The following is a 51935-nucleotide window of genomic DNA, read 5'->3' on the forward strand; positions in this document are numbered from 1 at the left end:
GGTCTTTATCAAGATTTCTTAAACTGGCTTAAACTTTAAACTTTATGTATGTGAAAAGGATTGTGCCTTTAGTAACAGCTCAGTGAATTCAATACGGCAGAGAGACGGTCTTTTAAGCTTCAACACTGCTGGATGCGAGCAACAACCAATAGCAACAACAGCTGTTCACACTGCAGGAACGACCAACAGCGTGAGTGATGTCTTAACGAACCCCCTAAAGGGAGAATTAAAAAAGAGAGCACAGTGTGCAGAAACCAAGCATCTCAACATACTGTTACTTGCTAGGATGCCGTGCTTTGCAGACTTGCTGAATCTTGTCTGAATTCCACAGCAAACTCAGGAAAGCAGCTCGTGGAAAATTCCAGCTTTGGGGCACAAGGGGTGGGGGGTGGGGTGATAGAGATAAAGGGCAAGATCTTTCCACAAAGTAAAGTTAACTTGAAAAAAGTTAGGTTGAGGATCTTGTAATTTTTCTACAAGCTGACTTATCTTGGAAATTCTAAAAAAGGATCTGTTTTGTACAGTTTGAAAAAAAAAAGCTTTTTGGAGACATGGTTCATAAACGTGTCAGTTCAGTTTTTTTGCCAGTTGTTACATGACCGCGTACTGATCTGCTAGATAGTTCAAAGCTAACTGGCGGTCTGTAATTTTAGAAACACAAAACCTGTAAACTGATGTCAATGTTTGTAAAGTAGTAAAATTATCTACCAGCACATTTGAAACAAACAAATTCAATAAAAATGGGTTGCAGGTTGAAATTTCCCTGCTTTGTCATGATTTAGTTTTGCTATTTGGTTTACTCAATAGACAAACAGCAAACATAATCCTTAAAGTGTGCTTTCCATGCTGGGATATAGACTGTACAATGATCATTCACAAATAAAAATGTATTTGCATCGACATATAAGTCAAGTTTATTCAGTTTATTTTCATTCTCAAGTTTTGCATCTCCAGTTTGTTAAACTAAACAGAAGAGTTTAGTTTAGTTTATTGTTTAGCACAAATAAAATACACAATGAAGATTTGTGAAAGAAAATCAAGTACAGTGAAGGGAGAGGCAAAAAAACCCAAATGGCTTATTCAAGGCCTCAACCCAAAGGAATCACACATATTTTAAAACAAAAAAATACAGAAAAAAGTGACAACACATCTACCAGTAATTTTACAAGTATCAGAATATGTTTAAAAACAGCAATAAAAGCCAATTACGAGGAGAAAATGTGAATATACTGTTGAGATAAAAGTGGACACATAAGTGAGCAACATTTTCAAGATTAAAAACAATCTGACCCATGAGAAACAAGTACATTTATGTTAATCAAGAAGAAATTCAAACAAAATATAAAGACTCATCACTCATTACAAAATAGAAATGAAATGCTTCTTTAAACATCTTTTACAACACTCTGAAGAATTGCAGGGTTTTTTTTCCCCCAGAGAGAATTCATTTCAAAGTTTAACCACCCAAAATCTAATTGAAAACTGACCTTGAGAAGTGAGAAACATATATAAAGGAAGAGCTGAAGAATTACAGCTTAAATGAGATAGAACTGTAAATTTACCATAAAACATGTTGAGAACTACTCAGGCATATTCCCTTCATGAAGAAGAATATTGTATGTAAAACACTGATTTGAAAAATATTGATATTATACATAGAGAGAACTTAAAGTCTCTGATGTCAAGGGTATAGATGGAGTGGGTGGGTCTGATCTAGTTGCAATCCTAACAAAGCGTTTTCTGCAAAAAAAAACTTTTATGGGGTAGTAGGAAAAGTACTGGCCCAAACTATTTTACAGTATGAAGGATATAGAAAAATTAAACTACAATAAAGAATTAAAAGACTTAATTAAAAGTCATAATTACACCAAGAGTTTATGTGGATTTTCTTTTGACCCAATATGTTTAACCTTTCCAATTCAAGCTCTTATCAATAAAAATGCCTAAGAGTTTAATACTGGACACCTGAGAAATCTCGACAGATTCAATTATAATTTTAGATAAATCTTTAGAATCTTTTTTTTACCAGTAAAGAAAATAAAGCTAGATTTCTTTATATTTAATGATTGTTTATTTAACTTGAACTACATAGAATAGGGCAGTCAAGCCAGAGTTAACATCCTTCATAAGTGATTCAAAATTTGAATTGGAGAGACCAAGGGTTGTGTCGTCAGCAAACACTATTGGGAAAAAGATTTTTGAAACATTTGATAAATCACTGATATAATTAATAATGTCCCTAAAATAGAACCCTGTGCAACTCCACAAGATAATCTAGCTTTATCAGAACAGTTGACTGTGGTTAGTGATGTGACTGGTTAACCATATATGTGAAACATTAGGAAATCCATATTTATGAAATTCTGCTGATAAAATGTCATGATTTAATGTATCAAAAGCTTTAGAAATGTCAATAAAAACACTACAAATGTATTTTCAAATGCACATTTAACCAGGTGAAGCAAAGCCATATGAGTAGAGTGATATTTACAAAAGCCATACTAATGTTTGTGAAGAATTAAGTTTGAAGCTAAAGATTTGTTAGTATACAGTGTTTTCTAAAGATTTCGAGGGAAAAAATGTAAAATAGATATGGGTCTGTAATTGTTAAAACAACATGGATCATCTGCTTTAAACAGAGGTAAAACCTTAGCAACTCTTAAATCTTAAATGTTTTCAATGACATTAAAAAGATATGAGCTAGCAGCTACAGTATAGAGCATTTCACCTGTTTGACAAGATACACAGAATTATCGTTATGACCAGCTGATGGTGTTTTTAATTAACCAATCATGTCACTTATTCCCTGGCCATCAGGAGGTTTAAAAGAAGTGATAATGGGAAGATTTTTTTAGATAAAATAAAGTGGATTACCATAACAAAAAGGAATTTTGTTTACTAGTTCAAAACCAATATTACCAAAAACATGGTTACATTTTTGAGCTATGTCATCAGGATTGCTAAAGAATGTTTCACCATCCAAAGATTTGAGCATAGGTCTTGTAAAATCCTTTCTCTCTGCATCAATTCATTAATAACTTTCCATGTGGATTTAATATCCCCTGAATGCCTCTTAAATTCTTCACTGAAATATTTCTTTTTTGCAGATCTTATTAAATGTGTATATTTATTTTTTGTGAATTTACAAATACTATGAGAAAAAGAGCAGAAGGATTTGCAACATATTTTTCATTTCATTTGTTTTTTTCTCTCCACAATTTCAATACATCAACTGTGAACCAAGGTTAATTAAATCTAGTACATTTTTTAGAGGAACTACTAACTGGAAAACATTCATTGAAATGGAAACTAAATATCTTTAGACAATTTTGATATGCAAGATTAACATTGTTCTCCCCATAAATTTCCTTCTAGGAATTACTGGCAAGCACTTCTTTACATTTGGATATATTAGATTTCCTCATTATTTTATATTTTATTTTTTTAATAGTTACATCAACCTTGACTGAAGCAATAATGTTTGCTTGTTTTGTAAGTTAACATCCTTAAGATTAAAAGATTATACCATTACAGCCATCTTTGCTATAGTTTATTAAAAATATAAAAAAAACTTTTCTTAGAAGGCAGGGAAAAAAAAACCCGTGTTCGGCTTTTTACAACAAATGCAAAAGCACTACAACTGTTAGGTAGAACAGGAATAGAACTGAATTGAATGGAGTTTAGGCTGAAAGAAGTCATGACTTTTCCCTGTGTTGTGTGCCATATTTGGGATAAAACCTAATGCATACATGTGCTGAGTTTTTTTCTTTTTTTTTTAACTTGTCCTGTCCAACAGCTAGGCAGGCAGATGAGAGCTGACGGCCTCTAGTGTTGGACATATTTTACTTTAACAAGAGGGGTTATTCATCTTCTGACAAACCAGAGGTATGTCTGAATAAACCCCTTTTGTAATTGAGGCCAAACTTTATTAATTTCAATCATGTTTGAAAATCTTTGGTGTTGGACCGGACGGAAAAGGAAAGAAGGGAAGAAGAGAGAGGGATGTTAGAGAGGGGGGGGGGGGGTAAGAGGGTGATAATAGGAGGGGGGGATAAGACCATGAAGCAGCATAAAGCAACAAGTTTACTGGTTGTTTATCATTACGGTAAGGTTCAAATCTAGTAAAAAAAGGGCGGGGCTGTCCACACACACACTCAAATGTTATCAACACACCTGCTGGCTGAAAAAAATGTCCACATGTCAACATGTACACAAAACCGATAGTGATCACACACGCATACTTATGCCTTTGAACCAACTAGTGTGAAATATTTCAGTCATTCAATCATGCAAACTATTAGTGCAAAGGTGAACTAACACCTGTGCTCAGGTGAGTGTTTATGTTTTTCTAAAATGGATGGTGGAATGTGAAAAGAAGGAAGGAGAGTGCCCAGCCATCCCCACACCAAGACCCCCGCCGCAGCAGCAGCGGCAGCTGGAACCCCCAACGCCACATGGCAGCAGGCAGGGAACAACCGCCCCCCGGGCGACCCAGTCCGCCACCCAGGCCAGGGCCAGCAGGGCCGCCGCGAGGCCCCCAGAGCCAGAGAGCAGGGAGGCACGGGGGAAAGAGAGGGGCGCCCCAGCCCAACCAGGAGAACAGCCCCCCCGCCGCTGTTTATCGGTTCATGCCTTTCCAAGACCAAGAAAGCCATGGAACTGCCATGAAAATGTTCTATTACTGACAAAGCAAAAAACAGGAGCCACTGGCTTCTTACTTAACCCTTAGGAATAACAGCAAACGCCTGGCTTTTTGTAGTTGACGTTGGGTGGAGATCAAAGGTAGAGATTATGCTAGGGAGTGACTCATTCTTCTTCAAGCTCAGCTCCCTTAATATTTAAACAGCTTAGTAGTTCTGTCCAAAAAAAAGTGACTGGATTGAATTTTTTACATCCTGAGTCAGTAGTTACGTCATGTGAAGTAACCCAGGAAACACTTGAAAAGAACTTGGAAAAATAGTCACTATACAACATCCCTTTTGGGAATCCTGTTGTCTGAGATAAATGTAATGATCAGTGTCAGCACACATTTATGTCCGGCTAAAGGAGAGCCTCTCCCCTCATTTATCCAGTTACCATGTGAATCATTGTACTAAAACTGACAACAGTAGTAGTCTTTTCAGGGTTTATTAGCATAAAGATTAGAGTCTGTCAAACTTGCTTTGTGAAACAGACCCTAGAAAACCATAGCAAGACAGATGACAATTGAGTTTTACAGACCAAGTATTTGGAAAACAGTTACAAGCAATTTCATTTATTAAAAAAAATGATTCCTGTATGTCATACTTTCTTTTTTCTTGTATTTACTGGTTTTGACCATGTTATCTGTTTTAATAGTTTTAATGCAAAAAATGTAATGAAAGATAGATTCTAGGAGGTTATATTTTAAGACAATAAAACCACTGCTTTTTAGTAAAAGCTTTGGTGTGGCTGACGACGAAAAGCTGCATTACTTGTTTAAAGTGCAAATACATAATAGGAAATAATGCATAAGTGGGTGAAGGAGAAACACATTACAAAGCAAAGGACACCCACCGCCTACTTTCACACCAGTGAAGTCTTAGGAAGTCCAATACAACAGCTTTGCAACTAATTGGCTGTGGGCGGCCGTGGTGCAAAGGTAGGGCGGTCGACCCATGATCATAAGATTGCAGGTTCGATTCCCGCCTTGCACGCCCATGAGTCGAAGTGTCCTTGGGCAAGACACTGAACCCCACCTTGCCTCTGGTGGTAGGCGGGCGCCTGTGTTTGGCAGCGGAGCCGCCACCAGTGTGTGAATGTGTGTGAGAATGTGTGTGTGAATGGGTCTGTGACTGTAAAGCGCTTTGTCCTTGTAGGAAGAAAGGCGCTATACAAGTATACGCCATTTACCATTTAATCTAATTATTTAATGCTGATTATCATTTCAGGGAATCTTAAATAGGATACCTGTTTCCCTGGGGACACTTGGGGGATAAATCTCAATTTCCAAAATGAGCATTCAACACATGTTCCCTTAAATAAATACAAACAAATGAATGATGATTTAATAATTATCTGTATCTCCACTTCTATTTCATCCCATTGAATTCATTCATTCCAATCTAGAAAAGGTATTGATATTTCACTTTTCTATGTTTGAAACACCAATAAACTAACTTTTAAATTACATATTTTTAACAAACTTTGAGGTTTAAATGAGCAAGCTGTCACAAGAGCAGGCAGACGGCAGGATTTTAGCTCCGCCAAAAGTCCAAAAAGCTAAATCAGGGTCAGCAGGCAGGGGTCAATAACAAGCATAAAATCATCCCCGAGGAGAGAAAGGGTAGTCAGGATCCAGGCGAGTCGGGGCAGGGGGCAGAGTCAGATACAGGGTAAGGAGACAGATTCGGTTTAACCATCATGCTCGGTAAGGACTGCAGAATGGCACAAACCTTTTCTTCTTCTTCTTCTTTTTGTTTAAACGGCGGGAGGCACCAACGCCAAGGTGCATTACCGCCACCTACTGTGTTGGAGTGTGAGTCAGAATGGGGGACTACCTAACTACTAAACAAAAAAAAAACATATTCTACTTAACAGTCCAGTCCTCTTAAAAAAAAGAAACCATAACAATTCCGTTGACATTCTGCTCCCCTCCCGAAAGCCTCCTCAAACTGAGCAGCTCTCCCTCTGGCAACCGTATTCTATCATCTATCATTCATATCTTCTTTCTTCGCCATTCAGTTCACAGTGACACAAAATGTGCTCCACTGATTATTTCCTTTTACCGCAACAACACATACCAGTTGGATGCTTCCCTATTAAATGTAATGTATTGTTTAAAGCCGTGTGTCCCATCCTCAATTGTGATATTATGATTTGATCTGTTGTTTAATCTAAGATGCATACCTTTCCCTACCTTATCTTGTACACTGAATAGATGTCGTCCTTTCCTCTCCCTTTCCCACTGCATCTGCCATTCTTCCATAATACGCCTCCTAATGATTGTCCTAATTTCTGTTCTTCCTAATGGAATTTCTATCTCCACACCCCCTTAATGGCACAAAAATACTTCACATTGAACTTCACTCAGTGGTTGATGAATCAATGAGAGTCAGATGCGCGGCATCCAGGAAATGTTTGCTGGGGTTGATAGGAGTTGTAGTGTGGCTATAACTCTGGGGACGGCTCCCGGCGGTGATCAGAGGGGGAGACAGAGCTCTTACTTCTGACACAAACATTGATTGTATTTATTCTTTCATCAGTGTTTTGTAATTTTTAACCTTAATAGTGGGGCTTGCAATGTTTTTCTTGCGTTGCCATTTTATTTTGAAATTGCTATCGAAACTTTGTATTTCTGTAAAGCACTTAAAACTGCATTGCAGGTTAGGAAGTGCTTGACTGAAGAAGTACTTCAGGGTTTGCATTGGTGAAACAGATGTGACAAATCACTACATCGTTTAAAGTCTTGGATATGATTTTGTTGCCTCATCAGTCAATTAAAGTAGAGAAGCAAAGCTATATTTATTGACCTGTTGCAGTTATTTGCATGATATTGCGCAAAACGTTTATATTTGATGGTCTGTGAATTTAATTACAAACATTAATTGGATTAAACAATGTACCTTGACTTCTTTGGACAGATTCTGAAAGACTTTACTGCCTCATTGCTCCTTGTGATGAATTAAAGATCCACTCCAATAATAATTGGGTTTGTGGTGTGTTTTTTTAACATGTGCTTGTAGCATTTTTCTGAAGATGGACAACATATATAAAGAAAAATAGGGAAAAAAATTGTGTATTTCCTTATTCAAATTGGGGTGAATCAGGAGCAGATAAAAAAATGCTGTTGGAATAAAATTCGGATTTTTAAAATTTTATTTTAAAAAGTTTTGGCACGTATCTGATAAACACTGCCCTTTAGAAGCTATCTCCTAGTAAATGTTTTCTCAAAGTTTTTATTTTATTTTATTTTGCCCTTAAAAGCATCATAATCATAATCTGAAAAAAACACTGGGAATACTTTTAGGATAGTTTAAAAGATGACTGGAGTGGGACTTTATATATTAATTAATGAACACATTTTAAGGCTGAGATCTTTAACATGATTGTCACAAAAATCCTTTGTGTCAAAGTTAATTTGTGTTTGTGAAAAGTTTCACTGTGGACTTGTTGAGTTAAAAATGGCGTCAGAAACATTCCCTTAACCCTTGTGCTATCTTAGATGACCCCACCCTTGCATTGACGTGTTCTCCCTACCATGACAAAGGTGGATAAAGGTGGAAAGATTTCATGTAATCCATGGACACCAGTGAGGTTCACAAATCATTGAAGAAAAAAGGTTCAGAGCACTGTCTAGTGGGTCTAGATGACCCAACTCCCAATGTTAAAGTGCCTATAGGATAGCACAAGGGTTAAGTTGAATTCTTGTTTCAAACTCCTAGTTTGATCCCCCACTAAGCCGCCTCTCACTTACAATTTTAAATAGATTCAAATCTGGCTTTATGCTTCCACTCAGCATCCAGCCTGATGCAGTGTCCCTCGGGTGTCTGAATCGGCTCACCAGAGTATTAATCTTTTCAAACTGACATGTCAGTGGAGCCTGTTTCTGTCTGATGTGCATTGATTTCTCCTTTTCACTGGGAAAAGATTTTTTTTTTTGATCTCAGTGAAACTACCTGTATGAGAAAAAAAAGTAAAAAAAAAAATATTTCACACATCAAAAATATACTATAAGATTTTTTTTCTTCTTTTTGATAGAACTCCCACTGATTCTTCAGCTCATTTCTGGGCGAGTGTGAGATTCAGCTTCACCTAAGATGTCTCTTCCATTTGTCAGTGAAAAGTATATCATTCAGTTATTCGTCATGAATTCATGACTCTATGCCTGTTTATTCGGGGGGGGGGGTCTGCTTGTAACTCAGCAATCTTGAAGTTTTCTTTTTACTTATTGTTCTCTCTTCCATATAAGGAGATGATCTGCAGGATTTAAAAAAAAAACTGTCATGTCTCAGCACATCACTGCATAACTTTCCTGAGAGAGGTGGTGGTGGTGTGGGGTTGTTGTTTTCTGGCCCTGAGTCATAACCGCCCCCACCACCACCACCTACCCCCTTACCTCACCCTCCTCCCCAACCGTTTTTTTCAGTTTGGTCTACTTCCTCACTGCAGCACTAAACCTGTTATGGATCTCACAGATAGCGTCAACATGTCTACAGTTTCACTACAAAATGCTAAACTCTAGTGTGGTTTTCTCTTGCAGGACTCTTTTCATGAATTTGACCATTTTGTCTCTCTGTACGTGGGCGAGACCACACTGTGACATATGAAATCAGCAATGCCACCCCCCCCCCCCCCCCCCTTTTGCTTCATATACTGTTTTTAAGCAAGTATTGAACAATTTTAATCAGGTTTCATTTCTTCCCCAACTGTTCATCCAAATCAATGTTACCATGGGCTTGCCATTCCCACCCAGAACATGTGCTCAAGCATTACTGTGGGACTTACTTTCTGCTACTCCCCTCCCTCACATAAATCTATAAAATCATTTAATCCATCAATTAATAACAATCTTCACAGACTTATTAAAAAATAAAAACATTTTATTTTTGCGGAGATTTTTTTCACTATGACTCATATCTGAAGCAATTATATAACAAAATCATCAGTCAAATTCTAAAATCAAGGATATATGCCACTGCATGGAATTTAATATTAAATTACACTTGTTTTTCAAATTGAGTTTCTGTCAGGATATCGAGACATTCAGTTGTATTTGTCAAGACAGAACAGACCTTTTTCAAACCCAACGTTAAACTTTATGGCTGCAGAGTTTCTTGCTTAGGTGCCGTGCAGCATTCCAGGCAAGCTGAAACATGATTGTAAACGCTCTGTGTTTAAAGGAAATGAGTGGAATGGGTAAAAGCAGGGGAAAAAGGGTCACACTCATTCAACATTGTACTTTAGAAAGCTAAAAGAATGAATAAACGCTTCTACTTCAAGTAATTCAACTCGAGTTTCTTTCTTGCATGTCTTCTTCGATAAACTTTTTAATATTATACCTTTAAACAAGGAAACACAAAATGCCACTTTTAATATGCATTTTTTGTTGAAACCACTTTAGTGATTCTTTTCAACTGAAGGTGCATTTTTATTTTATTTTTTATCAAATGAGCAATAAGTCTTTAATACATAAAGTCTGAGGAGAAAGGAAAGGAAAGACAAGCAAAATCGGTATCACCAAGCCAATATAAGGGCTTATGACATTAGGTTTTCTGTGCTAATATAATCTGAGGGTACTTCAGGGATGTGTTTACAACTCCTTAAAAAAGGAGAAATGTGTTATTTTCTAAATATGTCTTAAGTTTAGTTAAGTCACATTTGCTGTTTCTGCAAGTTTCTGCTGGTCGCTGTGCCTCAAACTGATGTCTGTGTAATGCATGCAGGTTTTTTGCGGGGGAGGAGATGGTTCTGGTTAAACATTCAGTTGCAGCAGGGTGTGGATTTGCTTCAAGGCAGAAAAGGGCGAGGTTTATCCTTCCTGCTGCTTTGTCATTGGTGGACAGGAAGACAAAAATGCCCTTACCTGGTGCAGGTAGATAGACTGACAACAGACGTGACAGAGGTCTTAACAGGATCACCTGGTGGGATTTAGCTGTGTTTTTTTAGACACCTTCGAAGATTTACTCTGCTGTCTTTCTATGGGTTTGTATTTTACACATTTTCTTTCTCCTAACAAGTAAATGAACTGACTTGTTACTGGTTTGTTGTTTTGAGGAAAGTAAGTTATTTGTTTTTTGCTCTTGTGTTTTTTCACTTGTTTGAGTGTAAAGTTAAAACGTTTGATTTCTGGCTTTAAAACCACTGAGCAGTCCTGTAGACAAGCACAGTCTTAAAGGAATAAGAGACCTAATGATGCTTAGAATTTTGCGCCACATGCATTTATTTCACAGCAGCACGGGTCCTTTGGGCTCAAAAGACTTGCAGGATGCAGAGCAGAGGGAAACAGGTCCTGTCTTGTGCAAGGAGAGGCCTGCCTGGCACGCCCTTCAAACACTCGCTGAGACTTGAGCTTGCACTCCAGTGAAACCTGTCTTTTGTTTGTTTGTTCCTCTTAACATATCTGCCAAATCTTCCTTCTTGACAGCAAAGGAACGGCTCCTCTGGAAGCCGTCAAAAAGCTCATCGGAGCCGGCATTCAGCAATTCCTTACCAGTTGTGACGGCACATGAAAACATCCATGTCTTCTATCCTTCATTCCACCGGAGTCTGTATAGAGTGCCACTCAGATTTCAGTGGATTGAAGAGTAAGAAACATGGAATATGTCATCTGGGAAAAGCTTTTTGAAAGATGTTCTTGGTTCCAGCTGTGTGAAAAATGAATATTACTTTGTAGTGACACTTGTGACCTTTCATGTTTCCGGCATTGACTATATGATTCAAGCAACAGTTTGCACAAGCACAAAAAGAAGTGTTATTCTCACCTGCAGTGCGACAGCAGCTCAACAGCCCCACAGTGATTGCACTTAAGAGTCATGACAGGATTGCAGAGTGCTGGCAGCCCCACTTTATGTTTTTTAGGCTGTCACTCGCAAAGGTTATGTCCTCACCACTTCTCCTTGCCCTTGATTTGTCAAGTCAGAAAAATTACATAATGACTCCTAAATTACCAGCTTGCCACATCCAGCAGCAGACTGAGAGGTATAGTGCCAAAATCTACTTTTTGTGTCTCCTCATTTTATGAAGCTCTGACATTGTCAGCGTTGCATTGCATCATTTTTTTTCTTTAGTAATATACATCTTTTTTCATCTCACGGCTCTGCGCGAGCAATTCTTCAGTTTTCCATCAGACATTTTCTGTCAAGTACAATTTCAAGTACAAAATTTTCTGGAGTACAATTAGCGTTTGTTGTTAGCATTGTTAACATACTGTAACATTTTCACATAAATAAAATGGATAAAACATAATGAATAAACTGATAAAGCAACATGATGCCAGCAGAGAATATTTATAGTGGGATTTACATGAATATGAAACTACACTTATCAAGACAAAATAAATTTGTCAAAAAATATAACTTACATTTATTTATATTTCTTTACAACCTTTAAAAGAAATGCACCACATAAGAAAAAAATGTAGGAGGTCAAATTATCCTTGTGCCCTGCAAACAATCAACCTCAGAAGCATATCTCAAAAAGATGGAGCGTGTCTGGCTCTCTCTTAGGCAAGCTTCTGTGATATACACATCAGCCTGCTATTCACCTTCCTGTTAGATACAATGATAACCAAAGGGCTGAGGGCTGCATACATGGAGGCAAAAAATACACGCAGATCTGAGATCAGTGAAGAACTCATTGTCTTTTTCACAGTTAGGGTGTATACCCAAAGGCCACAGTCTACACCATACAGGCCCAAATACAAAGTCACAAGCACAACCACAACCTTTGCAGCTCGTCTCTTTGCTCCACATCTTCCTCCACTTGCGTTACTGTTTCTGTGAAGATCATTCATGTGTTGGTTGTGCTGGTAAAGAAGGACTAGAATAATCACACTGGTTAGAGTCATGAGGGCCATTGGCACCACATCTCTGCTTACTTGTACTGCTCCAAAGATCTCTTTGGACAAATCTGAAGGGAAGCTCACAAAGCAGAATTCTAAATTTACAGCGTTGTTTATTGGACTTGAATCATTCTTGGAGCTTAAAGAGAATAGTATTGCTCCTGAGCTCATAGTGGTGTTGAGCACCCAGAGGAAGAGGAATACAAAAACCAAATTTTGGGCTAACAGTACTCGCACAGAGGCCCAGTAGGATCCAGGAGGAGAGACGCTCAGACATTGGTAAGTACTCAGGAGGAAGGTGAGCCAGATTGAGAGGCCACGAGAGGTCCTGTAGATGAAGATGACCCCTTTACAACCTGCATCTCCGAAGACATTGACCACATGGAAGGAGGCCAGGGTCTCCGTTAGACAGCGTACAACCACCACAAGCAGATTGGCGCAGGTTAGGTGCAGGACGATGGCTTCAGCGGCAAGGAGACGGTTCTCTTCGTAGGACAGGAGAAGGAATGCCATGATTACAAGAATATTACCAGGAACTCCAACAATGGTAAGAGATGCATAGAGCCCTCTACGAACCAAATCGTCTGAAGGCATTCCTGCACAGAAGAAAGGCTCCAAAAAAACAAAGGAATGAGCCATAAAAAAATATTGAAATCCTGCAAAGTGTTAGCAGTGTCACAATTGCAAAGAGTTTGACCCTTACCTGTGAGCAGACCAAACGTAGCACTCTGAAGTGTGCCATGTCACAGACTGCAGTCCCCTTTTGAAGTAGTCAGGTTGTTTGTGTCCTTATACTTGCAAACAGGAGACAGCTGTTGGATCCATTTTGCACGGTCCATTGATTTCTCTTTCCTCCACTTCCAATTACTTGGGATCAATTCAGATGAGTGCTTCTGTCCCCTCACTTCCCAGACAAGATAACAAAGAAGGGAGAAGTAAACATAAATCTAGCCTCAACAAGAGCACATTTACAACACTATAAAGCTGATCAGTGGACAGGATGCTTCCAGTGATATTTTTATTATTAATTACCGTAGATAAGATGAATATTCTGAGTATCATTGATTGGATGAAAAGCATTTGCTTCCTGTGTAATAAAATGGTTTTAGAACGTTTTCATTAAAGTTATTTTTTCTTTTTCTTTAATGTTTTTAAATTTTGCTTTTATTCTTTTTGCTCAGTTTTAAAATACTCCAAAAGCTTGCTGTGTTTATGGTGACAACACTACAGTGCCCCCCAGTGGATAAAGATAAAACTAACTCAAAGCCAGACCCTGTTTTCTTCTCTCTTTTCTTCACAGAGTATGAAAGTTACTACTTTATGTATTCATCCAAAGGTTTTAGTGGAGAATGGCTGCAAAAATGAACTTCAGACAACACACAATCACAAAATTAGACAGATGTGTTTGAAAATTATTATTTTTAATTCTAATAATACATATTTTTTTTATTTTTCCTGAATAAAAATTTGTAAATAATTAAACATATTTAATAATAATAAATGCAAGTTAAAACCTATGTTTGACAACTTTTTTTCTCAAAAGGAAGAGCACTTCAAAACAAACTTAAAAGTACACACAGTTAAAAAAAACATTTAACAGATTTTAAATATCTTTCTGAATTCATATAGTTAATTGTTCGCTTTTCTCTATTTTCCTTTTATTGTTTTTGTCTTCACTTTTGTTTCCTTTGCTGTGTGTTTAAGCCATACACTTCCTTGAAAATCATTACATACTCTGGTATCTCCATATTTTTAATATTGTACTGAAGTTTGGAGAAGCAATTATGAATCTACTATCCTTCCTCTGTATGTACTGCAATAAGGGGATATCAGAATTATTCACCACACTTATTCACTTGGTAGCAATTAACTTTCAAAAAATGTGTTTTTAGAAATAGACGAAGGACGCAGATTAAGAGGAACATTGAATTTAGGAAAAAATAAACTTACAGGATTAAAATAATTCAGTAACCAGAGTAAAACTGTGGAGTGATCTAGATTGAGAACTAAAACTATGTCAAAATATTATTAAGTTTAAAAATAAATACAAAGAAGGGATTTTTAATCTTTACACCAAAACAGATAATGGCTATGGTCATTGGTTGTTGTCGAGGTATGAGCCCCATGGTGATTTTAATGAATGCCTGGAATTAATATTGTGATTGCTGGTGATTGGTAAATCATCAGCAATATTGTTTTTTACATTTTACTTTTTTGTGTCTACTTTGAATGGTATCCCGCTTTAATAAGCTACAGCTTCTGCTTCTGCCTCCTTCTAATATAAAGGCTTTTTTCTAACAAAACAAAAAAAAATGATTATTGCTGTCAGTGAAGGTATTGATTTATTAGCACAGAGTTTATTTTTTATGACATTTTGATACGATTCTCTACTTTTGTCCCGTTTTTTTTTTTACTAATGTTGGACTTTATAAAAGCAACTTGCCTTATTTAAAAAAAACATAAGAAGAAAACTGAGAAAAGTGGTGAATTTTGGAAATAAATGTGATAAAGGAATCATTTTAATTGGTCTGGTAAAGCTGAAAAACTCATTTAAAATCCATAAATATAAACAAGACATAAAAAATCAAATTAAAATCTCATGTCAGAGTAAAGTAGGTCTATTATCAAAGTTCCAGAGCAGCAAAGAGAAGAGAAGGCCTGGAATGCCCTGGGGAAGACATGCTAGAACTTGCCATTTTAATTAGTTCTCTTAACAGGTAAACATGCAAAAAAATACAAGGAAACAAATCGTCTAACGATGATTTATTCCACAGCACGGTCTCAGGAGAAAACGGGTTGTTCCAATAAGTGTTAAAGCATCTTTCATGAAGTTTGCAACTGAGAAACAAAACTGACCAACAGACCCCACTACCATCAGTGGCAGATGTGTCATTTGCAGGTTTCATTAATAAATAAATAAAAAGATGATTATGAGATGTATTTTAATGTTCTGTTGTATCTCATGTCATATCATCAGAAGTTATGATGGGGGCTGGTTGTCCCCTGTGCCACCAATTAATGCAGACAAGCATTATTACATGAGCTTTCTAATTGTCTTGCTCCGCTGTGTCTATTACCGTGTTCCCTGGAAATTCTAGAGGACACCAGTGGGCACCCTGGAACCAGCTGTGCTAATAAAAGCTCCTAAATGCCATCTCTGATTGTTACCCAAGATGTTAGGCATGAATCTCCAGGGGAAAAAGGATTTTAGTAGCTTGAACACTAAAAAAAAGAATAGTGATTCTGGTTAATTAAAAGAAATCATTAAGAAACATAAAAAACTTCATGAATTGTTCATAAATTGATTATTAAGATGTATTAATGCAACTTATTCATTCTTTTCAAACATTTTTAACAGTGAAACCACCTTTAGTTAGTATCTTTTGAGATACATTATTACATGGAAAATTCAATTCTATCCTTGTGTATGTGAAACAAACAAAAATTAAATGTTCCAATCTTTTTACTGTGGAGTCCTGTGAGAACTGTTCCTGTTGTCTCTGTCTTTTTTTAAATAAGACAAAAACAAACAAATCCACTTTGTCTGCTCTCTGACTAAATTTGAGTTTAACTTTTTATTTTTTTTGGTCAAAATTGTAAACTGCTGAGAATGTGTTGTTATTTTTCGGAAGACACTAACACCAACATTTTAAAATGTTCCAAGAACTTTAAATTCGTGTAATGTCGGGGTCTACCTCTTTGGTGTTTTGATTTGAAAAATGTTCTAAAAGCCAATCTAGACAATCACGTGATTCTGTTTTTTTCTCCTAATTGTCCTATGAGACAGTTTGAGTCTTTTTTTTTTTCAAATTAATTTCTTAAACGGGGCTGTCTTTACTGTTAGTCTTGAGGGGCAATGAGGTTTATAAACCACAGTTACCCTCAGAGTGGCTTTGTAATTTTCATCTCAGGTAAGAACCGTTTTTACAAAGTTGACACGAGTTGTTGTTTTCTGTTTTAATTTGATTAAATAATTATAGAAGATCCAATGTTGCATTCAGGGCACTCATAATAAATGTACTCCCTCATCTGCTTTGCAAGTTTTTGTGCAGGTCGCTCCGTCATGGATCTTTGTGTGACTATCAAAGGCGTCTCCTTCCTTTTGCAAACGGGTTTGGGCATCCTGGGGAACTCTGTGGTGCTTCTGGTGTACAGCCACATCATGTGCACCGGACCAAAGCTTCTTCCTGTAGACATGATCCTGTGCCACCTTGCCTTTGCCAACTTGATACTGCTTTTGACTCGTTGCGTACCCCAGACCATGACTGTGTTCGGACTAAAGGACCTGTTGAACGATCCCGGCTGTAAGGTGGTCATATACGCTTATCGCATTGGCCGGGCTTTGTCGGTCTGCATCACCTGCATGCTCAGTGTGTTTCAGGCAGTGACCATCGCCCCAGCTGGACCCTTTTTGTCCAGATTGAAGCTTGCACTTTCTTCCCTGGTCTTTCCAACCTTTGTGGGGCTGTGGCTTCTCAACATGGCAGTTTGCATTGCAGCCCCTTTCTTCTCCATGGCTCCTCGGAATGGCACTGTCCTGCCTTTTACGCTCAACCTTGGCTTCTGTCATGTGGACTTCAGAGACAACCTTTCATATGTTATTAATGGAGTGGCTGTGTCTGTAAGGGACTTTGCATTTGTTGCCCTGATGGTGGGCTCCAGCGGGTATATTCTTCTGCTTCTCCATCGACATAGTCACCAGGTGAGAAAGATACGTCGCTCACACAGCAGTGGAGCAGAGACCAGGGCAGCCAAAACAGTGCTAATCCTGGTGATACTCTATGTAGTTTTCTTTGGTATTGATAATGTGATCTGGATCTACATGTTGACTGTGTCAAATGTGTCACCAGTGGTGGCTGATATGAGGGTTTTCTTCTCCTCCTGCTACGCCTCTCTCAGTCCCTACTTCATCATCTCCTCAAACAAGAAGGTCAAGAGGAAAATAGTGTGTGCAGCTGAGCAAGACCAGCCTTCAGTGGAGACTCAAGAGTCAAATGACAAATGATTCCATCTCTATCTTGGTAGCATACTGACTCCCCTTTGCTGCAGCAGCGTTTTTCAGCATCATTTTATCGATTGATATGGCTGGTGTTCTGACGATCACCAGACCATTATATGACGAGAAGCTTGTGTATTTTTTTAAACAATCGTTTGTTCTGTGGTTGTTTTTTAAGGAAGTTTCAAATTAAAAATGTTAGTGCATAATTGTATGCATCTAAGACTGTGCTTGCGTTTGAGAAATCTTTGTGAGACTTTAACAAATTTTGCTTCAGAAACTGAGAGGGTGAGATGAACCAATTCAAAATATCATTTGGTTTCAGTATTCATCCAAAGGAGTTAAATTGCAACCACTGCCTGTTTCTTTTTTATGTTTTCCATTTATGATTTTTTTTTCTGGGATATTGGTTAAACCAGCATGATCTTCATGATGAATTTAAGACAGCTTGACAACAAAAAATGTCAAGGATCATTTTCTTTATTTATGTAATTATTCTGTGTAATGCTTAGGGAGCCGGTTTAGCTCGTGCTGGCTTTCGGCGCCTTCTGTCCGTGAAACCAGGGTTTGATTCCGGGCTGCTCCCTATTCCCTTCTCTGCTTCTGTGCCGGTCCCAAGCCCCCATAAATTGAGAGGGTTGCGTCAGGAATGGCATCCAGCGTAAAACATTGTCATGGGACTCATCCTCAAAACAGGGGTTGTTTCACTGTGGCGACCCCTGATGGGAGTAGCCGAAAGAGAAAGAAGAATTCTGTGTAATGCTTGCTTTTTTATGTTTGTTTGTTCCTCTGCAGAATTTAGTAAGTCTTGTAAAACCAGTGTTATTACTACATTTAATATCCAAACAGGTCTAATAAAAAAATGCTCCACTAATTATCAATTTGTGTGCCATTTGTTGTTGATTTTTTAGAGGGTTACACTGCTGTCTGTTTTCTTCTCCTAAAGTAAGCTAATTGTTGCCATTCCTTTGAGGACATGAGTATGAACAGCTTCTTTCAAAAATGCACAGTGTTGGCTAGAGTTAAAACTACTTTATTAATTTATGTCGTAAACATGTCAAATGTATTTTGGCAACAAATATTGTACTTTTTTATTAACAGGTGTGTGTATATTTTTAGTCCATGTATACAAATTTGTGAAGTGAAAGATAAGAGATACATATAAAAAATCCCATACACGAACAAGAGTATGTTGATAAAAAGGAAAATAAATCAATGTGGAATTAAATAATCATTTCTGGAAACCGTTCATTTCTCTTCCTGTCTTGCTCTCTATCATCTTTACCTTTGTTTGCATGTGTGATGCAAACAAACAAATGTTTAATTACAAACTTGCTTCTACCAAGGTGGAAGTAAAGTTTTTGCATGTTATTAATGTGATAAGATGACACTTTTAAAGTCTTTGCTAGTTATTGATACTAATAACTATTAGAAGATACGGATATTATTATTTCAACTTTAAGGGCAATAGTGGAGTGGTTAATAAAACCTTCTTTAAACCTTCCCTTGACCCATTGGGCTCAACATCCCTGGTTGTTTCATTGCCATCTTCATTGATTCACTCGAATGTTATTAAGCTGTTGGTTGTTATGGAAGCATAACATTATTCTACAATAAGCGTCCTTTTCTTTCAAGTCTGCTCACTCAAAATTCCTGAACTTCACTTAAATTGTGAACTTCTCTCAACTTTCAAAATGGGCCTTATAGAAGTAGACGGGATTGCTCCTTCATCTGGAGCCTGAGGCTTGCACAGGAGAACTTGTGTCTTGTATAACCAATCTGGAGTTGGGAGCTGGACAAAGAAAGAATTGTACATCAGGACAGGTTACTGACCGGGCGCTTTCAGGTCACCCAGAAAAATCCTGTTTTTACATCTGAGGTGGAGAGTAGGTCTACAAAGAAATGTGTGCTTGCTTGGCTCAAGTGACTCTTCACCACAATAACCTGACTGCTTTCCACTAATTTAATTCACTTATATTCACCTATGAGAGTTTCAGGGAAGGCTTCAGGAAAAGGGACAACTAATAGTTACTCACCCATAAAAACTACAAAATATTTGAAATACTAAAAATATATAAATTTTTATCACTGCAATATATGTTTTTGTACTGGAACTAATTTCGTATGTCGGTGTAAGCTGTGCATATGACAATAAATGAATTCTGATTTTTTTTTAACAATATAGTTACATATATTTGCAAAAATCTATTCCATGCTATAAAATTTCTGTTAATTTTAACAAAACAATATTGTGAAAATACAGAACTCGATCTTTTGCTGTTTTAAAGTTGAGAAGTATTCAAGTAAATGTTTATTTTATTGAACAAGCTTTTTTTTTTTTTACAGCACTTTACACTCTAAATTAAAAATATCCACACAATTTCCTAAATTCTAGTCCATTGAATAAAACACCTCAGCAGATTTGTACAGTACATGCAAAAACTCCTTCAATCATTTTGCAAAACATTAAACACAGTGATTTGTAAAACTCTGCACACATTTTCACACCTCAGATACGGATAACGGTTGTGAGATTACTTACGTGTCATTTTCAGATGACCACACTAATGAAGAAATTGAATAAGCACATCCTCCAGATGTGTGAAAGTGCATGTGTGCTAATTTTAAAAAGGGGCACTTAGTTGTGTTATAAAAGACAGAAGGGAAGTTCACATGTCTTCAACAAAAATGGTAGGAGCTAGAAGAAAAAAATGAGAATGAAAGGGGGAGCTCTAAGAGGAGATGATGGAAGTAGAGGAAGAGGAGAGGGAGGAAGAGAAGGAGGCCCAGGTAAGTGAAGAAGGAGATAGAGGAAAATGCCTGGGAAGAGGAAATGAGATACACTTGAAGAGTTGATAAAACCTAAAAACCGGGAATCACGATCCCCCCCCCCCCCCCCCCCCCCCATATACTTTGTGTAAATTATATAAACTCAGTAACAGCTTTTAAACATAAAGCAGTAGAAAACAGTTTGTTGCGTTTGTGCTAACTACATGTGTTGAACAGAATTAGAAAGTCTGTTTTTAGTAAAGAATTAAAAGATTATTATGTTCCCTGAAATGATTATAAAAAGACAGTTGTATAAGAAAGCAAATAAAGAGGTAATACCATCCGCCATTTGGAATTCACAAATATAATAATAATAATAATAATAATAATAATAATAATAATAATAATAATAATAATAAACTGTTTTAAACTATCTATCTATTAATTAATGGGTCGTTTTGTACGTGCCAATAAAAGGGAAATATGGACAACAGTATTTTCTAAAGTAATCGCTGCTTGGTCGCACTCGCACATTTACGCCAGCCAATGCCTCCGGACAACGTGCCGTGACGTCATTACGTCTTCCTGAATGAAGCGTCATCCTTTCTTGTGTGGAGCAGAACGGCGGCCTTTCATCGCTGCTTTCCATTCCCCCTGGTCTGGCCGCTTCATCCCCTGTTTTGTTCTAGCTCTGTTTACAAAACAACTATGGCAGGAAAGTCTCTGCTCTTCGGCGTTTGCACGCTGCTTCTGGTGGCTCTCGGTTTGGAAGTTTACGCAGACGGGCTGGTAAACGAGGACGTTAAGAGAACCGTGGACCTGGGCACTCATTTAGCCAAGATCACTGCGGAGATCGTGTTGTCTAACCAGGGACCTTCCGCCGTCCAGAACTTTATATTAGCGGTGGAGCCTGACCTGGCACCCCGCTTGGCTTACATCGGAGCTTCGGTAAGGAACACGTAAATGACTCAAGTAGGGCCACGAAGGTGTCCTGCAACCGGCTAGTTAGCTTTAGCATTTTAGCTAGCTACAGATCTACATTGTTACGACAATGAAAAATCTAACAGTCCACACGTGTTCTTTATTATTTCAAGTTAATATTGCAAAATAAAAAGCAACAGTCTGTATAAGGCAATTACACAATACGTTATGATTATTGAGGGCATGACAGCGCTCTTGTGCTAGCTTAGTGGTCAAAGGAACTCTGATTCAGAAGTGAAACGGTCGGTAGACGGCTAATGTAGCGTCTGCCAAATGTGGTTTGTTTAGTATTACGTGGCACTCGTACAAACTTTTAGAAATGGAGCAAATATTACATTTACATCGCTAAAGAAGCATGTAAATAGACTTCCGCAGGACTCCACGCTCCTTCAGTGGCTGCATGACACGTATGCGCAGCGCAGCTCACTTCCGTGTATCTGCTGGAGGGCCCGCCCCTCCGTTCTTTGAATGAAACCTCAACATCTGCGCTCATGAACAAAACACCAAGCTGTGATGCAATTGTCATGTTTTATTATTACATAGCTGTGCATCTCGTGGTTAACATTCCTTTCTCAAATAAAAAATAAGCAGAAAAAAGTGCCCTGATATAAACTTGTTTTCACAGGTTAAAGGAGATGAAGAGGAGGATGGCACTCTGGAACTCCAGCAGACGTCCATTCAGGGCCAAAGGTATAACGTTAATTTGCTATTGCTGGTAGTTTATGTTACATCTTTGTTGTCATCTCAGTCAAGACAAGACAAGACAAAATAAAATATCTATCTATCCTTTTATTAGTATATGTGTTTATCCATTTCCTTGTCTGTTTGCCAACAGGGGAGACTTCTACAAAGTGCAGCTGTCCTCAAGTCTGGCTCCAGGTGCACAGCTGAAAGCGAAGGTGGAGATGGCCTTTAGCCACGTCCTCAAGCCGTTCCCCTCGCACATCACCCAGGCCGAGCGCCAGCTGGTGGTTTTTCAGGGGAACCACTACTTCTACTCCCCATATCCCACCCGCAGCCAGACCACACGCGTGCGCCTGGCCTCCAAAACTGTGGAGAGTTACACCAAGCTGGGCAACCCAAGCAAAACTGATGAGGTTATCGAGTACGGACCCTTTCGAGATGTTGCACCATTCAGCGAGGTACATTTCTGACAAGGCACGATATCCGAGTATGGCTACGAGAGCGGCTACTAACATGTAATGTTCTCTGTTCTCAAATATTCAGGATACAATGAAGATCCATTACGAGAACAACACACCGTTTCTCACCATCACCAGCATTGTCCGCACTATTGAGGTGTCTCATTGGGGCAATATCGCCGTGGAGGAAACCATTGACCTGAGACACACAGGAGCCGTCCTCAAGGGTCCCTTTTCCCGCTACGATTACCAGCGTCAGTCGGACAGCGGCATCTCGTCTGTCAAGTCCTTCAAGGTTTGAAGTTTTACACTTTTTGGAACAAGTTACTGCTTTTGTCGTATACTTGCAACACTTTTTCTCCATCCATAGACCATCCTTCCTGCCTCCGCTCAGGACGTCTACTACAGGGATGAGATTGGAAACATCTCTACATCCCATTTGCAAGTTTTGGATGACTCTGTAGAAGTTGAAGTCAGACCTCGATTTCCCTTGTTTGGAGGCTGGAAGACCCACTATATGATTGGCTACAATCTGCCAAGCTATGAGTATCTCTACACACTTGGTGAGACCTTGTTAGGATAAGAAGAAACACTCGGATTATTTAAAAAAACAAAACAAAACGTACAGATCTTTCCATTTTCAAAAACATTTATATGCGTTTGTGGTACAGTCCAAATGAAATTTCAGTAATTCCGCATTTTCCTGTCAAACTGTTAGTTTATTTTCATTGTGGAATATGTCTCTTTAGATACATGTGAAAGTTAACATTTTGTTGAGTTGTATTCAACCCACAGTTGAAGACAAAGCTACAGTGGTTGAGAAGCTGATACCCAACAGCTGTGCAATATTGAAGTTTTTTCCGTTGTTTCTCACTTAGAAACATCTAAAACAGATGCACTTGATAACAAAAAAAACTTTACATCCTAGGTGACCAGTATGCACTGAAAATGAGACTAGTTGACCATGTGTATGATGACCAGGTCATTGACCATATGACAGTAAGGATCATTCTTCCAGAGGGGGCCAAGTAAGTGTTTACAAGCAACCTCATTATTTCAGACTGTTGGTATTTATAAAGCTTTTTTTTTTAATTACCCTTTTCTGTTTACAGAAACATTCATATTGATACACCTTACAAAATTGATCGTATGCCAAACCAGCTGCACTACACTTATCTGGATACCTTTGGGCGACCAGTGTTGGTGGCAACTAAGTCCAACCTTGTGGAACAGCACATCCAGGATTTAGTGGTAAAACCCACATTTCAGCTTACTGCGATAGATGCCATGTGTTCAGTGTTTACCAGTGATTGTATTAATAATTTGATCACTGAGTCTTTATACTTGGTAAATAAATTATTAGCAAAGATATAAAGGTTTTGTAATATTGGCTATTGCTATAAAATATGCGCACAGTTAGACTATTTTTTTATGTCAGGTGTTTTGTAATCATTTTATTATTTAGAAATCGTACTAATTTGGCCGGTTATCCTAATATGAAAATGAGCTAAAGCTTGAATATTAGTCTTCTGTTCTTCATTCATTTTTGTTGCCCCAAGCAAAACAGATTTTTCTTTATTTTAAGGTTCATTATAATTTCAATAAAATCCTGATGCTGCAAGAGCCTCTGTTGGTTGTTGGGGCCTTCTACATCCTCTTCTTCACTGTCATAATCTACGTCCGTCTGGACTTTGCCATCACAAAGGTATGAAGTTAATTGTTAAATGTTTCATATAGACTTGTGTTTTACTTTAACATGTGCATTTAGCCCCGTTTCCTGCTGTCAGGTGTGTTTTTTTTTTTTTCACTCTCCCACATTTCTTCAGGACCCTGCTGCTGAGGTCCGGATGAAAGTGGCCTCCATCACAGAGCAGGTGTTGACTCTGGTCAACAAACGTCTGGGTCTGTACCGTCACATGGATGAGGTGGTCAACCGGTACAAGCAGTCCCGGGATACGGGGGCGCTAAACAGCGGTCGGAAGACGTTGGAGGCTGAACACCGCACCCTTACCAATGACATCAGTACGCTGCAGGCCCGCCTCAAGGCAGAGGGCTCTGATTTGGCTGAAAAAGTGAGTGTTGTGGGTGTAAAGCTGTGTGACCTTGTTATCTTTTAGAAAAGTGTTGCTCATCGCCTTTTTTATTTTATCAGGTGGCGGAAGTGCAGAAGCTGGATGGCCAGGTGAAGGATCTGGTGTTCCGCTCCTGTCAGGAGGCAGAGCGGCTGGTGGCTGGCAAAGTAAAGAAGGAGGCTTACATTGAGAATGAGAAGTCGCTGACCAGCAAGAGACAAGAGCTCATTAGCCGCATCGACAGTCTGCTGGATACCCTTTAAACTGCTGCTGCTGCTCTAAAGAACACACCACACCCACACTTCTACATTTACCAGCTGGTTCAATTCAAATGCAAAGAAATGTGACATATGATCAACTTTTTTTTTTAATCGTCATTTCATCCAGATATGGCTTATTAACATCTCATTTGACTCAAGTGATGGGTTTATCCCAACATGTGCCTTTGTGCCTGGTGATAAACTAAATCACTGCGTACTCGCAGAGCAGCAACATCACAGCTTTAATCAATTTTCACAGCCAGCTCAGACTTAATGCTTCTTGTGTTGTCAAGGCTGGACTTTTTTATTTTCTTTTTTTTTCTCCCCTCTTTTTCACCATGAAATGTTTTTGGTAAAGGGACCGTTATTAGAAGGAGTAACAGAAGTGCCCAAATCTTTTTGGTCTCATGTCTTGACCCACAAAAACTGTATTGTACATTTGAAAGAAGTGTGAAGGTAATGGTTTCTTCTGATCTTACATCTTCTGCCCTTTTTTTTTTCTTCTGGCCCTTGACTGACAGTTATATTTGAAGCTCTGATTGCGGATCAGCACCAATTCTTATTTTTAATGTTCCTCCGTCATATTTTCTACATTTTGTACCATTCAGGTGTTGTTTTTGCGTTATATTTTTGACTGTGAGATTAAAGACTTAGAGATTAAATTGGATGTGAGGAAAGACATGGAAGATGTACAACAAAGATCTAAGGAATGGGCAACAATGTGGAACTTTTTCAAAGTTGAAATAAAGTTTGGAGAAACTGAACTTCAGTTTGTTTTGTCCTATTATCCGTGTGCAGTAACTTTAGTTTGTCAGAAGAGGGCGTGCTTGTAAAGAAAATCACAATAAGAGACTTTGAAAATCTGAGGGCTGGAGCAGACGGCTGAGAGGGATAAAACCAAATCTCATTTAAAGGCTGAAATGAATATAATCAGCACTGGTACCTTTTTAAACTCAGAGGGGACTTTCCTGCACATTGTTGCATTTCTTTAACTCCACCTATCATGCCATCTGCGGGGAAACCTGTCTCGACTGTAGTTTGAGCCCAGGACAAAGATGAAGGTCAGTCTGAGGTTATAACTTTCCCTCAGAGGTCACCAGGGGTCCCGACAGGTCATTTCCTGCTCCACAGTAACAGCCTGGCTCCTTTCACAATGACGGCGTTCACATATTGTATGCAACTTACAATAATCATTCTGAAAATACACAGAAGCGAGAAAGAAAAGACAATGTCCGTCAGTGCCGATGCTTACTGGTGGTGAAAGGCTCCACAATACCATTTTTGTTTGTGTTTGAGTGTAGTTCTTTTTCAGTCACATTCTTATAATTGAAAACACCATGGCGACATATACTTCAACACTACTGTACAAATCTAGTGTGTTCTCTTTCTATATAATCAACATACAAACACGCTTTATTAAGTACTGGCTGGGCAAATCCCTTAGCAATACCTCTTTGCATTTTGGGCCTCTAACAATGCTGATCTAAGGGCTTTTTCACACCTATTCATACTTCTTGATGTTAAAGCCACGTGGACAAAAATCCCTCACTGACATTGGAGGAGAACAAGCGCGATGATTTAAGACAGGGGTCCCCAAATCAAAGCCTCGAGGGCCGATGTCCTACACGTTTTCCAACCAACCTGCCTTTGAAACTCCTTATTGGCTAAACACACCTGATCCAGGCAATCAGCAGGAGATACGGCAGGCTTTCTGGAAAACTAGCAGGACACCGCCCCTGGGGCCTGGATTTGGGCACCCCTGGTTTGCGAAGATGATGCGACGATGGCTCAACAATTACTTGGTACAACCAGGAAATGGGAAACAAACCCTGTTTTCCCATGTGCCAGTCTCAGACTCACCCAACTGAACCATCCAGATGCTAAGTGATTGTTCAAAACGTATTTTAAAATTGTAATCTTTAATTGGCTTTCTTCAAAAACATCTGAGATTAAGACAATTCATAAAAGATCAAATATATTAAACAATTTGTAAACCTCTTCAATGAGCATTTCAGAATGTTTATTATGACTGACAAAGAATTTGGGCCAAAATATTAACCCCTTGACGCCTATTGATACAAATATGCATCAAATCACTTCTGCTCCAAACTTAACTTAATTTAGCATCTACTTGAAAGTAAAGCAACATGAAGTTCAGTGTCTTGCCCAAGGACACTTTGACACATGGGCAGGCAGGCAGGGAGGGAATCAAACCTGCAATCTTCTGATCAGAGGTCAACCATTGTCTCTCTACACCATGGCCACAAGCAAAATTGCAAGTGATTTATATATATATATATATATATATATATATATATATATAGTTAGAAATAAGTTCAGGGGTCAAGGGGTTAAGCGCTGTCAATGTTTCCAGCTCCTGAGCAAACAGATGCATTGTCTGAGTAATTTAGTTAACTTAAAATGAAATGTTTGCACTGTACAAATACTATGGGAAATCAAAGTTAACCACACATACAGCTGATCATTCACACTTGTGAGCAGATCAGATGCTGCTTATTTCTTGTTTTCAGAGGTCTCAATCAACCCATGCTACTTATTGTAATCCAGTTTAAATGCATCCTGGCTCACACAGAGACGTCATTGAAAATGAAGACTACAGGCTTTTGTCCCACATCGTTTCTTTTCTGCATTTGTCTCAGCACATGGCTGCTGTTTCATTGACAGGCCCTTGTCCTAGTGTAGCTGACTGGAGGCCTGTCAGTCTTCTCAGTTCCGGCTCAGGATATGATTACTGGTCACAGAGGAGCTGCGGTTTATCAGTTGGTGTAAACCGAGCAAAATACTGTTGGAACCGGAATTCGTGTGCAGTACTGTATCCTGATGTGGCAAACTGTTTAGTGAGTGTTTGTCTGAGGTGAATGCTGGGGTTTGTGCAGGGGTTGGATGGGTTGGGTCATGTGGTTGAGCTGTCATGATCCCCCTCAGGCACAGGCCTAATTGTTATCTTTCCTTTTTGAAGTATAGAAATTAATTCACTAAATTATTTCTTTATCTGCCAAGAAATAATGAAAATGTAAATATATATATATAATGAAATAGAAAAGAAGAAGTGGAGTATATCAGGTGAAGAGGTAATCTGAGAGACATGGTTGTGATTGATTACATTAAGGTCTCACCTACAGTAGTTTTCCCACTTTTCGTAAAATAGTCTGGCACAATCACACAGACAGAGAAAGAGGCAGAAGTCACCAGTCAGGGAACAATATCCTGCTCAGAAGACCTCTCACAGCACACTCTCATAAATCACAGAGACAGAGCCACCACCTTCACTGTCAGCCTGTTATTATGCACACACTCCGCTCCACGTTCCACATGCACTCCCTCAAATCCGCCAGGCCTACGATGAAACCGAGCCATCAAATACAAGAAATTTGAGTTGAATTTAAACACAAGACTCCCCCCTCAAAGATACACCTCACCTGCACTGATTCCCTCTGGCTCTGCATAAAACGCACTGCTTTACAACAGAAGCTCTGTGCAGTTGCTCTGCCCCGGCCCTCTGCCCCGGCCATTCCTCAGTGACAGGGTGCAGGCATGAGGGGATGAGAGGCTCTAAAAGGCGAGGCGATGGCTGGATGAAAGCCCCGCAGCTCAGGTCCCAGGGCTCTGCATCTCGTGCAGGTGGCAGGTGTGATGTGGCCGGGTGCAGAAGCGTGAGGGCAAGGAAGAGGAGGACAATGAAGCTGTCTGTGGCCCTTGCTGCAGCTGCAGCCGGCAGGGAGGAGCACAGCTGACAGATGAGAAAGTCCGACAGGCAGAGGAAGGGAAGGACAGAGTGGAGATGGAGATGGGACTTCAAACAGGATTGTGTTCTGGGTGTGGAGAGATGCATTCTTGTCTGGCATGAAGTAGGTGAGGACGGAGGGTCAACAGGAAAGATGGATGACACAAAAAAGGAAAGGAGCAAAGCCATCGTATACGTTGTTCCTGGATGGACGTTTACATGACATGGTTTAGCTCATTTTTTGTCTGAGTGCATATTGATGTCAACCACCATCTCTGTGTGGATTTTAACTGATGAGACAGTAATCCTCTTCCATTGCTGCCCTTGTGAAAAACTGTCCACAGCTCCCACTAAAACCCAGAGATCTCTCCTACATGGCGCTCCATCAAAGCATTGATGGCCATGCCTATCGTGGCAGGTTTTAGCCCCCCAAAAAAATCACCCACAATGCTCATGCGTGACCCTCATAGCAGAGGATAAGCTTCAGATGAAGGTCTAACACCACTCAAGCAAGACTTTTTATCATGGATCACAAAAAGGACAAGTGAAACAACGCTGCTCTCTGTTACAGCGAACTCTCCACTGAGTGTGTGCCCAAAGCACACACAGTGTTACACACACACATTTCCTACTTTCTCTATTGGACCTGATTAGAGTGACAGGGGCACTTCCCATTGGCTGTGAGAGTGGCCCTCTCCTTCCCAGGGCAGACAATTTCCCCTACTCCAGAGCTGATAGGAAACTTTGATTGTCCACTCCGCTCAGGAGAGACAAAGAGATTTTTCCTCTTGCAATGCACATATCACTCCATCATATCTTTGCCTGCAATATCCTTACTCACTTGCCTTTTCCTCTTTTCCTCCACAGTCTCTTTCCTCTCACATTTTCTTATCCCATTTCCATTTTCTGTTGTGGGCTGCAGCTTGTGAGTCCATTAAGCTGGCACAGATGGCTTTGATGGGCAGGAAGTTTTACTTCATGTGGTGACATCTGCATCCTGTGACACAATCCTACCCTCTGTACATGATTTACTCTTTTGGCTTACCACCGTCTTCTAATAGTGTTCCTAATAATATGTGAGCATAAGCAGGTGCTGCTAAAAGCACTTCCTTTAATGGTACAGATTGATGGTAAAGACTAAGTAAATTGAGAAAGGGGGGGAGGTCACAGCAAGTGTGGCTTGTGAGCGTGTGGAAGGAACCAACAGGAAACATCCTTTTCTTTCTCCATGCAGGGCTGACCCTCCCTGAGTACACACTTCCTCACAAAACCTCTCCAACTTCCTGCTGTGCAGCCACCAGGAGCCCCAGCGAGAGCAATCCAGCTGTTCATCTGCCTCCCCGTCTTTGATTGCAGTTTCTTTATTATTCAGTTCTGCAAGTACATTTATACAAATGAAATGCTCTCAAAAACTATTAAATCCATCACCTTTTTCACAATGCAAAAAGGAATCTTGAAATTAAAAAGAGCCTTATTTCAAATAAAATTGTCTTGTTTTCTGTTATGCAAGAAAAATACATGTTTCAATAGTTTTTCAATAGAAAAATAATCTTAGTTTGAGAAAAGATTTCTTAGTGATTCAAATATATTTATTAAATAATGAATTCTTAGTAAGACCAATTTTGTTTGCAGATTTGTTTTGCATATTTACAAAGAAATTCTCAAATTATAAGAATTGTTGACTTATATCTATCAGGGGTAAGCTTTTGCACTGCTTTATACTGATAAAAAAACAATTGTTCAGTAGAAAGTACACTTTATGGTTCATGCTTTATATCATAATTTTGTTGTCTTTAGTACATTTGATTTTTTTATTCCATCATGATTTTGCTGCTTGTGTTTTTGAAGCGTCCAAATCCAAATGAAGAATTCTTGAAGTAAACTTGATGTATAGAAGATCCCATGTTTTCTGCTTGAAGACGAGAACTGATGTAGTGAAAAGTCTGAGTCCTCATAGAGAACATTCAGCGACGAGTAGAACATAGTTACATTTACTCATACTTTTACAAAAATGTCTCTTTATAAATTTGTACTTTTAACTTGTACTTTTGTTAAGTACTATACTTTTTATTCAACACAACAAAAATGAGCTTTTTCTTAGGAGGGTAAACATTTTTAATTTGTAACATTTGTATTTTAATTCACAGAAAAAAAAACTCAATTTTGCACACATGTTGTCTTTGTCTGCTTTGTTTCATAGGCTGTGAACATTTAATTAGATGCTTGATTCAAACTGTCACTCAGTTTTAAAGGAGTTTTCTTTAGAAGTTACTTTTTTACTCCTATTTAGATGTTTATTTCGAAAATAAGTTTTTCTCTAATTAAATAAAATAAGAAGTCATTATATTCTCACTTGACAACAACTTGTGGCTAAACTATCCACTAATATGAGTATCTAATCTGATGAGTCTCCTCCACAGTTTTTAATTGTTTGTGTTCTAATGGGGAGGAGGGAATCTTCAACAAACATTGACATATTTGGAGATCCTTCAGGAAGCTGGTGTATGAGTATCTGCACACACTGGGCTCTACATAACGGAGACTTCAATAGTAACCAAACAAAAGGTCATTAGAACACTAACAGGATGAATAGCAGCTTCAGCCAGGTGGAGGTCAAACAGATCTGTGTTCAAACTCTGATGAGTAAACTTGATTTTGCGTTTTTTGTGGTCCTAAACTTTTGCCTTATTAATAGAAAACATTTGCAATTGTTGTTATTCCTTTAAATTATGAATTACAACGTAAACGATAAATTGAAGTTGTGTGATACATCAAAAATAATGTGTTATGTTAATAAATAGGCGTGTAAAGATTTCACTCTCGACTCAAGACCTGCTCCTGAGTGAAGAGCAACGCTCACTCCTGTCACCAGGGGTCGCTGTTTGACAGCAAATGCCCTGCACCTCTATGAAGTCTTCAGAGTGAAGTCCTTATGCGCTCTGCAATTTTCTCACAGGGTTTTTATATACATCGCAGTCGGTTCAAATGTGCGCTGTTATTAATCTAATGACATTATGGGTAAAATGGCACGTGCATGCTTATGAACCAAGCCTATATGACGGGGAAAAGAGCAGGATTGGTGACTTTGTGTCTGACCTTTTCGGAAAGAGAGCTAATCCCGAGCCATAATAGACTCCGGGACCGATATGGAAAACTGCTGCACCGTTATCTCGGTTGTCAAGGAGACCATCAGTGCACCGGGGCCGGTGGAGATGCCTTGGTATTAAAAGAGGAAAGTGCGCTTGCGTGTTTTCTATTGGAAATGTTTTTCATTTTCTTTTTTCTTTTTAAAAATCATAAATGCTTCATCATGTCTTGTGAAGTGTGGACGTACACCACTTTTACCCCCATCAGCTTAATAATAATATTTTTATTAATATCTGCGAATGCAGTAGAATGACAAATTATTTGACAACATAAAGGTCAGCCATGAAAAAGTATGCATGGGTGCCTCCCCCTTACATTATTTGTTCAATTAAACTGTCTGACATCAGTTCAACAAATTTAGAAGATTTGCTGTGTTTTTGGTGTTTCAGTTCAACAAAATGCCTCAGCAGTCCATTTATTTCATAAGATGGGCCTGAAAAGTGAGGAACGTCCGCTGACGCAGAAATCACGGTCAACTAACGGTGCGTGTTAAGCGTCTTTATTCTGTTGGGAGGCTGGATATGATGCTATCATCACTTTGCAAGTTATATTTCATAATTAAATGTTATTTCTTTATTTATTCATCTACGTTTTCACAGTCAATCAAGTCTTTGTGAACTTTAAATCTTAATCTTTGCGAACTTTAAAAATAATTTATTTTCTGCAAAACTAAAGCATCTGAAATAAAAAGAAAACAATGAATCTTATCCTAGATTATTCAAATCTGACTGATAGATCAAGTATTGCATGTAATATATCACTGTAATATAGCCTGCATTGATATGTAAAGTGTGTGTACCGACAGTCTAGCCAATAAACTCCCTCTTAACGCCAAATAGAACCTATTGGTGTAAAACGTGTAAATATGTCTCATTCCGTGCGCCTATCTGTCACTATCAACCTGCAGGATCTCCCCCCACCAATGATGCATTAGATGCATTGAATGTATTTGTTGTGCAAGTTTGAAAAGGAGGCGATAATCTGGGAGCGAGAGATAAGGAACACCAATTTATTCAGCAGCACTTTGGACCCTGCTTCCAGCCTCGGTCGGTGCTGAAACCCCCAGCAGTTTGCTGATAACGATTAGGCCATTTATTATCTTCACAGAGAACAAAGATTGTGCGGTGCCGATGAAATATTACCCCTGGTAATAATCAGAAGGAGAGGGCCCCGAGTATCTAATGCAGTGTGCATATAATATCATTACGCACACATGCGCACGCGACGCGCACAGAGTGCAAATGGAATAGACAAAACGAATCAGAAAAATACACAACAAAACATGTGACTGTTGCGAAATTATTATTATTATTATTATTATTATTATTATTATTGTTATTATTATTATTATTATTATTATTATTATTATTATTATTATTATTATTATTATTATTATTATTATTCGTATTATTATTATTATAGACAGCCTTCAATTCTGAAATCAGATCAGAAAAAACATTTTTTGTCTCCTAATTAAATTACATTTACTCTTTAAATTACTTTTGATACCTACAGTAAAAACCTTTACCAAAAAAAAAAAAAAACTGAACAAAGACATAAACTGACTGAATAGACTGAACAAGAAGACTATTTTAACACTTTGAGGAATCTATATTTTTAAAACCAAAATAAATAACAAAAAACCCGAATTAGAAAAAATACAGAAAAAGTATGAGAGACCAATATACACAAACTGCATTGCCTAACCGAGACCATGAGTTCCTTTTTATAGAAATACTTTCCCACATTCTGTGAAGGTCTGTGTCATATCTGGAGCTCTCTCAGCAGTTCTCCGGATGGTTTATGAACATTAAAACACGCGTCACTGATCCAGTCAGACTTTACATTTCTTTTCTTTTCTCCCTTTGTGTGCGTGTGCACTCTGGGGAGCACGAGCCCCGAGTTGCAGAGGTCCTCGCAGGCCCTGCACCTGCCTGGCTCCAGCGCCGCGCACGAGTCCAGGTCGCGTGCAAGAGATTTTAGGAGCTTTGCATGTTTAAGAAAGCTGTTTGTCACTGTGTGGCGATATAAGAAGCCAAAAAAATATAACTGGGGGGGGGGTTAAGGTGTTTAACGCAGTGGTGGGGGAGGGGCAACGGATGAGAGTCATAAAGCAAAAATCTTAGGACGTTAATTAGGATAGGATTTCAGGACTCATTTAGAAGATGCTTAAAAGAGAGAAACTTCTACTAATAATACTCTTGAATTTGGGCATGCTGGGTTTTTTTTCTTTTTCAGAAGTGATTCTGGTTTTGGCCTAAAAATCTGAGTTTTCTACAAAATATTTCTGTGCATTTTAAATTGCAAAACATGTCTTGGCATCTTTACAAATCCTGCAACAGCTTGGGTACATATTTTAGTTCCATGCTTCTCCTTTGATATTGTAAGTTTGCACACTTCCTTCAATAAATGTCAAACTTAGATGATAAACTATTTTGGGAGCATAAAAGGTTTCATCCCTTGAATGGCATTTTTGTCAGATTGTTTAATCGACACCCGGAAGACAAGCTGCTTTGACGTGCCTTTACGTCGCCGCGAGCCCCGCAGTCTCCACGCAAGCTTCTGAGGTATTCCCTTCGCTCCTGTCCAGAGAGCTGTAGCTGCAGAGCAACAGAGGAGGGAGATCCGTAGAGATCTGCGTCCAGACGCGCACCGTTCCCCACCGGTGACCGGCGAGCGCAAAGCACCGCAGCTTCCAGACTCCACAGAGCATCTTCAGCTTGACAACCTCTCTGTCCCCGTCATTAATTCAGGCTCCTCTTTTTGGGAGAGAACAGCTGCAGTTGCGCAGTGAATCAGATGGACTCACTTTGCTTGGATTCTCGCAGACTCACCAGATCAGCCACGCATTCAATGTTTTAACCTCGGGTGGGTAAGTCAATAACTGTATCTTTAAAAATATTTATGATTATTATTAGTTTAAGACTCTAACTGATAAATAATAATAAGTTTAATGTTCGGGAAATTAAAAGAAAAACTCAGAAAATTACATGATGTCGAATTGACAATTTTAATAACCAGTCACTCAAGTTTATTTGTGAATAAATAAACTTTCGAGATTTACTGTTGCAGATTATGTGCATAAATTGAAAACATTTTTAGGGGAAAAAAAAACAAAAGGGAGCACGCATATAATTCGTTTTATTAATTAATTTAATTATTAATCATTAGACATCCTTTACGACGGTTTTCGTTTGCACATCAAACTGTTTCAAAAATTCTAAGGATGGAAATGTAAAGTAGTATATCAATAACAGTGCAGTAAGAATCGCAGTGCGCATTGCAAACGTGCGCACTTGTAACATTTTCGAGGAATCTTCCCGCGGCCGCGTGTAAATGCTATCAATAATCCCTTAATGCTGCCCGCCTCATGCTCCCGCTGGCAATGTGCCTCCGTCCTGCAATAAAACTCTCGATCACGAAATGGCCCAGTGTGTCATCAGCGCAGTATTAGTGACGACAAAAGTATCCAATTGTCATGCTTTAAGGTGCATAATGACTGCAGCGATCCTCTTTCATCAGCTGAAAGAGCAATCACACCAGCACAATGGTGGAGCAGAGACAGGGGCGGGCTGGGGTGTCCACAGGCATGCATGAGCTGGAGTGAATGCATGCTTCACCCCCTCCTCTTATACCCCCATGTACCTGCGGAAATGTCTGACTTTTTGTAAACCCCAAGAAAAGCAGATTTATTTCACATTGTTTCATCGTGATGAGCAGTTTTAGAACTTTTTGGACCATTTTCGGTTTGTAATTAAATAATTGTGCACTGATGTCCTCCTCATTTTTATGACATGTTTTTATTTTTCAGCACAAAATGTGGAAGTGGGTGGTGCTACATAGCATCCAAGCACCCCTCCCTGCATTTATACGGTCTTGTGCTGGGCGCTTGTCTCCATAAAGTTCCCCCCCCCCCCCCCCCCCCCCCGAAAATGCCCCGGCTCGATCTAATTAGCTGTAAGTAAAGGGGACAATAATGCTTCAGCTGGTTTGTGTCATCCTCCTCTCTCGGGCTCTGCTTATCTTCACAAGCCCTACTGTGGCTCCTCACACCACCTTCCTCCAACCCCCTGAAACACACACACACAAGAACACACACAAACAAATGTGGGCACCGCAGTCACGCACCCTCACATGGATAAAGATGGATGACCGTGCCCAATGGGAACAAACAGGTAGATAAAGCCAATCCCATTTAATAACAGCATGGATCGGAATGATAATCTTGTTGTTCATTAGCCAATGTAGCTGCACAGCTGTTGCGCACGGTCTCCACTACACGCAGAAGGTGTTGTGAGGAGGAAAGGTGTTCTCCATCCAAGGAGCATCCCCGAGTGGGACACACCTCTGTCCTTGACGACGGCTACTGGAAAGCAAAGCCCCCCTTATTCTTAGCCGTCCGTCACACTCCTCCATCTTTTGTTCCAGCACAGATACAAATGGGATTAATGAAGGTATAAATTACAGAGCGCCAAATCCTGCTGAGTAATCCATTTGGCAAACATGCAAACAACACGAGCCGCGACTCTCCTGAGCCTGCCGTTGCAACCGTCACAATTTAACCACAAGGCTGTGGGACAGTGCGCAGTAGACGTGCTTTCACTGCACATCAGAATCAGCGGCTGCACACAAGCCCAGACAGAGGGAGTCATTGTGGCTTCGAAGATGTGTGACAGCAATTATTTTACAGCATGAAACTTCTGCATGTAATGTGCTATTGGTGATGGATGAACTGTGAGTTACAGCGCAGTGCTACCGGAGAACTAAAATGTTAAGGTGAGCACGTGGTTCTACTACCCACCTGCCAAGTGGGATTGCCTCTTTTTTTAAACTGGAATTTCAGTTATTCCATCCGCAGCTCCAGTGCTGGTGCACACAGACACTAATTTGTTGATTTTAGACGCTGACAGGTTCAAAGAGCTCATCAGCTCACTGCTCCTGGCAGCGTGCCTGTGATTTAATGACCGATGACTGACATGCGCACTCACATGCGCATGCACACCACGTCATAGCAGTTTGGGATTGCAGGGGCCTCCTCAGAGTTTCATACCTGGACGTTGGTTCAGGTCTACGCGCACCACGTGTCGCCTCTTTTCCCTTGGGGATCTGGTGACGTAAAGCCCCGGCGTCAGCGTGGCGGCAGGCTTTGAACCACCTGCAATTAGGTCTTGTCAGTCATTCAAACGCACGCACGCAAACGTGCACAGAAACGGTGAATTTGGACTCCATTTGAAAGCAGCTTCATAATCCGGCGTCAAAATAGTAATTGTGAATTTCTTTATGTTCGTTTTGGCTTTAGCAGTTTCAGGAATTTTAAACATGGGCGTCAAATGGTAATCACCCACTATAGGTGAGGGCCTGCATGCGCCCCTCCTGGTCTGAAGGCACCATTAGCATGCAAACTGTTTGACTGCCCTGTCCCCCAGACAAAAAAAAGCCTCTGTTTTCACAAGAGGAATGTCTCGCTACCAATTAAAGACAATTAGGCGCCCCGAACAATGGGGCCAATTTCGGGGTCATAAATCGACTCCTCCTCTGTTGGTTTTGGAGGCGCTGGAATCGCCGCTTGTTTACATAGCAGAGGTTTACGAAAGCAAACGGACAGTTGATAAAGAAAGCAAAATATGTTCCAAAAGCAATTTTCAATTAAATGCGAAATACAAACATTTTAAAATTATGACAAAATATTTTGAAGCATTTATAGTTCAAATTTACAACAGTTTAATGATACAAATTAAATAATAAAAATTGTTTTTAAGAGTAAAAATCTTATTAAATCTAATTAAACCAAATTTAGATTGGTATTCAGCATTATGCAGGTGTCCTTAATGAATCTTAAACATTTAAGTGTTTCTGGGTATATTGCTTATTTAATTTAGGATTCTGATTGAGAAATATTTTGTTTTTTTCGGTGCCTGGAAATGGAAATTCTATGAGTGAGAGCAGGGATGCAGCAAGCCAATTGTCGCAAGGAGCTCCGTGATTGGTTGAAACGGATGCTCCGCCCTGCGAGGCTTGATATGGGAATTTACTGGCGCCAGCCGCATCAGTCTGCGCCACATCTCATTAATGAGCCGCACTGAACGGATCAAGAGGTTTACGCATCCATTCAGCGTTTGGCCGTCAGCTGATCCCAGCTGCAACAGGTATCCCCCCCAGCCAAACTTAGATTTTTGCGTCTTTGTTTCTTTTTAACTGACGACACCGGATTTATTTACTTCGACACGGAGACAGCTGCGTTTTTTATTTACAATCACAAGGATCTAAAATGATGTAAATTTTATTTCCCGTGTTATCTGATATGATTAGATCAATACGGATAAAAGACGCACGGACGGAGAAGGCTAAATTAACATTTTTGTCTTCGTTTCTTGCAGGTTCAACCGAGGACGGGGAAAAAAGCACCGTCTTGTTTAAGGATTCTACTTGCAAAGTTAATACTCACAGTCAGGTCTTCACAGCCCGCTGGACTTTATTATACCAAGGACTGAACTTCCATCAGGAGTCAAACAGAGTCGCCCTCAAAAGGGAACCAGCGCAGTCATGGAGGTCGCAGCGGCAGACCAGTCTCGGTGGATGGCGCACCATCATGCAGTTCTGAATGGCCAGCACCCGGACTCTCACCATCACAGTCTGAGTCACAACTACATGGAGCCCATGGCGCCTTTGCTGCCCCAGGATGAAGTTGACATGTTTCTGAACCACTTGGACTCTCAAGGGAATCCGTACTACACCAACTCCAGGGCAAGGGTTACATACAGCCAAGCGCACGGTGAGATTCACGCATTATTTTACGCACAGCATGAGGAATGGATAAATGAAAGGAAAAGTGGAGGATTCATGCTCTGCATAAGTCATCTTATGGATGTGTATTTAATTTTTCATTGTACCATAAAACAATGTAAAGCAAATTACAGAGAATACGTAACGTATGCAGTGTTTTTAAAGAAAAAAGAAAAAAGGAAGAGTCGCTATGACTTTTGTGAGCCGATTCACCAACATAAAAGGGATTTCTAGCAAATGACAGCGAGAGGAAAGGGAAGTATGTCACTTAACCCCTCTCTGTTGGGGCAGGGGTTCTGAAGGGGGAGAGAGAGACACTTCCCGGATATAAAATAAAACCCGCAAATTTACTAATAACAATCTTTAGTCTGTGAGCTGCAGTGGAAGAAAAGATACTTCTCAGACGAGAAGCAACTTTGCAGGAATATTTAAAAAACTGTTTTAGGTGAGCTGTGCAAGGCTATTATTTCAGAGAAACGATTTAGATCCAAAGCTTTTTTTATTTTATTTTTATTTTGGTTCTATTTGTCTGCATCTGGACATAAATGTCGGGTTCGAGTAATTTCGAATATTTTCCTGGTAAGGTCTTTTTATAAGGTCGTATCTTAGATAAGAAATATGTTTACTATGAAGGCAAATGAATTGTGATTATTGTGGATTTCAGCTCGCCTCACTGGGAATCAGGTTTGCCGGCCGCACCTCATTCACAGTCCCGGTATCCCTTGGCTAGACCCCGGGAAAGCTGCGCTCTCTGCGGCGCACCACCATAACGCATGGGCGGTCAGCCACTTCAGCAAACCCGGCCTTCACCCCGCTGGCTCCGGCTACCCGTGCAGCAACAGCACCGGCACAGCGTCCGTGTCTTCGCTCACTCCAGCCTCGCACTCAAGCCCGCACCTCTACAGCTTCCCCCCAACCCCACCGAAAGACGTATCCCCAGACCCAGGTCCCACCTCCCCGACTTCCACCTCGACCAGGATGGACGAAAAGGAGTCGGGCAAGTATCAGCTGACGGACGGCATGAAAATGGAGAGCTGTAGTCCGCTCCGCAGCGGCCTGGCCTCCATGAACAGCCAGGCTCCAGCCACGCACCACCCCATCCCAACGTACCCGGCATACACCCTGCCTACACCCCACGAGTACAGCGGCAGCCTCTTCCACCCCGGCAGCCTGCTCGGCGGCTCTTCCTCCAGCTTCACGCCCAAATGCAAAAGCAAAGCCAGGTCGAGCTCAGGTGAGTTGCTGAGCATCATGACAGATCAAATGTATAAGACCTAATTAAACGGACCGACCCAAGCGGTGTAGTTTACTCAAATTACGCACTGTGGTTTACCTAACACCAGCAGATAAATCTTTTACTTTTTAACTATTTTAATATTAACGTTGTCACTGCTTTTCAGCTTGAAATGTTTATTTTTGCGGTTGATCTTCTGCATAAAATGTTTTGCAAGATTTTTGCTGCATACAAACCGAATTACGACCACTTCTCCTTTTCAAAAGTGAGAAATTGTGTCTTTATGTTTATCTTTTTTGTAACTATTTTTAAATGACTATTAATTGTGTTTTTCTTTTTCTTTTTTACTGTGGAGCAAAAAGTACTTACAAACTCTATATTTTTATACTGATTCAATGTCTCATTCTGACATGATTTCACAGTAACTCAAACCTAGTTTCTCCTTCGTGCCACAGGCTTGTTTTCTTTCAAATGTGGCCTTTATTGCGCTTAGAAAATAAAGGAGTCACGACGTCCTGGCTCCTGCCATATCCTGTATACCTCCAAGTGAACAAATCACGACCTCCACCCCGCCCACCTCCCTCCACAGTACTAACAAAGCACAGGCGACAGAGCCCTGCTGTTTGTGTTTTTAAAGCCTGGTCTTGGCCCAGTGCGCAGACACGAAGCTGAACAACTCCATGGCGGAGTTACTTCTCTGTAAAAAGGAAAAAACAAGCATTTTGGAGAGTGCTGTTTTGGCCAAAAAATGCATATATTTATTTAACTAATGGTCCAAAAAAGTGCTTCAAATAAAGCTGCATATTTTTGTTCAGTCTAGAATGGTACCTGATTCTTTTTCCTTGTGTTTAGAAGAAACAGCTGAGCCTTAAGCTCATGAGAAGCTCGTTAGGTTTTAAAAAATTAAAGAAAACCTCTGGCTGGTCATGAGTCAGTACATTCCCAACATTGTTCCAGCTTTTGCTGTGAAGAAGAAGAAGAAGAAGAAGAAGAAGAAGAAGAAGAAGAAGAAGAAGAAGAAGAAGAAGAAGAAGGAAAAAAAAACACAGATTGTTAACAAGTTGTTTCAAATGCACGCCTACAATTATCATCATGATCATCCAATGTGGCAGTCTGTTCAAATACAACTGCTAAAAGCTTGCAGTCTGATCATCTGAGTGAGTTTTTGTGGTGTAGAAATGTTATTTTGTGACATTCAAAACAAGCTTGCAGATGCATTTTACACCACAAAAAAGCTTCTTATCTGTCAAAGGCGATGCCCAGTGCAAGGGATGATTGGGTTCGGACAAAATGCCACAATGACATTTCAGCTGTCGGCACATATACCTTGGAATCCTGTGGCTTTCTGTTTAACGAGCCTCACGCCTGTTCTGTGTTTTTACCTTCCCATTTCTTATTTCAACACTTAATATTGCATAAGAAAAAACATAGCAGTCATTGTTGTTGAATATTTCAAGAATTAATGAGTTCTCTTCAGTGTGCCAAACTTGTGAAACAGGGACAGAGAAGGAAGGGATTAAAAACTCACAGAGATGCATTTCAAAAAGAACCTGGCTTTTGACTCGGGTCAGATTCCATTCTGAAGCGAGGGTGGGACTTTGGGTGTCGCTGCCTTTATAACAGGAATAATGAGATGTGGCTCAGGGGAAAGAGGAATCTTTGAAATAAATGAATTGTCAGTTAAGCAATAGGCAGTCTTAACTCTGTCAAACCTGTATGGGAGAAAGCTCTTTGCAGTTCAGAGAAGAATCAATCAGCTGGAATCCAGCTGTTGTTTAAAAAGAATTCAGCTTTCAATGAGAAGATGCTTCTTTTGGCTCCATCTTGATGCACATATTTTCATCAAACCCTATAGAGCAGGAAACTTTTGTTTCCGCACATGGGTGCTGATAAATAATGTAATCCTAATTTGATGGTGTGTCTTCTTCTTGTTGGACACCTCTGGTCATGTTGTGGCTGTATTTGGTGTATCAGTTTACACAGAGGTGTCTGTGACAGCCATCCATCCTTGCCACACCTGTGCACCAATGTAGATTTTGTCTCTATTATGCAAATTTGACTAAATATTACAGGTTTTATTGAGCTCCTCAGTTGCTTGATTACATGGCAGCTATGTGTTTCTTTGAACAGAAGGTGAATTTTTTAATTATATAAAGTTTCTCCTTGCCTCCTCTTGAACTATACACAGAGGGTCGTGAATGTGTCAACTGCGGTGCCACTTCCACCCCTTTGTGGCGGCGGGATGGCACTGGTCACTACCTGTGCAACGCCTGCGGACTGTACCACAAGATGAATGGCCAGAATCGACCACTTATCAAGCCCAAACGAAGACTGGTGAGTTGCGTTTTTTTTTTTAATAGAAATTCTTTTTTGCTTCGTAGTTTCACACCAAAAGCAAAGTACCCAAATATGAGCACAAAGCAGATGCAGGCAGCACAATTCCAGGAAAGTTATATTTTCCCTATGATCTTCCTGGAATTGTTTGTCCTGCTCACCCCCCGATGATCCGCCTTCATGACCCGTTACAATACTGCTACTATTGCCATTGTTCCTGCTATCATTATTGCTGGTACTTCTGATACTGTTACTGATACCAATGCCCAGGCCGCTTTAGTTTACACCATGCTCAAGTAAATGAGAAGAAACGAGGGCGCACGTTTTGCCATGTGGGGAACAAGCCTCATCACAAAGATGCTCAGTTACCTGTGATTGATCTATCTATCTATCTATCTATCTATCTATCTATCTATCTATCTATCTATCTATCTATCTATCTATCTATCTATCTATCTATCTATCTATCTATCTATCTATCTATCTATCTATCTATCTATCTATCTATCTATCTATCTATCTATATCTAAAATGTGTATATATATCTGAAATGTTTTAATAGAGAACTTAAAGTTATAAAATTCCCAGTTTATGTCTATCTATGCATAAATAAATAGAAAGTTGGTTGAGATATAACTTTTTTAAAGAAACATATTTAATTAAATAAAGAATAATTCTGAGTTTATTTTCTGCCATTAATGTTGTTATTCTTTTTTTTTTATTTCGTCCACGTTTTTTTTTGCTTTGTTTTAAAATGATCAAACATGGTGGCTTATTTTGAACAGCAAAATATATGAAGTACTGTGGTATTAATATAAAAAACATTTTTATCAGTAATACACAACAACAATAATATAAGCATATTTTTTTGTGCCACATTAAATCATAACATCTGGGTCAAAGTGTCCGCCGAATGTAACCTGGTGATTAGACCAGGTGATAAATTAGAGTCCCACTGTAAAACTATTTCAGGTGAACTTAAAATAAATAAATAATAAAAACTCATGAGGTCTCTTTACGGGTATTCCTCGTGTGGTTCCCGGGTCGTTTCCACGGCCGATCCCTCTCGTGTAATGTGCAATAGCCCACATTTTCCACTCGCTCGGCCCGCGTGGCAGGGACTTTGGCATTTTCGGCTCAAGTGTTTTTCAGAGTTGTGTTCAAAGAGGCATCCAGTTGTTTCCTATCCGGATATCTGGCCGGCCCAGATAAGGAAGTCGGGCTCCCGGCTGTTTCCGCCGTGAAGCAGCGCGCTGCATTCTGCGCGGCCGGAGTGACACATACTGTAAAGAGATTATCACAACAGTGGAGGAGCCGCGTTTACGTGAGGAGACGGGAGAGTGAGGGGCGGGATTCGGAAAATGCGTGGATTTGCAGCGTTTCTTTTACGCTTTTACTCATTTGAGTTTTTGTCTGGAGATGCTATAATAGTTTGCAGACCACCTGAAAATAGTTATAATACCAGTAAATGAAAGCTGCACACAAAGCAAAGAAACAGAGGGCTTTGGAAAATAAAGCTTCATGTTTGCTATTAAGAATTGATCCGCTATGGACAGATATATAGGACAGCGGGTTTTTACACAGGTTTTCATTAAACACAAATTAGTCTATGAATTTCAACTAAAAGTTTTTTTTCTTTTTTTTAAATATCATCAAATGAAGACAGGATTTTTTATATGTTTATCATTATTATTATTTTCAATTATGTGGTTTAAGTGTTACCCAGAAAAAAACACGAATTTGTATCTGCGCGGTGTTTACTGGCAACACGATGTTTGCGGAAAATGAGAAGCCTTTATTGTTTTTTACTTTTTGTTTTGTTTGTTTGTTTGCAATAGTTCATCAGGTTTAATTACTTTTAATGTGAAGTTTTTCTTCTCCCCGTCAGTCCGCTGCCCGGCGCGCAGGCACCTGCTGTGCAAACTGCCAGACCACCACCACCACTCTTTGGAGGCGCAACGGGAACGGAGACCCGGTGTGTAACGCCTGCGGCCTTTACTTTAAATTGCACAATGTAAGTAGCCTGAAAAAAAGCACATGCACATTATAAAACGCTGCGCCACAGCGCATGTCTTTGGGGGTGAGGGTGGGCGGGGGGGGGGGGGTGGCTGCTGAACTGGTTAAGTGGGCGGACAGCGTGTATCGATTTAAAGACAGAAACTGAGAGTGGAGGTAAAGCCTACTTGCCCTGCAGAGCAGAACCCACCAGACCTCCTTTTTTTTTGTTATTATCAATCCATGTTGTTTGAATGGGGGGCGTTACTCCCCGGAGAGGCGGGCCGGTGGGGGTGTCATTCAGTGTAACGGCGTCGGTTACGTTGATGAGGATTTGTCTGAAGCGGCTCCTTTCAGACTTAGCCTATCCTCATCCTCATGAATTCATATTGACCATGATGGTTCTGTTTGGTCCAGACAAAAGCTAAGAAAAAAAGGCGCTCCTGACAGGCCTGCTGATGCACATATGCAAAACAGATGCTCATTATCAACGTTTTTCCAACACTGCTGGGATTCATAATAGGCAAGTGGCCTGACATGACAGAAACCATAATTGGCAGTGAAACATTTCTGTTGACATTTTCAATTATGAGCCAGCGAGCAAATTGGAATTAGGAGCACAACAAGCTCATAGAACCACAATGCAGTATTCACACTGTCACTGTAGCTTTTGTCTGGCAGGCGTTGAGCTAATGTGCTGATCTCTACAGGTCAACAGACCCTTGACCATGAAGAAAGAAGGCATCCAGACACGCAACCGCAAAATGTCCAGCAAGTCCAAGAGGAACAAGCGGGGAGGGGACAGCTTTGACGAGCTCTCCAAATGCATGCAGGACAAGGCCTCTCCCTTTGGAGCTGCACCCAGTCTCACCAGCCACATGACCCACATGGGTCACCTTGGCCCCTTCAGCCACTCGGGACACATGCTGCCCACTCCCACGCCCATTCACCCTTCATTTGGTCACCCCCATCACTCCAACCGCTCGCCTGTCTGGGCTGAGCCTCACTGAGGCAACATCCAGAAACCCTTGGCTTGGAGGAACCACCACATTTGCCATAAACACTAAATGACTTCCGCATCGAAGCTGAGCAGACTTGTGTCGAGTACGGCGGAGGGAGGGAAGAGGCCTTTGGTTGGACTGAGTAGCTGAGGGTTGCGTCATGTCTGGCCTCACTGATGGGACGCTGCAGAGTGCAGGACTTTGTGAGGAGCTGACTGGGGTTTGCAGAAAAAAAAGTGAATCAAGATGCTTGTCATTCTTTTTGCTTATTTTTACTAAGTCACTTTGGTACCCACCTCTCCCTGACCCTGTAAGAGGAGACTCAAGAGAGGTCCTAAAAAACCCGCTGTTTTCACCTCATAAGCATATCCTTATATTCTGAGATTTGTGCACCCTGTTGAAGACCAGACTGCCGTCCACAGCTGCTATGGACAGACAGGCGGACTGCTCAGTGCTGAGGGTCTTGAGACTGGATGAACAGAGACAAATAGAGACGCTCTGTTATATTCCAGTCAAACTCGCAACACCAGGAAAACCTGTGCTCTCCTCACATGCTGGATTGTAAAGCCACCACAATGTTCCCCTGTTTTTGATAACAGAGTTTTATGAAAAAAAGGAGAAAGCGCAGTAAATAGAGTGTTTATAAATGCTTAATTGCTATTATTGTTGTTATATTTGATGTTATAATTATTGCTACGATAATTTATTTTCACCTTTTAAGCTTTCATCGGACACACTCGGAAACATATGATTTAAACTTCATGGTTATTACGTAAAAGAAAACACTGACCTGTCCTAGATGAAACGTTCTTGAGCTGTACGTTTTTTTTAATCATTTTTCCATCTCACAAAAAAAGGAAATAAAGTTTAATACTGAAGTAAAGTCTGCCTGTTATTTGTATCAGTGTCCGGAGGGTGAAACCTCCCCCCAAAAATGTAAAAATTAGGAATATACAGTGCTTCACAAAACTCCTTTTTCTAAGTTTGGGTTGGCTCTGATTGATTCAATAACTGTATTACATACAGAAATGACATTAAACTCCACTTTTTCCAGAGGAGTGCTTGGTCATTAAATCCAGAAATGATATCAGATGTATTAGAGGGGAAGCTCTGTGATCCTTAAAGCGTGATAATGCTTTGGTCAGGCTCCTCCTCTATCTGTGATGGCTCGTTGTTAAGAGAAGGCCTCTTTGTAGAGCTTAGGCCCCAGGCTGGACCATTGTGCCCAGACAGCAGGCTCCAGCAAAGGGCTCCCAAGTCACACACAGTCATGCATATGCACATACTCAATTGCTCACGCATACACATGCTCAAACCTCAATATACACCCTCATATATATTCCTTGCAAGCCTCTAAAAAAAAGTTCTAATAGCTAAGCCTTCATTTCTGAACTTAGACATAAAATGTTCTAAAGCCAAGAGTACAGCTCGGAGCAGCTCTTGCTCCCAGTGTCGATTGGAGTAGCCTTTTCTCTTTTGGCCGTGGTGACTGGAGTGAGAGGAAGGACAGCGGGTCTTTAGTGGGAGAGAGAAGAGGAAGGAAAGGCAATCATGCGACCTGAGCAAACACATGGGGGTCTGCTCAAACCTTCACACACAGATGTGCTCGCAGCTGAGGCGGCCAGGAAGCAGGCGTCGACTCTGTTTCACCCTCATCTCGCCCTCTTTTTTTTCTTTCTGTTGTTTATTTTTTATTACTCTCTCTCTCTCTCGTTTGTGGCTCTTTCTCTCTGTCTCTTTTTGCCTTTGACTTTCCCTCTTTTTGTTTTGGCCATTCTGTCTGCCTCCCATTTGGACGATTACTGTAAAATAAAAGGGGCTGAGAAAACTTTGAACACAGTCAGCCACTAATGAGTCTGCTCGATTAGGGCCAATTTCAAGTCATCATCTGTGAGTTCAGCCTACCCTCATGCACCCACGGCACAGACTGTCCGATTACACCGTCTGAGCAGAAAGTGGACAGCTAGCCTTTTCTAAACCCTCCCCCATGTTCACATCTGCAGGGGTTTCCCAGATGGTTCAACAGTTGAACATGCTTACAACAGTTATTGAAAGCTTTGTATTTGTGTTAAAGAAAGTACAGATGTATTAGGAGTGTTTGTGCACACGTGGATGCAGGATCAGAGGGTTGCTTTTGACTGCTAAAGGGGAGGGATTCTCTTGATCCACTTGCTGAGCACCAGTTCTAAAGTAATGCTCGACCGCCAGTGAACAGTCTGGCCATCTGTGTGCTGTGCAGAGTTGTGGGAGCTGGGCCGAGTTCAGGCGACGACTCCAGTGGGTCGGGTGCTTGTGCTGCCAGCGAGCCCGCTCGGCTGGGCTTGGCCAGGCTCCCAGAGCCGGAGAGGAAGGCGGGGGGGTGGTCTACACAAAGAGCAAGCGCTCCTCAATGAGGCCCTCCAGAGGGAAGGAGCAGCCCTCCTAAAAATAATACAACAGTCTGCTGGGCCAGAAACTCCTAGGTCACATATGAGACATGGACAAGCAAGTGCACGTGTGAGGTTAACTTGATCTGTGACGGTGTAATTCACTCTCAGTTCACTTTCGTTGCAAAATTTTCTCCCAGTGTCACAAAAGTTCAAAGTAAACTTGCTTTTTAGAAATCACATTCACTGTCAATAGAAAAGATAACCAGTTATTACGGCATCAATACATTTAGTCAAACACATATGTGTTAAAACTATGAAAATATATAGGGTTTTTACCACCCAATATATCAACCATTTGTATTCAGTGTAAACATTGACTGCACGAGAACCAGGCTAAATGAGCTGACGTCATCCATAGACAGTGACTTGCTTCTGGTTCCAACAAAATGAAGTCAACTCAGTTGCCATTTTTTTGCGATAAAGACATCACCATGTTGGAACCAAAAATTGTCAGTAAGCAGCAACTGGTCCGGGTTGGTCTGAGTCAACATTTCTATGGCAACTACTCTCACCAATCAGGAGGTTGCTGTTAGTCCACACCCCTTTCTCTTGAAAGCAAGCTCTGTAGAATCTGTTAATCAAATGTTTTGAACGTTTAACATGAGAACACATACTTTTATTGAGGCATCTTATTGAACTTGAACACCTTGTAATATAGAATATTTATCATGAAAAAAAAAGGATCAGCAAGAACACGTTAAAATAAGGTATCAGAGCAAGAATGGTTATTATGACAAATATAATGACTGCATTATAGATGTTTATTTATCAATAAAGCCTATAGGATTTTGGCATCTTGGAGCCAGCAGGTACTTCCTGTTTAGAGCGCCAGAGGGGAGGGATCGATCACTCATTCTAATTCTCATATAGAGTCAATGAGTGTAACACAACATGTCTATAAAAAACATATTGTCAGCACAAAAGGCATTTAGAAGGGAATGCAGAAATAGAATGAAAATACTCAAAGTGGTTTTTCTTTTCTAATCATCTACTCTTTCAGGGGTCTTCCCAGTGAATCGTCTGCCTTCATCTAACCCTCTACTCTGCATCCTGCTTTCATATCAACCACCCTCATGTCCTCCTTCACTACTTCTTCTTTGGTCTTCTTCTTGGCCTCTTTCATACAGGACCAACCTCAGCGTACCTCAGATTAGTCAGAATAGGTGAAATTCTGAAAAATTCAAGTGCAGAGACTTAAAAGACAAGTATTATTTTTATTAAATAAGAGAAATGATCTAAGCTCAGAAAGCAGCTATTTGAGACGTGAATCTGGAGCCAGAAAACAAGGAAACATAAAACAGCAGGATATCTGTGAGGAATAGCAAAAATCTTAAGTATGTAATTGAAGTTTCTTTAGTCCCCCTTAATAAATAATCTGACCAACTGATACAGAGGCAATTTATCACTAGATTGATGTTATAAGAGATGGTAGTGAGAATAGAGAAAATTGCACTGTGTTATGAGAAGGTCTTTAGGTGACCTTTAGCATGAATACAATAAAAAATAACATGTTGTGGTCAATGAACAGAAACACAAGTTAAAAAGATGTAATCAGGAAACAGTTGAAAAACGTTTGTTATGATTGTTTTGTGCCTTTGGGATTGTTAGCCATTTTATTATCTGGAGGCAGAAACAGCTGAATGTTCACGTGATCAGTCATGTACGGACACTTTGTTACATCAGATGATTTGAAAAGAGTTCTTTTATTTTCCCTAACTGGTTCTAAACAGGGTTTCTTGTTTTTTAAATCATCTTGGTCTTAAACTGTACATAAAACAAATGACAGAGATGACATTACATGCAGCAGCAACACAACACTTAAGTGAATGTTTGATTGTTTCCATGTTCAGCCTTCACCACTGTGTCCACCCGTTAAATGCTGTGTTTCAGTAAAGTGATGGCTCTGTATACCCTATCCTCATTAGGTCTCCCTACACCATTAGCTTCACTGAGTGAGACATCCCCTCCTAACTCACGTCCAGAGTTATGTGGCCCAAAAAAGCCATAAAGTAGGAAGTTACTTATCTTCACTATCCGAGCAGCATTCCACAGAAAAGATGAAGAGAGGAGATCTCAGATGCGTCGGCGGGGTGAACATGGTGGCCACCTAGATCAGAGCAGCGAGAGGTTTACGACTTTAACCTGGAACTGGATGTCTCAACTCATCTCGACTCCCTATCCCCCCCACCCTGCTTTCCCGTTAGTGCTCACCAACCTCCCTCAGAAACCCCACTCATTCCCCCTCTAAGCACCATGTTACTATCTTTCCTCTAACTGCACCCCCCCATACTCCCATTCTTTTCTTCATCTCCCACTCCTCCAGTTTATTTGTTTTTCCATCAAATTGAATTAGAGGAATCAAAAGGTATTCCGACTATCCCCTCACAAACTTGAGTTAGGGAGAATGAGACGCAGAAGATGAAAGGAAGTGCAGTGCAGTTCAAATGCAGGTCTTGCTATGAATGTGTGTTGTAGTGGGAGGGGGGTCTTGACCTCTGTCTGGGCCTAGCTAGAAAAGCATCCCTCCTTCCTCAGACCCCAAGAAGGATATTAAGGCTGGAAGACGGGACAGAATTTAGATAATGCAAGATATGTATCTGTGCCTTTAGTTGCCATTGTAGCTTACATTTAACTTTGAAAAAAGGGAAACAATGTGACGTTATATTAAACAACTTTTTATAAGACCTAATTTTAATATCTGCCAAGTGTTTCTGCTATAATGGGACTCAAATGTGAACTTCCTTTTTTTACGGATCAAGAAAAATTCATAGAAGTAGCCCTTCTGACAAGTCCCTTAACAGGAAATGGAAAAAGAAAGGTAAAACACCTTCAATGCTTGAAAGAATCCTCAACACAAAACAAAAAAACCATACCACACGATGATGCGACTGGCAAAGCTCTGGCAGAAAAATGAGTGTTGCTCAAAAAACGCTGACATAATCAGTGATGGCCTCTGCTGACAGGAAACAACCGCATCCTGACCTGTCAAGGTACCAAATCTGCTTATGATCTCTTCAAAGTCTGCTAAAATTGATCTCCTGTGATTTCCCTCGCTTTTTCTCTGCCCTTAACCTGCAGTGAAATGCTACTAGCAGGTTACAGCTGCACAGCAAGCTTGAGTGAAGACAAGGCCTCTGCAAGCAGTAAAAAAAGAAAAGAAAAGGAGAAGTGAGAAATTCAAGCAGGAAGTACTTGTGTTGTACTATTAAGGCTAATAAAGTCTCAGTGAAAGGAGAATGACAACAGCAGGTAGGTATTTATATTTAATTCTAAAGAAGTTCTTTGCTATACATTAAATTCTGGTTAAAATAAATCCACAGCTGACCACTCCATAATTGTTTTACATGTGTTGAATACAGGGAAACAAGAGCTTGGGAATATGTGCACTGTTTACGATTCAAATTGTTTAATGCTTTTGTGGAGTACAGCTCATGCAAAAAATGCTTGGTATATATTTTGAACTTTGAACAAAAGGAACAATGCAAGAAAAATAGAAGCCCCAAAATGTGGTCTCTCACAATAACATTATCAATGAGGATGTGAAACCAGAAAAATGGAAAAAGGGGAAAGAAAACGAACACATTCATCCATGGCTGGAAGTAGAACTTGTTGTCATAGTTTGTGGTCTTCCAAAGGTTTCTAAGTAAAGTGAACCAGTAATGAAAGAGGCATGTAAATAGGCTCACAGGCTTTTTTGTGGTCGCTAAAGTTGTGTTCCCTGGTGAATATCCTTTCTGTAGCTTACTGTTTAATCATTTCACCCAAGTGTTGGACATGCCATTAATCCCAGATACCTGTGGATATCCCTTCACATTCATGAGTGCCATCTGCTAAGACAAGCTGTGTAATGGCAGGGTGTGGACACCTCCTCTCGCCCTGAAAAATCAGGTCAGGCTCCTTTCATCGCGGACTGTGAGCATTCAGAATGTCCACCTGGGACAGGTTGTGTTCAGGTCTTATTCACGTGATGTTCTGCTCGGCTCGGGCCCTCCTGTTCACCTGCTCCAACAGACAAATTCCTCCCTGCCGCCCGACAAATAAGCCTATTCACATGGAGGCTCCCATTGACACACTGAGGAGCAAGGACAGTACTAATATCTGGGAGGACTCATGGGAGTGGGTGTCTGGATCTGCCATCTTTTTCCGCACCGATATAAGGTTACTCAGCATTCCCTGACTCCCTTCCCTCACTTTTACTGGCAAGTAACAGGAGACAGGTGTTAATGGGTGAGTCAATGGTGGAGACACCTCTGAATGGATCCTTTGGACTCTCCCAGAGGGAATGATGACAGAATAGCCGCGGTTACATGGGCAAAATATCTTGATCGGATCAATGGTCGGATTAGAATTCAACCGTGCACATGGGCCCAGAAAAACTTTTTCCGATTAGAAAGAACGTTCACATGATCACACTTTTGGTCGGAATAATTCATTTGGGCATGCGCAGTAGTATTGAAAATACCTGAAGAGGAAATGAGTTCCACTGTAAACAAAGTGAGCTGCCATAAACATTTGTGCAGCAGCTCA

The 51935-nt window shown here is 40.1% G+C and overlaps 4 protein-coding genes across 10 annotated transcripts; 3 read left to right on the forward strand and 1 right to left on the reverse strand.

Moving 5' to 3' along the window:
- Positions 1-11950: 11950 nt before the first annotated feature.
- On the reverse strand, positions 11951-20398 carry ora2 (olfactory receptor class A related 2). The gene is made up of 3 exons (XM_078948000.1): positions 20059-20398; positions 13224-13424; positions 11951-13132 (listed from the first exon to the last, which is right to left on the reverse strand). Exons 2-3 carry the CDS (start codon positions 13260-13262, stop codon positions 12182-12184), a joined length of 990 nt encoding a protein of 329 aa, XP_078804126.1. The 5' UTR covers positions 13263-13424; positions 20059-20398; the 3' UTR covers positions 11951-12181.
- On the forward strand, positions 16048-17801 carry ora1 (olfactory receptor class A related 1). The gene is made up of 2 exons (XM_004068841.4): positions 16048-16431; positions 16562-17801. Exon 2 carries the CDS (start codon positions 16584-16586, stop codon positions 17523-17525), a length of 942 nt encoding a protein of 313 aa, XP_004068889.1. The 5' UTR covers positions 16048-16431; positions 16562-16583; the 3' UTR covers positions 17526-17801.
- A 423-nt stretch (positions 20399-20821) lies between the features above and the next one.
- Positions 20822-25504, forward strand: rpn1 (ribophorin I). The gene is made up of 10 exons (XM_004068956.5): positions 20822-21233; positions 21892-21956; positions 22102-22408; positions 22494-22703; positions 22779-22971; positions 23337-23436; positions 23521-23659; positions 23994-24113; positions 24235-24480; positions 24561-25504. Exons 1-10 carry the CDS (start codon positions 20994-20996, stop codon positions 24741-24743), a joined length of 1803 nt encoding a protein of 600 aa, XP_004069004.4. The 5' UTR covers positions 20822-20993; the 3' UTR covers positions 24744-25504.
- An 8264-nt stretch (positions 25505-33768) lies between these two features.
- Positions 33769-45862, forward strand: gata2a (GATA binding protein 2a). 7 transcript variants are annotated; one of them, XM_078948003.1, is made up of 6 exons: positions 33769-34500; positions 38010-38404; positions 39080-39649; positions 41838-41983; positions 43872-43997; positions 44689-45862. In XM_078948003.1, exons 2-6 carry the CDS (start codon positions 38176-38178, stop codon positions 44986-44988), a joined length of 1371 nt encoding a protein of 456 aa, XP_078804129.1. In that variant the 5' UTR covers positions 33769-34500; positions 38010-38175; the 3' UTR covers positions 44989-45862. The 7 variants fall into 7 exon arrangements, with proteins under 7 accessions (XP_078804129.1, XP_078804127.1, XP_078804131.1 ...); XM_078948001.1 differs by having other exon boundaries at positions 34185-34504; XM_078948005.1 differs by having other exon boundaries at positions 34185-34504; positions 43872-43958.
- The last annotated feature ends 6073 nt before the right edge of the window (positions 45863-51935 follow it).

Source organism: Oryzias latipes, chromosome 5 (assembly GCF_053564925.1).
Source record: "Oryzias latipes strain Hd-rR chromosome 5, Olatipes_Hd-rR_3.1".
NCBI lineage: Eukaryota > Metazoa > Chordata > Actinopteri > Beloniformes > Adrianichthyidae > Oryzias > Oryzias latipes.

What these genes read in the sequence shown, in the direction of transcription:
- ora2 (XM_078948000.1), bottom strand. Translation starts at nt 13,262, where the DNA reads ATGGCACACTTCAGAGTGCTACGTTTGGTCTGCTCACAG. An exon ending in TACGTTTGGTCTGCTCACAG is followed by an intron (nt 13,133 to 13,223) that starts GTAAGGGTCAAA and finishes GTTTTTTTGGAG; the next exon opens with CCTTTCTTCTGTGCAGGAAT.
- ora1 (XM_004068841.4), top strand. Translation starts at nt 16,584, where the DNA reads ATGGATCTTTGTGTGACTATCAAAGGCGTCTCCTTCCTTTTGCAAACG.
- rpn1 (XM_004068956.5), top strand. Translation starts at nt 20,994, where the DNA reads ATGGCAGGAAAGTCTCTGCTCTTCGGCGTTTGCACGCTGCTTCTGGTG. An exon ending in CGTCTGTCAAGTCCTTCAAG is followed by an intron (nt 22,704 to 22,778) that starts GTTTGAAGTTTT and finishes CTCCATCCATAG; the next exon opens with ACCATCCTTCCTGCCTCCGC. An exon ending in AGCACATCCAGGATTTAGTG is followed by an intron (nt 23,660 to 23,993) that starts GTAAAACCCACA and finishes CTTTATTTTAAG; the next exon opens with GTTCATTATAATTTCAATAA.
- gata2a (XM_078948003.1), top strand. Translation starts at nt 38,176, where the DNA reads ATGGAGGTCGCAGCGGCAGACCAGTCTCGGTGGATGGCGCACCATCAT. An exon ending in CAAAGCCAGGTCGAGCTCAG is followed by an intron (nt 39,650 to 41,837) that starts GTGAGTTGCTGA and finishes AACTATACACAG; the next exon opens with AGGGTCGTGAATGTGTCAAC. An exon ending in TTTACTTTAAATTGCACAAT is followed by an intron (nt 43,998 to 44,688) that starts GTAAGTAGCCTG and finishes TGATCTCTACAG; the next exon opens with GTCAACAGACCCTTGACCAT.